Source organism: Capricornis sumatraensis, chromosome 9 (genome assembly GCF_032405125.1).
Source record: "Capricornis sumatraensis isolate serow.1 chromosome 9, serow.2, whole genome shotgun sequence".
NCBI lineage: Eukaryota > Metazoa > Chordata > Mammalia > Artiodactyla > Bovidae > Capricornis > Capricornis sumatraensis.
The window spans coordinates 39622655-39694743 of record NC_091077.1 but is presented as its reverse complement, the minus strand read 5'-3'; the positions used below and the strand labels follow the sequence as shown (position 1 = coordinate 39694743).

Genomic DNA, 72089 nt, shown 5'->3' with positions numbered 1-72089 from the left:
AGTCTGAAGAGGAATATTAAATACTTTTCCTTTGCAGGAATTTCATTACTAGCAAGCCTGCATTTTGGAGAAGGGGTTGTTACTACACATTTACATTCTCTATTGCAAATGGAATGTGAAAGTCATTTGCCCAGTTTATATATAAGAGTCTGAGTTTTTAAATTTGTTTTTTATTCTGCATCCAAAGGAAAAAAATATTTTCCACTAACTTTGCTGTTTGGCATAAATTCTTATACATACATACACACACACACACACACACACACACACACACACATATGCATTGGGGGTAATGTGTCAATATATATATATTTTGCTTAATCAGTTCTATTAGTCCATCATGTCATATTCTCCCATATTACGTTTCATACAGGGAAACTTTTTCTATATCCTCTGTTGTAATAACAACCTCTATACATGTTATATTCTTATTTCACATTGGTCTTTCCATATTAGTAGCTTTTTGACTTTTGCGATTAGATGTTTTCATGATAGCAATCATCTTCTCCCCTCTTATGGAAGACATTCTTTTGCATTCAGATAACTACTGCTTTTTTTTTTTCATAAGCATACTGGAATTGCTTATCTTTTTACTGATAGGAATTATGTTTACATACTGTTTCTTCTGCTTTGCAAAAATTGTAGCTTTATATATATATTTCTTATTTACAGGTCTTTGCCATTATAATCTTCAATTAGAGGCCCATGTGATGTGATTAAAATTTTTTATTTTATACATCTTATTCCATAAGTCAGTCTTAAGATTTTTATTAAATATCATTTAATACAATTGTGTGAAACCACTAGTCTTTTCCTGGTTGTATTTTCCTTGCAATTGTTTTTATTTTATGGATTTTTATTTCTTTAATATTTTTTCTGTATAAATGCACTCACTTTGAAAACACAAAATGGAGCAAAATATGAAGTCCCTGTTCCTTTGGATCTTAAATCATAATGGAAAAGGCCTATTACAAGAATCTAAATGAACGAATGTGATATACTTTCCTCAGAGATAAATCATGTTTAAAAAGATAAATTTTCATGGTCTGTGTAGGAGGTGCATGATGTAGAGAAGCCTCTGCGTGTTGGACAAGGAACAGAACCAGATCTAGAGTTTACCCATTAGAAATAACAAGAGGTCAAAGCCAAAGTTCAGTAATAACACAGAAAATAATGTCACAAGGGAAAATGAAAGGAGGGCCAGCACATCTGCTATTGCACAATACTTAAAAAAATGTGTGGTCAAATAAGCATGCACTGGAGAAGGAAATGGCAACCCACTCCAGTGTTCTTGCCTGGAGAATCCCAGGGACTGGGAGCCTGGTGGGCTGCTGTCTATGGGGTGGCACAGAGTCGGACACGACTGAAGTGACTTAGCAGCAGCAGCAGCAAGCATGGATATATATAGGAATCACAGTTAGATCCAGAGAATGAGGCAGATCCCATGGTGAGGCAACTGAAGCAATAAAAGCTCAGACTGTTGTTTCTTGAGAGTGAGGTGATTTCAGCACCCACACTGCTACCTGTTCTCTCTGCAACCAGGCTTTTCTGTCGGGCTTTTCATTCATGCTACTTCCTCCTCATTAGCGGGACTTCCCTTTTAAGCTATTCTTGCCTTTACTGCAGTGGGTTCTAGATGTTTTCAACTATGTATCAAATCCGTGCCTTTATTTTGTGATCCAGAATGCGTGTGTGCTAAGTCACTTCAGTCGTGTCTGACTCTTTGTGACCTATGGACCATAGCCACCAGGCTCCTCCATCTGTGGGATTCTCCAGGCAAGAATACTGGGGTGGGTTGCCATGCCCTTCTCCAGGGAATCTTCCCAACCCAGGGATCAAACCAGTGTCTCTTACATCTCCTGTATTGGAAGGCAGGCTCTTTACCACTGGGCTTCCCAAGTGAGCACTACCTGGAAAGCCCATGATCCAGGATGCACATTCACAAAAACACTGAAGAATAAAACACAAGCACATACACGTACACTCACACACAACTGAACAAAGTACCATGAAAGAATTTTGCATGGAGCTTTACTATGTCTTCCCTGATAGCTCAGTTGGTAAAGAGTCTGCCTGCAGTGTGGGAAACCAGGTTGAATCCCAGGGAAGGGAAGATCCCCTGGAGAAGGAAATGGCAACCCACTCCAGTATTCTTGCCTGGAGAATTCCACGGACAGAGGAGCCTAGTGGGCTGCAGTTCGTGGGGTCACAAAAAGTCGGACACAACTGACTAACACTTTCACTTACTGTGTATGATGTTCACTGAGTTTTTCACTCCATTCTAGTGAATTCTTAGAAACCAGAGTCTGAAACCCTAATGGGTCTCAGTGGTAGAATGTGGAAAACATTCCTCTGATGTATTCTGTACTCCTATGTTAGAACATTTGGCTCTCTGTATCTTTGGGTTCTACATCTGTGGATTCATCCAGCTACAGATTAGAAATAGCCCCAAAACATCCAGAGAGTTCCAAAAAGTAAATATGAATTTGAGATACACCACTATGATAAACTTTTCTGTTCACTACATCCCAATGAACTATTTTATATAGCTGGAAGTTTGCACCTTTTAACTCCCTTACCCACTTTGCTCCTCAATCTTCTCTGGAGACCATCAATATTTTTCTGTTTCTATCATAATGTTTTCTGTTTGTTTGTCTGGTCTGAGTTTTTTTGTTGTTGTTGTTATTTTAGATTCCACATGTAAGTGATACTATGCAGTGTCTGTCTTTCTCTGTCTGACCTTTTCACTTAACATAAAACAGTCAAGGTCCATCTGTGCTATCACAAAAAGCAATATTTCATTACTTTTTATGGCCAAATTAAAAAGGCATAGCTTCTTTATTCATTCATCCATTGAGAATTGTATTAAATAAGAAGGTGGTTTTGGGTAACAAACAGTTTAATAATATTCATTATTTCAGTTACAAGTGGGGTATGTCTTTCCATTTATTTGTGTCTTCTTACAGTTTTATCATCAGTCTCTTATACTTTTCAGAGTATAGGTCTTATGACTCCCCAGTTAAATTTGTTCTTAGGTGTTTTATTTTTTTTGATACAACTGTAAAGGGATTACTTCTTAATTTCTATTTTGATAGTTTGTGGTCAATGTATAGAAATGCAGCAGGTTTGCAACTGATTTTCTGTTCTGCATTTGGTTGAATTCATTTATGTTTCACAGTTTTTGGTGGCACCTAGAATTTTGTAAACATAAAGTTGTTTCTTCTATAAATGGTTACAATTTTATGTCTTCTTTCCAATTTAAAGGCATTTTATCTACCCCTTGCACTATTTCTTTAGTTGGAACTTCAAATACTATTTTGAATAAAAATGGCAAGAGAAAAGACAATATATAGAATTGAAAAATTGTAGAACTTAAATATAAGGGGTTAGTATAAAAATGTGTAAAGAACTCATATAATCCAATAGATAAAAAATAATAACTCAGGCTTCCAGTTCAAGATGGTGGAGTAGAAGGACATGTGCTCATCTCCTCCTTCAAGAGCACCAAAATCACACCTGGCTGTTGAACAACCATCAACAAGAGGAGCTGGGACCTACCAAAAAAGATACCCCACATCCAAAGACAAAGAAGAAACCACAGTAAGATGGTAGGAGGGGCACAATCATGATAAAATCAAATTCCATACACACCAGATATACTGGAGAACAATAGTACCAAAGAAGTTCTCCCACTGTTATGAAGGTTCTGAACCCCATATCAAGCTTCCAGCCTGGGGATCCAACAAAGGAACTGGGACTTCCCAAGGAATCTGACCTTGAAGGCCAGTGGGATTTGATTACATGACTTCCACAGGAGTGGGGGAAACAGAGACTCCAGTCTTGGAGGGCAGAAATAAAACCTTGCATGCAGCAAGACTCAGAGGAAAGGAGCAGCGACTCCACAGGAGACTGAACCAAAGCTATCTGCTGGGGTTGGAGGGTCTCCTGTGGAGGTGTGGTTCAGCAGGGGCTCACCACAGGGATGGGGGCAGCAGAAGTCTGGGAAGGTCCCCCTTGGTGTAAACCATAGAGCCCATAGACCTGAGGACTGGGTAACCTCAGGTCAAAAAAGTACCAGGGAAGGTGTACAACCCCACCCATCAGCAGATGATTGGATGAAAGTTTTACTGAACAAGCCCCTGCCCACCAGAGCAAGACCCAGTTTTTCCCATCACCAGTCCCTCCCATCAGGAAACTATACCCAAGCTTCTTAACCTCCTCCAGCAGAGGGCAGACAGAAGAAGCAAGAGAAGCACAGTCCCACAGAAACTAAAACAGAAACCACATTGTAGAAAGTTATGTCCCAGATGAAGGGAAAAGATAAAACCCCAGGAAAACAACTAAATGAAGTGGAGATAGGCAACCTTCCAGTAAAAGAATTCAGAATAATGATAGTGAAGATGATTCAAGATATCAGAAAAAGAACGGAGGCAAAGATTGAGAAGATGCAAGAAATGTTTACCAAAGACCTAGAAGAACTAAAGAGCAAACACACAGAGATGAATAGTACACTAGAAGGAATCCATGGCAGAATAACTGAGGCAGGAGAATGGATCAATGACATGGAGTACAGAATGGTGGAAATCACTGCCTCAGAACAAAATACAGAAAAAAGAATGAAAAGAAATAAAGACAGCCTAAGAGATCTCTGTGACAACATTAAATGCACCAGCATTCACATTATTGGTTTCCCGGAGGAGATGAGAGAAAGAAAGGACCTGAGAACATATTTGAAGATATGGTAGCTCAAAACTTCCTGAACATGGGAAATGAAAGAGTCAACCAACTCCAGGAAGCACAGAGAGTCCCAGGAAAGATAAATCCAAGGAGGAACACACTGAGACACATTGTAATCAAACTGAAAAAAAGTACAGACAGAGATAAAATATTAAAAGCACAAGGGAAAAACAACAAATAACATATGAGGGAACTCCCATCAGGCTGTCAGCTAATTTCTCAACAGAAACTCTATAAGCCAGAAGGGAATGGCATGATGTATTTAAAGTGATGAAAGGGAAGAACCTAGCACCAAGAATACTCTACTCAGCAAGACTCTCCTTCAGATTTCTTGGAGAAATCAAAAAGTTTGCAGAAGAGCAAAAGCTAAGCGAATTCCATACCAGCAAACCAACTTTACAACAAATACTAAAAGAACTTCTCTGGGCAGGAGGAAAAGACCTGCCTACAGAAAATAAACCCAAAACAATTAAGAAAATGGTAATAGGATCATACATATTGATAATTACCTTAAATGTAAATGAGTCAAATGCACCAACCAGCTGGCTGAGCAGATGAAAACATATGCATATACGCACTTCCACTTACCTCATCACTCTGCTTGACACCCCAAATTGTATGTAGTTATTTTATATTGTTTTGTATTGTTAGGTTAATCATGTTCCTATTATGGCTTGCAATTATAATTATCTTTTATTTTTTGTGAGGCTATTGATTGTGAAAACTGATGAACATCTTTCTTTATTATGATTATGTAACTATTATTCACGTCATATCATTGTATCATGATTGGTCAACAGAAAAATAACAGAATTCTTTATCACCAAAGCTATCATTTAACAGAAAAACCTGTAATCACTTTCTAAAATCCAGATGTATATCAGAATTACCTTGGAAGTTTTTGAAAAATACAAATTCCCAGATATTGTTTTTTTCCTCCATATTACCAGATATATTTCTAATGAGCAGTCATGTTTAAAAACAGCTGGACTATATGAGGATCTTTTACTTTTAGCTAGTTTGTTTCTCTTTTTCTATTTCATATTCAGTACTCCCTTTTAATTCATGTTTTCCAATTTCTCCATCTCTTCATTTTGTTTTTTAGGTTCTTTCTCAAGACTTTATCAAGCATAGTAGAAAAGTTTTTGTATAAATATATATAATACATATAATATACATTTTTTAGAAAACATGAAGTTTTGCCTAACTAAAATATTTATGACATTTTGATTCCGCTTGTTTGACTTAGTATGAATAGAATTCTAGATTTCTAATTTAAAAAAATATACAATAAGCAACAAAGGTTTACTGTATAGCACAGGGAACTATAGTCCATATCTTGTAATAAGCTATAGTGGAAAATAATTTCAATAATAATATATGTGTATATGTATAACCAAGTCACACACACACCAAAAAAACCCCTCTACTTTTTGAAATTAAGTAACATTTGCCTTTTTGCCAGTTTTTCTAAATGTCCTATGGACATCTAATAACAATGTATGAGACACAAAATTTTGAAAATATTTCTGTAGGATATAAGGTAAATAGAAATAGAAATCTATTATATTTAAATTATTAATGACATCATTCAAGATGCTCCTGTTCTTATTTTTCTGTACTTGATAAAACATTCTCAGAGAAATGTATGTCTCACTATGATGATATATTTTTTCTTTTCTCTTGCATTTCTTCTAATTTTTGCTTTATTTATCTGTTTCTTTGTTGTTAGGTGTCTAATGGTTTATGATGTCTATCTTCTTTGTGAATTGTACCTTTTATCATTAAAAATATTCCCCTTTGTTTCATTTTAAAATGAATAAATTAATTTTTTAAAGTTATGAGGAATGGAGATATATTTTTGATGGAAAAATAGGACAAAATTTTGGCATGAATTAAAATTGGTTATTTGAGAATGGGGAAAAGGAAGACCAGGATAAAATTGTAGAAGAATTTGGAAAGGAAATCTTGGGGGGAAATGTATGCTTTTTCAAGTTGGCTAAGATTAAAGTGCACTTAGTTTTATTTTTTTTATTTTATTTTTTTTAGAATGTACTGCCTACATTCTTTTTACTTATTTTTTAATATAAATTTATTTATTTTAATTGGAGGCTAATTGCTTTACAATATTGTATTGGTTTTGCTATACATTGACATGAATCTGGAATGTTGATAATCATAAATTTTAATGTAATCAAAAGTACAGTGATGCAATATTAGAATTTGGTTTTCTCTGCTGAAATAGCAAATTTTGTTGGATTTTTTAATCTGTTCTGAATAGGAAACTGTAAACAAAAGTACTCTCTCTTTGTTTTTTGCCTTTTAAATGATGTCAAAAAAACAAAAGATTCTGTTTTAACAAAACAAAAATGGGCAAAGCATTAGACATTTTTTCAAGGAAGATATATGAAACTCCAACAAGTACATGAAAAAATGTTCAGCATCACTAGTCATTAGGGAAATTAAAACTCAGAGATAGCACCTCACATCTTTTTGAATGGTCATCTTCAAGAAAGTATAGTTTAAAAATGTTAGCTTGTGCGTGGGTTAAAGGGAAAACTTGTGCACCTTTAGTGAGACTGTAAATTCTAACAAGCACAATACTATGGGAAACAGTATGGAGGACCCTCAAAATATTAAAAATAGAAATAATATATGATCCAGCAGCTCTAATTCTGAGAAAATATCTAAGGAAACAAAAATAATCTCTTAAAATATATCTGCACCCTTATGTTTATAGCAACATTATTCACAATAGCCAAGACATGGAAAACAACCTCAGTATCTATGGATGGATGAATGGATAAAGAGTTTGAGATGCATGTATACAATGGAATGCCACTTAGTCATAAAAAACTAAGAAATTTGATGATTTACGACAATATGAATGGACCATAAAGTTATTATGCTAAGTGAAAGAATTATGCTAAGTGAAAGAATTCAAAGAGAGAAGACAAATACTGTATGATGTCACTCATACATGGAAATGTAAAAAATTGAAAAAAAAAACATAGAAAAAGAAAATAGACTTTTTTTTTCAGAAGTAGCGAGTTTAGGCTGGGGAAAATGAAAGGTTATCAAAAGACACAAACTTCCAGATCTGAGAGGTTATTGGCAGGTGGATTTTTTTACCACTGAACCACAAGGGAAACCCCAGTTCACAATACATGTAAACTAAATCTTCATGTTGTGCACTTAAACTTATTCAGTGATATATGTCAATTATTTTCCAATGAAACTAGAAAAAATAAACAGATCTTACCATGAATTTTTTAAGTGGTGAGAGTAGACACCCTTGCTTTTCTTGTTCTTGATCATCATAAAAGAAAAGCTTTTTATGTTTCTTCATTGAATATGGAATTAGCTGTGGTATAATATATGGCCTGTATTATGTTGAGGTTTGTTATTTCTTTACCCAATTTGTTAAGAGTTTTTATAATAAAGGGATGCTGAATTTTGTCAAATGCTCTTTCTGCAACAATTGATATGGGCCTATGATTTTAATCTTCACTTTATTAATGTAGTTTATCACATTCATTGAGTCACAGATATTGAATGCTTGCATCCCTGAAATAAGTCTCATTTGATTATGAGACTTTTTAATGTGTTCTTAAATTAGGTTTGATAATATTTTATTGAGGATTTTTGCATCTATCTTGATCAGGGATATTAGTCTGTAATTTTCTTGTGGAGCTCTTGTCTGGTTTTGGTATTAGGAAAAGCTGGCCTCATAAAGTAAGTTTGGAAGAGTTTTTCCCTCACTTAATTTCAATACTTTGTGAAGATTCATATTAATTCTTCTTAATATGTGATAGAATTCACCAGTAAAGCCATTTTTTCCTGAAAAAATGTTTTGTTGGGAGATTATTTCTCATGGATTCAATATCCTTACTAGTAATTGATCTATTTCTCACTGATTCAATCTCCTTACTAGTAACTGATCTCTTCAGATTTTTCCTTTCATAATGATTTAGTTTCGGTAAATTACATTTTTCTAAAAATTTATCTGCTTTTTTCTAGATTGTCCAATTTGTTCACATATAACTCTTCATAAAGGTCCTTTATAATCCTTTGTATTTCTCTGGTATCAGTAATAACATCTCTTGTTTCTGATTTTATTTGAGTCCTAGGCATTCCTTTTGCCAAGCATGCGCGCACACACACACACACACACACACACACACAAATTTTCACCTCCCTCCCTCCCTTACTTGAAGTCACTTTTCATATATCATCTTGTTTTTAGGTCTTGCATGCTGCTGCTGCTAAGTTACTTCAGTCGTGTCTGACTCTGTGCGACCCCATAGACAGCAGCCCACCAGGCTCCCCGTCCCTGGGATTCTCCAGGCAAGAACACTGGAGTGGGTTGCCATTTCCTTCTCCAGTGCAAAAAAGTGAAAATGAAGTCGTTTAGTCGTGTCCAAACCTCAGCGACCCCATGGACTGCAGCCTTCCAGGCTCCTCCGTCCGTAGGATTTTCCAGGCAAGAGTACTGGAGTGGGGTGCCATTGCCTTCTCTTGCATAAATACCCATAAAAATTAACTGTACTATTCACTCACTCATGTTCACCTGCTTTACCTTTCTTCATAACACCTATTCTGTCTGAAAAGGTATATACTTTTCTTATTTGCTCTGTGTGGATCACAATAAGATGGAAAATTCTGAGAGAGGTGGGAATACCAGACCACCTGACCTGCCTCTTGAGAAATCTGTATGCAGGTCAGGAAGCAACAGTTAGAACTTGACATGGAACAACAGACTGGTTCCAAATAGGAAAAGGAGTACATCAAGGCTGTATATTGTCACCCTGCTTATTTAACTTATATGAGAGTACATCATGAGAAACACTGGACTGGAAGAAATGCAAGCTGGAATCAAGATTGCCGGGAGAAATATCCATAACCTCAGATATGCAGAGGACACCACCCTTATGGCAGAAAGTGAAGAGGAACTAAAAAGCCTCTTGATGAATGTGAAAGAGGAGAGTGAAAAAGTTAGCTTAAAGCTCAACATTCAGAAAACGAAAATCATGGCATCTGGTCCCATCACTTCATGGGAAATAGATGGGGAAACAGGGGAAACAGTGGAAACAGTGTTAGACTTTATTTTTGGGGGGCTCCAAAATCACTGCAGATGGTGATTGCAGCCATGAAATTAAAAGACACTTACTCCTTGGAAGAAAAGTTATGACCAACCTAGATAGCATATTCAAAAGCAGAAACCTTACTTTGCTGACTAAGGTCCATCTAGTCAAGGCTATGGTTTTTCCAGTAGTCACGTATGGATGTGAGAGTTGGACTGTGAAGCTGAGCACCAAAGAACTGATGCTTTTGAACTGTGGTGTTGGAGAAGACTCTTGAGAGTCCCTTGGACTGCAAGAGATCAAACCAGTCCATTCTAAAGGAGATCAGCCCTGGGATTTCTTTGGAAGGACTGATGCTAAAGCTGAAACTCCAGTACTTTGGCCACCTCATGCGAAGAGTTGACTCACTGGAAAATACTGTGATGCTGGGAGGGATTGGGGGCAGAAGGAGAAGGGGATGACAGAAGATGAGATGGCTGGATGGCATCACGGACTCGATGGATGTGAGTCTGAGTGAACTCTGGGAGTTGGTAGTGGACAGGGAGGCCTGGCGTGCTGCGGTTCATGGAGTCACAAAGAGTCGGACACGACTGAGCGACTGAAATGAACTGAACTGAACTGAACTGAACCAGGCTTAGGCTTCCCAGGTTGCTCAAGTGGTAAAGAATCTGCCTGCAATACAGGAGACCTGCATTCAATTCCTGAGTTGGGAAAATCCCTTGAAGAAGGGTATGGCAACCCACTCCAGTATTCTTGTCTAGAGAATTCCAAGGAAAGAGGAGCCTGGTGGGCTACAGTCAATGTGGTCTCAAAGAGTCAGACACAGCTGAGCACACATACAACTTTATCATTTGTTTAAACAGTTTTTGTCCATTTTCCTCTATCATTGAAATGTAGGGATTTTTGCCTTTCAGCACACTCAGCTATTGCCTAGACAATAAGTTAAACATTGTCAGACCTCAATTCACATCCCTGAAATGCATGAAGAATTTTTCATTAAAACTACAAAATACATGACCTTTTAGGGGTGAAACAGAGGAACAAAAAGTCAATGTCCAAGGTGGCAGAGAAAATGCAATAATAAAAAAGCAGATCCATATGCAAAATATTAAAACAATTTTCTTGACTACAAAACAAGTGTATGCAATACTGTCAGTCAGTCAGTTCAGTTGCTCAGTTGTGTCTGGCTCTTAATGACCCCATAGACTGCCATCATCAACTCCTGGAGCTTACTCAAACTCATGTCCATTGAGTTGGTGATGCCATCCAACCATCTCATCCTCTGTCAGCCCCTTCTCCTCTGGCCTTCAATCTTTCCCAGCATCAGGGTCTTTTCTAATGAGTCAGTTCTTCGCATCACATGGCCACAGTATCAGAGTTTCAGCTTCAGTATCAGTCTTGCCAATGAATATTCAGGACTGATTTCCTTTAGGATGGACTGGTTCTCCTTGCGGTCCAAGGGACTCTCAAGAGACTTCTCCAACACCACAGTTCAAAAGCATCAATTCTTTGGTGCTCAGCTTTCTTTATAGTCCAATTCTCAGATCCATACATGACTACTGGAAGAATCATAGTTTTGACTAGATGGACCTTTGTTGGCAAGGTAATGTCTCTGCTTTTTAATATGATGTCTAGGTTGGTCATAACTTTTCTTTCAAGGAGCAAGTGTCTTTTAATTTCATGGCTGCAGTCACCATCTGCAGTGATTTTGGAGCCCCCCAAAATAAAGTTTGTCACTGTTTCCATTGTTACCCCATCTATTTGCCATGAAGTGATGGGACTGGATGCTATGATCTTAGTTTTGAATATTGGATTTTAAGCCAACTTTTTCCACTCTCCTCTTTCACTTTTATCAAGAGGCCTTTAGTTCCTCTTTCTGCCATGAAGGTGGTGTCATCTGCATATCTGACATTATTGATATTTCTCCCAGCAATCTTGACTCCAGCTTGTGCTTCATCCAGCCTGGCATTTCACATGATGTACTCTGCATAGAATTTAAAGACGCAGAGTGACAATATACAGCCTTGACATACTCCTTTCCCAATACTCCTTTCCCAACAGAACCAGTCTGTTGTTCCATGTCCAGTTCTAACTGTTGCTTCCTGACCTGCATACAGATTTCTCAAGAGGCAGGTCAGGTGGTCTGGTATTCCCATCTCTTTCAGAATTTTCCACAGAATTTTCCACCAAGGCCTTTGCTGTGATCCATAGTCAAAGGCCTTGGTGTAGTCAATAAAGCAGAAATAGATGTTTTTCTGTAATTCTCTTGCTTTTTCTATGATCCAACGGGTGTTGACAACTTGATCTCTGGTTCCTCTTCCCTTTCTAAATCCAGCTTGAACATCTGGAATTTCATGGTTCACGTACTGTTGAAGCCTGGCTTGGAGAATTTTTAGCATTACTTTGCTAGTGTGTGAAATGAGTGTAATTGTATGGTAGTTTGAATATTCTTTGGCATTGCCTTTCTTTGGGATTGGAATGAAAACTGACCTTTTCCAGTCCTGTGGCCACTGCTGAGTTTTCCAAGTTTGCTGGCATATTAAGTGCAGCACTTTCACCCCATCATCTTTTAGAATTTGAAATAACTCAACTGGAATTCCATCACTTCCACTAGCTTTGTTCGTAGTGATGCTTCCTAAGGCCCCCTTGACTTTGCATTCCAGAATGTCTGACTCTAGGTGAGTGATCACACCATCGTGGTTATCTGGTTCATGAAGATCTTTTTTGTATAGATACAAGTAACTTATGTAATAAAAGTTTGTGTGAATATTAGTAATATTGTTTCCTTCTTTCCTGGAAGTCACTTCAACCACATGGAACCACGTAATGATACACAAATTTCAGAATTTCTCCTTCTGGGATTTTCAGAGGAACCAGAACTTCAGACCCTCATATTTGGGCTTTTCCTCTCCATGTACCTGATCACTGTGTTTGGAAACCTACTCATCATCCTGCTTGTCAGCTCAGACTCCCACCTCCACACCCCCATGTACTTCTTCCTCTCCAATCTGTCCTTTGTAGACATCTGCTTCACCTCCACCACCATCCCAAAGATGCTGTGGAACAACAAAACTCAGAGCAAAGTTATAACCTATGAAGGTTGCATCACACAAATTTATTTTTTCATACTCTCTGGAGTATTGGACATCTTTCTCTTGACTGTAATGGCCTATGACCGGTTTGTGGCCATCTGCCACCCCCTGTATTACACAGTCATTATGAACCCCCGGCTCTGTGTACTGCTAGTTCTGGTGTCCTGGATAGTGTGTATATTGAATTCATTGTTACAAAGTTTAATGTTGTTGCAGCTTTCCTTTTGCACAGATGTGAAAATCGTCCACTTTTTTTGTGACCTCAGTCAACTGATCCAACTTGCCTGTTCTGATACGTTTCTTAATAACATGGTGATGTATTTGGCAAGTGTTCTGTGGGGTGGTGGTCCCCTGGCTGGTATCCTTTACTCTTACTCTAAGATAGTTTCCTCTATACATGGAATGTCGTCGTCTCAAGGGAAGTATAAAGCATTTACTACATGTGCATCTCACCTCTTAATTGTCTCCTTATTTTTTTGTACAAGCCTAGGAGTGTACCTTAGCTCTGCTGCTACCCATGGCTCACAGTCAAGTGCAACAGCCTCAGTGATGTACACTGTGGTCACACCCATGCTGAACCCCTTCATCTATAGTCTGAGGAACAAAGACATAAAGGGGGCTATGAAGAGATTCTTTGTGATGGAAAGTCTTAAAAGGCCAATTGTTCTGGGTCTGGAGAGGTGCCCATGGCTTAAGGGATCAAAGCTTCAGTCAGTAGTTGTGATTCTTTAATCAGATTGTGAAAGTAGAATTTGCTTTTATTATTTTTCTAGAATTTTCATTTTTTCAGCTATTCCATGTAATTTAGTTACTCATTTTATTAAGCTATCTTCTGTCTCAGATATCCAACAGCTTTCCCCTCTTTGTTTCTAAAATATTCCCAAACTTTGATATCAAAAATTGGACATTCCCAAATACTCATGCAACTACTTGGATTTACTAAGAACAATTTCTTCTCAAATGACTAATATCACCCCATGTAATATGTCTTTCAGTTCAGTTCAGTTCAGCTCAGTCACTCAGTCATGTCCGACTCTTTGCGACCCCATAAATCGCAGCACGCCAGGCCTCCCTGTCCATCACCAACTCCCGGAGTTCACTCAAACTCACGTCCATTGAGTTGGTGATGCCATCCAGCCATCTCATCCTCTGTCGGCCCCTTCTACTCCTGCCCCCAATCCCTCCCAGCATCACAGACTTTTCCAATGAGCCAACTCTTTGCATGAGGTGGCCAAAGTACTGGAGTTTCAGCTTTAGCATCAGTCCTTCCAAAGAAATCCCAGGGTTGATCTCCTTCAGAATGGACTGGTTGGATCTCCTTGCAGTCCAAGGGACTCTCAAGAGTCTTCTCCAACACCACAGTTCAAATGCATCAATTCTTTGGCACTCAGTTTTCTTCACAGTCCAACTCTCACATCCATATATGACCACCGGAAAAACCATAGCCTTGACTAGACGGACCTTAGTCAGCAAAGTAATGTCTCTGCTTTTGAATATGCTATCTAGGTTGGTCATAATTTTTCTTCCAAGGAGTAAGCGTCTTTTAATTTCATGGCTGCAATCACCATCTGCAGTGATTTGGGAGCCCAAAAAAATAAAATCTGACACTGTTTCCACTGTTTCCCCATCTATTTCCCATGAAGTGATGGGACCAGATGCCATGATCTTCGTTTTCTGAATGTTGAGCTTGAAGCCAACTTTTTCACTCTCCTCTTTCACTTTCATCAAGAGGCTTTTTAGTTCCTCTTCACTTTCTGCCATAAGGGTGGTGTCATCTGCATATCTGAGGTGATTGATATTTCTCCCGACAATCTTGATTCCAGCTTGTGCTTCTTCCAGCCCAGCATTTCTCATGATGTGCTCTGCATAGAAGTTAAATAAGCAGGGTGACAGCATACAGCCTTGATGTACTCCTTTTCCTATTTGGAAAAGTCTGTTGTTCCATGTCCAGTTCTAACTGTTGCTTCCTGACCTACATATAGGTTTCTCAAGAGGCAGGTCAGGAGGTCTGGTATTCCCATCTTTTCAGAATTTTCCACACTTTTACTAAAAAAAGAATCATCAGATATCACTCCAAAGGAAAAACATGACAAACATGGAAGCTAAGCCATCTTTGTAAGATTATATGAGAGAAAAATCTGAGATCATAGCTTTTCACTTCTGTGTTCAACATTCCTTGTATATCAGATCTTTAACTGGTATTCCTGATATTGTAGACTTTTAAAATACAAGTGTGGTTCACAACAGCTCATTGGGTTTATTTTCCTAATTGATTTTGTTTTCTTATCAGCCTCTATGTCCACATTACCTACCATCGTCACCGGCAAAGCTCATTATTGCATACACATCTGCCAGTGCAGTCTACACAGAAACACAAACTGCAACACAAATCGACTTAAACACAAATTTACTTAATATCACCTTCAAGTCAGGAATGACCTTGAATATAATAAAGTAACTTTAAAAATATACTTTGTATTATTATTTATGACATTTGTTTTCAAGCTGTGCATCTACTCACTGCAGTCTGGAATACTAGCGTCAACGTATCAGGGGACCTACTCACTGAAATGAAGGATTGGTTAATCTGCTTTATGTTTTATTATTGAATTATCTTGCTCTTCCTACTTGAAAACTCAAGGTGAGCCTATAACTATGACTTTTTCCATTGGTCTTAATGAAACATCTCATCAGTTCTAAATGTTGTCATAAGCAAAAAGAGCAGTGAATGGACATCATCATCCACTATATATCTCCCATATACAAATGAACTTCTTCAATTTGCAAGATAAAAACTGATTCATAAGAACATGACTTCCTGCTTAGACCTAAGATTCAGGTTCAGCAATTTTTGTACACAAACACATATGTCCTTGCAAACTTTCCTGAATATTAGGAAAGGAACACCAATGAAGTCCCTTTTTAATATAGTTGTGTGGAAAAAAAACAACTTGGATAAGACAGTAATCAGAAATGCTTTCTTCAAATCTCAGAACATGTGTGGGAAAAAATCATGGTGAAAAATAAGAAGCAGTAGATTATTAGGTTTGCCCTCAGTATCATTCACTTTGATTATTACATTTGCTAGCAGGCTGCATACCCAGTTATCCTACAATAAAATGGTAAAATACAATGCATTTATTATCAAATGAGATGGTATGTTTTGGAGTTGTTTGAAGTTCTACTAGGTTTCTCATGAGTCTGTAATTAGCTGTCAGTCTCTCTATATGTTTCTAAGGCTCATCCATGATCCAGTAGCTGGCTGTAGTGCTTTTGTATTTTAAGTTAAACTGTAGACAGTTCATTCATTTCTCAGTTCAGTTCAGTCATTCAGTCATGTCTGACTCTTTTGACTCCATAGACTGCAGAACACTAGGCGTCTCTGTCATTACAAACTCCCCAAAGTAAAAGTGAAGTGAAAGTGAAAGTCGTGTCTGACTCTTTGCAACCCCATGGACTGTATAGTCCATGGAATTCTCCAGACCAGAATATTGGAGTGGGTAGCCTTTCCCTTCTCCGGGGAATCTTCCCAACCCAGGGATCAAACCCTGGTCTCCCTCATTGCAGGCAGATTCTTTACCAGCTGAGCCACTGGGGAAGCCCAAGAATACTCATGTGGGTAGCCTATCCCTTCTCCAGGGGATCTTCCCAACCCAAGAATCCACCCGGGGTCTCCTGCAGTGCAAGCAGATTCTTTACCAACTAAGCTATCAGGGAAGCCCACAAACTCCTGGAGCTTGCTCAAACTCATGTCCACTCAGTCAGTGATACCATCCAACCATCTTATCCTCTGTCATCCCTTTCTCCTGCCTTCAATCTTTCCCAGCATCAGGGTCTTTTCTATATCTAGGTTAACATAGTTTACAGGAGAAAATGAGTTTATCAAATGTAAATTGTCTTAATTTATTCCACTGCTCCTCTAGTCATTATAATGCTTTCCTTTCTTCCCAGTTAGAAGACATGTCACCCACATTTATTTAGGGTGACTCAGCTACCTGTACTCTAGGTCTGACCCTGAGTCATGCACCATTAGAGATTTTCTTTTTTTAGCTATTTTATTGGGACTGTAACAGGTAATAAATTGAATATATTAAAAATTCACAAGCAATAGAGGAAGTAGAGGGATTAATAAGATGGCAGTATAGAAATTTCCATGTCTGTCCCCTCTAAGAAATGTCAAATAAGAAGAACTATCCATCCACCAAAATATCTTCACAAGAGCAAGGGATTCCAAGTGAGACATTACAGCACTTTGATGAAGCAAAATAATTTTTTAAAGATGCATTGGTTAAGGTAGGAAGGACAATGTCACATTACTGCTGTCATACATGCCTCAAGTCTAGGCATCTCAGTATGGAGAGAGAAACCTCCAAGTGGGAAAAGAAGAGTGAAGTGAGCACTTGAGTTCACCTCAAACTCCAGTTCCAGGCACATACTAGTGCCAGGCTAACTCCCATAAGTCTAGATCTCAGACAAGTCACTGCACCCACAAGCTCCTGGCTCACCCCAACACCCAGCTGGAGCACTCAGTATCCACACAGGCTCCTGCAGACACAGCCCATGCAGGCTCCTGAAGAGACAGGCTTGTGGCCCAACCAAGTAGCCTTGCCCCTGAGATCTAACTTTCAGACTTGGCATGGCACCAACACAGCATATAGCTCCCTGCTGCTGCTGCTGCTTCTAAGTCGCTTCAGTCGTGTCCGACTCTGTGCGATCCCACAGATGGCAGCCCACCAGGCTCTACTGTCCCTGGGATTCTCCAGGCAAGAACACTGGAGCGGGTTGCCATTTCCTTCTCCAATGCAGGAAAGTGAAAAGTGAAAGTGAAGTCACTCAGCCGCGTCCAACTCTTAGCAACCCCATGGACTGCAGCCAACCAGGCTCCTCCGACCATGGGATTTTCCAGGCAAGAGTCCTGGAGTGGGGTGCCACTGCCTTCTCCGATGTAGCTCCCTAGCCTTAGGCAAACTCCCTTGAACTAAAGAGTTTGCCTTCACTAGGACAAGGCCAGCCTCTACCTACTGAGATGTCAAAACCTTCACATGAGTCCCTGGCACCTGGATGACACAACCTGTACCAAGAATCCATGCCCAGCCATACAGAACTACGTGGTACGTTCACCACCACAGATTCAGGTGCCAAGACTACCTCAGTGATTCCAAGATCCAGACCCTGCTCCTTGTGGTTCAGACACTGTACCAGACCCCAGGGAAACAAGAACCAGGCCAACCACTTATTCAAGCTCCAAGCCTGCCCTCTCAAGGACTCCAGAGGCACCTTCACCTTTGGACACCACCAGAGAGCCCACACGGTATCTTTGACAGGCTTGCTGTAGAAGTGCTTTGCATGCAGGCTAAATTTTGAAGAAATGAAATATCTGAACCAACAAATAAAGAGTAAGGAAAATGAATCAATGACCTAAACTTCTCAACAACAACAACAAAATTAAGGGCCCAATGACTTCACTGGTGAATTCTACCAAAAATTTAAAGAACAATTAACACCAATTCTCAAATTCTACTAAATGATTTAAGTGGAAGAAACACTCCAGAATTTATTTTACAAGGCCAGCATTACCCTTATACCAAAGCCAGATAAAGATACTACAGGGAAAAAAGGGATATTAGCTAATATCCCTAATTAATATAGATATATACATTATCAAAAAAAGATACACCACAATGAAACAACTAAGAGACAAAATAAAAGCTAAAAGATAAAACAAACATGATAAGCTTAATAGATGCAGAAGAAAAAAAAACTTCTGGCAAATTTAGCTTCCTGTCTTGATACAAAGTCTCAAAGAATTTGATATAGACGGATTATACTTCAAAATAACAAAGACCATATATGACAAGTCATAGTTAACATCATACTTAACAGCAAAAGTTTCAAATTTTTCTCTCTAAGATGAAGAATAAAACAAGGTTACTTCTCCCACCACTCCACTTTTAGCATAGCACTATAAGTCCTAGCTAGGTCAACCGGAGAAGAAAAAGAATTAAAAACTATCTGAAACCAAAAGGAAGGAATAAAATTGTCTCTGATTGAAGATGATATCATCTTATACATAAATACCTAAATATTCCACCAAAAAGAACTGTTAGAAATAGTAAACAAATTAAGTTTTGGACATAAAGTTAACCTACAAAATCAGCTGCATTATGCACAGCAAAAGAAACAATCAACTAAATGAGGAGTCAACTGACAATAGAAGAAAAGATTTTTAGTCCTTATATCTGATAATGAATTAATATTCAAAATATATCAGGAAATACTGCAACTAAATGAGGAGTCAACTGACAACAGAAGAAAAGAGCTTCGATCCTTATATCTGATAATGAATTAGTATTCAAAATATATCAGGAAACACTGCAACTCAATAGAAAAATGCAGTCCAGTCAGAAAAGAAGATTTAAATAGACATATTCCAAAAAATGACATACGTGTGACAATAAGAACATGGAAAGATCTCAACTTTGCTGTTAGATAAATACAAATCAAAATCACTATGAGATATCACTTTACATCTTTTAGAATGGCTCTTATAAAAAAGAGGAGATAAATATTGTTGGTGATGATGTGGAGAAAAGTGAAGCCTTGTGCACTACTGATGGAAAGCAAAACTGGTACAGTCACTATGAGAATGAGTATGATGTTCCACAAAACATTAAAAAATAGTACTGCTATATGATCCTGCATAACACTTTTGGGTATATATCCAAAGAAAATGGATGATGGAGATGTGATGAATACTGGGAATTAGACCTATAAACGAATGGAGAAGGAGTAACAAAAACTGAATTGACTTTACATCTGAACTAGTCTCTTGGGAACAGAATATCAATAAGGAAAATTTCCTTGCCATCCATACCACTGTCACTCAAGGAAAGCATGTACTTGTAAGTTGGAGTAAGAGGGAAATCGCCAAATAGACAGATATAAGGAGATAAATTCTCCTCTGCTGAGACTGGACTGGATGAGACACTATTGTTTCTTTTGGGGTTCTAAGCCTGACTCAAGGACCAGTTGAGTCAAAACTGCTTCCTTCTTTCTGGGGAAAGGTTTCAATCTCCACTATCAACTATTCAGGGAGGAATTTGTGTTTTCTCCTGGAGGCTGTATTCTTAGAGATCACAACCAGGTAGGTCTGAGAACCCATGGACACGGCAGGAGTAGGTCTGAATGAAATCCAAGAAGGTTTTCCTGAGGTCACTTGAGAGTCATTCCTGATTAAACTGAGAATTACTGAGAATTCTGTGGTTCTTTGCTTGTTTGCCTCACATATTAACTGATGTATTTATTTATGATGTCCAAAGAGAACTGAATATTTTACTCAGCACTGCAGAGTCAGTGTTGACAATTAAACGGAAGCTAGATTAGAAGAGATAGTGGGAGGAGTGAAGTGATTCCAGTAAAAGCAGAACATAAGTTCAAGGCCCTTTGCAATTAACTGGAATAAAGAAATATCCTTACTAGCTAAGGAGAGATACACAGTGAAGTGATAAGATTTTTCAGTTTTAAGGTGGTATATATATATGACTGGTGCATACTTACATATTAATAAGGAAAACCCAGACCAAGGAATGCTTGAAAATATACTCTTGCAACAGCATTTCTTGAGACACACCTCTCAAGACACACATCTCAGGGTGGGTGTTCACAGGAAAGGAAATTATGTAGTATGTGAAAAGATTCAAGGTAACAATGTCTACTTTCCAATTATTTTGTTATCTATGAAGCTGAATGTATTTATGGATTTGTTAGATACATACTTTCTCCATTGTAAATTGTATACAGGAGTACTATCCTTTTATATAGTGAGATCATCGTGGTTTTATTCCCAATTTTTCCATTTATTACAAAGACAAGAGTTTTTTGCTGTGTTGTTTAAACCAACTGGCTGTTTTGCATTTAGTTAATTTATGTATGCATGGGTTTCTTGTTGAGGAGAGGAATACTAATTTTCTAGAGATATTGGGAGATATTCCTGTCACAAGTCAGTATTTTGGAAGTCCATTGGACCTAGTAAGTACGGGTAATCAGTGTCAGGTTTGGAAGAAACATTAACTCAAGATTTGGATAAGATGTAAGGAGGTGAGACCTGTGGATGGCAAGATAAGGCATGGAGAAGGAAGAGTAAAGACTGGATTCACCTGACTTCTAATCTGCTCTCCTGGGACCAGAGACACAACAGGAATCATTTTCTTTGTTTAGACCAGTGTTCCCACAGGGAATTTGTGTGCTCAGAGGTGGGAATAACAATGGCAACAGTGCCTAAGGAGCAGCCTAGGGAGCTATAACTACTTCCGCTGCAGCCCCGCAGTGTGTGTGAATCCCTGCTCCCGGTACTGGAAAGGGGGTTGCTGCGTTTGGAGTCCTTATCGCGGCTCACAAACCAATATTTCACTCCTTCCTACCAGCCTGTCTGGGAACAGAGCTTCAGTCTCCATCATCAGACACCCAGAGAGAATTTCAGACGTCCACACAGAGATTCTCCTGTTAGAGACAGTATCCAGGTATATCTGAGAACTCAGTAGATATGGGAAGAAAGGTGCAGACAGAAACGAACCTGAAAACTTTAACCTAAGATCACCTGAGAGCCAAACAACCCTAGCCCTGAGATGAGAGACTGTTTTTGGCTAGGTAGGCTAATTAATCTACAATTAATGTATTTAATATGCAAAAAAGAGAAGAGTCTTTTGAACTCAGAAATAGAAGGATCACTAGTGAAAGTGAAGTCACTCAGTCATGTCTGACTCTTTGCAAGCCCTGCACCCTATGAAGTGCAGCCCACCAGGCTCCTCTGTCCAAGGGATTCTCCAGGCAAGAATACTGGAGTGGGTTGCCCTTTCTATGAATACAAGGATCACAGGGTTTCCCTGGTCGCTCAGATGGTAAAGAATCCCCTGCAATGCAGGAGACCTGGGTTTGATCCCTGGGTTAGGAAGATCCCCTGGAGGAGGGCATGGCAACCCACTCCAGTATTCTTGTCTGGGGAACCCCCTAGACAGAGGAGCCTGGTGGGCTGCATTCCACAGGGTCACAAAGAGTCAAACATGACTGAGCAACTAAGCACAGCACAGCACAGCACAAGGATCGCTATTATAACTAATTGGTGGGGGATGAAGTTTAGTTAATGAGAATGAAGAAGGAATGAAAGCATAAACTGGTTCCAGTAAAATTAAAACACATCTCAGGAAATTTACAGTTAAAAGGAGTGGTAAACTAGAGTATTAAGTTTGGAGACTTGTGCAGTGAACCGAAGGCATTCTTTAAATGTTTAAGATAGGATGAATTTCAGTCATACTTGTGTGTTTATTAGAAAGACTCAGACTAAGAGAGATGGATATTAGTTTGCAACATCAGTTCCCAAGACAAAGAATTCATGGTTGTCTCACATGTTTATTATTCTATTCATATGGGAAAAAATTGCGCTTAATATGAAAAAGTGTTATGCTAACAAGCTTTACAATTATTTCACTATTTAGAGGTGGGGAAGCAATGGTGACATTTGAAGAGTAGAGGAAAAAAATCAGGCACATCTCAGCAGCAGTGATAACCTTTCATTTAATACCAGAAAGGAACTTTTCTGAGATTCTTACATACATTGAATAAATCTGTCAAGCACCTCCAGACAACGGATACTACTCTGCTTACTATTCAAAGGAAATTAGTCTACAGCAATATCATCCAAAATGCACCTGATCTCTTCTGATCTCAGAAGCTAAGCGGGGTCAGGACTGGTTAGTACTTGGATGATGGAAGACCACTTGGGAATACTGATTTCTATAGGCTTAAAAATGAATAAATAAAAGAGAATATTAGCACTTACAATGGATCAGTTGGCTCCCTATGGACAAGCAACTAGTATGTGGTAGATTCAAAATTCAAAACTCAGTTTTCTGATGCCCAAAATTTTGCACATAATACCATTTTAACATCTTTTACGTTTTCATCTTTAAAAATGTTCACTGGTTGTTATATTTTATATATTTTCTGTTATGAATTGAGTTTATTTTCTATTAGTGTTTATCTAATGGAAACTTTAATTAGTAAAATGTCATACATTCTAAAATATTATTTGTTTCTCTAGATAATAAACTGTGAGGTTTTTTTCCCCCTTCTTTTATTAGGTATTTTGGGCACTAAGGGGATATGGTTTGGTAATGGTTCCAAACTGGGTTTGGAATGCTGCCAGAACCACAAAAGAGTCTATCTCATCATAATCTAGCAAAATTACCTTAGTATTCTAGATTATTTTATCCCTGATGTATAGATCTCTTTTCTTACTCTCCATTTAAAAATTTTTTTATGTTCCCTTAAATACTAGACATAGAATGGGCATATAAGTATGGATCTTCGTGTTTGTATGTCCTTGAGAGAATTATCATCTGGTCAATTCAGTTCAGTTCAGTCTCTCAGTCATACCTGACTCTTTGAGACTCCATGGACTGCAGCACGCCAGGCTTCCCTGTCCATCACCAACTCCCGAAGCTTGCTCAAACTCATGTCCATCGAGTCGATGATGCCATCCAACCATCTCATCCTCTGTTGTCCCCTTCTCCTCCTGCCTTCAATCTTCAATCAGTTGGTATTGCTTGCTATTTCTACATAATTTTTTAATTGAAATGATATTGGTTTATCACATTATGAAGTATTCATGTACAATATTTTATTTTGAGTTCTACAGCATATTTACCACCAAAATGTTAGTTTCCAGCCATAACCACATAGTTGTCCCTGTTTATCAAATTTGCATCCTCTCTCCTCTCTCCTCTTGTAACTATTCTATGCCTCTATATCTGTTTCTTTTTATGTGAATTTGGTTTGTTTATTTATTTAATGTTTTTTCTTTCTTGTATACCATACATGACTAAAATCATAGGGTCTTTGTCTTTTTGCATTTGACTTATTTCCTTCCATCATAACCTCGAGGTCCAGATGGACATTTGTCAAAAATGTTAAGATTTCTTCTTTTATTTTAGCCATGCAATATTCCATTGTAGATGCATGCCACATTCTTTTTTCCTGTCTTATTTATTTATTTTAAATTGAAGGACAATTGCTTTATAGCATTGTGTTGGTTTCTGCCAAGTGTCAACATGAACCAGCCATAGGTATATCTATGTCCCCTCCTTCTGAACCTCCCTCCTCCCTACCCATCCCACCCATCTAGGTTATTGCAGGGCCCCAGTTTGAGTTCCCTGTGTCATACAGCAAATTGTCATTGGTTATCTATTTTATGTATGGTAATGTATGTTTCCATGTTAATCTCCTCATATGTCCAACCCTATCTTTCCTTCCCCATCATGTCCAAAAATCTGTTCTTTATACCTGTGTCTCTATTGCCCCCCGCCACAAATAATTTCATCAGTACCATTACCGATTCCATATATATGCATTAGTATATACTTGTTTTTCCCTTTCTGACTTACTTCACTCTGTATAATAGGCTCTAGGTTCATTCACCTCATTGGAACTGACTCAAATACATTTCTTTTTATGGCTGAGTGATATTCCATCGTGTACATGTACCACAGCTTCTTTATCCATTCATCTGTCACTGGACATCTAGGTTGCTTCTGTGTCCTAGCTATTGTTAATAGTACTGCAATGAACATGGGGGTACAGGCTTTTTTTTTCAATTTTCATTTCCTCAGGGTATATGCCTCAGGGATTGCTGGGCCATAGGGTAGTTATATTCCAAGTTTTTAAAGGAATCTTCCATATTGGCTGCATCAATTTACATTCCCACCAACAGTACAAAAGGGTTCCCTTTTCTCCACATCCTCTCCAGCATTTATTGTTTGTAGATTTTTTTGAGGATGGACATTCTGAACAGGTGCGAGGTGATACTTATTTTGATTTTCATTTATCTAATAATAAGCCTGATATTGAGCATCTTTCCACATGTTTATTAACCATCTGTATGTCTTCTTTGGAGAAATGTCTGTTTAGGTCCTTTTCCCAATTTTAATTGGATTGTTTGTTTTTCTGGTATTGATTTGTATGAGCTGTTTGTATATTTTGGAAATTAATCCTTTGTCAATTCTTTCATTTGCTATTATATTCTCTAACTCTGGGGGTTGTCTTTTCACCTCATTTATAATTTTCTTTGCTGTGCAAAGCTTTTAAGTTTAATTAGGTCCCACTTGTTTATTTTTGTATTTATTTCCATTACTTTAGGAGGTGGGTCATAGAGGATCTTGCTTTGATTTATGTCACTGAGTGTTCTGCCTATGTTTTCCTCTAAGAATTTTATAGTTTCTGGTCACACATTTAGGTCTTTAATCCATTTTTAGTTTATGTTTGTGTGTGGTGTTAAGAAGTGTTCTAATTTCATTCTTTTACATGCAACTGTCCAGTTATCCCAGCAGCACTTATTGAAGAGATTATCTTTGTCCCATTGTATATTCCTTCCTTTGTCAAATATAAGGTACCAACAGGTGTGGGGGTTTATCTCTGGAATTTCTCTCTTGTTCCATTGGTCTATATCTTTGTTTTTATGCAGCACCATACAGTCTTGATGCCTGTAACTTTGTAGCATAGTCTGAAATCTGGATGGCTGATTCTTCAAGCTCCACTCTTCTTTCTCAAGATTGCTTTGGCTATTCTGGGTCTTTTGTGTTTTCATATGTATTGTGAGACTTTTTGCTCTAGTTCTGTGAAAAATGCCATTGCTAATTTGATAGGGACCACAATGAATCTATAGGTTGCATTTGGTAGTCATTTCACAATAGATTCTTCCAACCCTGGAATATGGCATATCTCTCCATTTGCTGATGTTTTCTTTGATTTCTTTCATCAGTGTGTTATAGTTTTCTGTACAAAGCTCTTTTGTCTCCTTAGGTTTATTCCTAGATATTTTATTCTTTTTATTGCAATGATGAATGAGATTGATTGATAATTTCTCTTTCTCATTTTTCATTGTTAGTGTACAGGAATGCAAGTAATTTCTGTGTGTTGATTTGTATTCTCCAAATTTGCTAAATTCACTGATTAGCTCTAGTAATTTTCTGATAGTATCTTTAAGGTTTTCTATGTATAGTATCATGTCATCTGCAAAGAGTGAGAGTTTTACTTCTTTTCCACATTCTGAATTCCTTTTATTCCTTTTTCTTCTGTGATTACATTGCTAAGATTTCCAAAGCTATGTTGAACAATAGTGGTGACACTGGGCACTCTTGTCTTGTTCCTGATCTTAGAGGAAATGCTTTCAGTTTTTCACCATTGAGAATAATGTTTGCTGTGGATTTATCCTATATGGCCTTTTTATTATGTTGAGGTAGGTTCCTTCTATGCCCATTTTTGAACACTTTTTTATCATAAACTACCACACAATTGCACTCATCTCACACACTAGTAAAGTAATGCTCAAAATTCTCCAAGCCAGGCTTCAGCAATACGTGAACCATGAACTTCCAGATGTTCAAGCTGGTTTTAGAAAAGGCAGAGATCAAATTGCCAACATCTGCTGGATCATCGAAAAAGCAAGAGAGTTCCAGAAAAACATCTATTTCTGCTTGATTGACTATGCCAAAGCGTTTGACTGTGTGGATCACAATAAACTGTGGAAAATTCTGAAAGAGATGGGAATACCAGACCACCTGACCTGCCTCTTGAGAAACCTGTATGTAGGTCAGGAAGCAACAGTTAGAACTGGACATGGAACAACAGACTGGTTCCAAATAGGAAAAGGAGTACGTCAAGGCTGTACATTGTCACCCTGCTTATTTAACTTCTATGCAGAGTACATCATGAGAAACGCTGGACTTGAGGAAGGACAAGCTGGAATCAAGATTACCAGGAGAAATATCAATAGCCTCAGATATGCAGATGACACCACCCTTATGGCAGAAAGTGAAGAAGAACTGAAGGACCTCTTGATGAAAGTGAAAGAAGAGAGTGAGAAAGTTGGCTTAAAGCTCAACATTCAGGCACTGAAGATCATGGCATCTGGTCCCATCACTTCCTGGGAAATAAATGGGGAGACAGTGGAAACAGGGTCAGACTTTATTTTTGGGGGGCTCCAAAATCACTGCAGATGGTGATTGCAGCCATGAAATTAAAAGACGCTTACTCCTTGGAAGAAAAATTATGACCAACCTAGATAGCATATTCAAAAGCAGAGACATTACTTTGTCAACAAAGGTCCGTCTAGTCAAGGCTATGGTTTTTCCAGTGGTCATGTATGGATGTGACAGTTCAACTGTGAAGAAAGCTGAGCGCCAAAGAATTGATGCTTTTGAACTGTGGTGTTGGAGAAGACTCTTGAGAGTCCCTTGGACTGCAAGGAGATCCAACCAGTCCATCCTAAAGGAAATCAGTCCTGAATATTCGTTGGAAGGACTGATGTTGAAGCTGAAACTCCAATATTTTGGCGTTTATGATGGTAAGAATGGACTCATTTGGAAAGACCCTGATGTTGGGAGGGATTGGTGGCAGGAAGAGAAGGGGACCACAGAGGATGAGATGGTTGAATGGCATCACCAACTCAGTGGACATGGTTTGGGTGGACTCCGGGAGTTGGTAATGGACAGGGAGGCCTGGCATGCAGCTTTTCATGGGGTCGCAAAGAATCAGTCACTACTGAGCGACTGAAGTGAACTGAAGTGAGTGCTGAATTTTACAGACAGCTTTTTCTACACCTATTGAGATTATCATATGGCTTTTTATCTTTCAATTTTTTCATATGGTGTATCACATTGATTTGCATATATTGAAAAATCATTGAATCCTTGGGATAAATCAGACTTGATCATGGTGTATGCTCTTAATGTCTTGTTGAATTCTATTTGCTAGAAATTTGTTGAGGATTTTTGCATCTATGTTCATCAGTGATATTGGCCTGTAATTTTCTTTTTCTGTGTTATCTTTGTCAGTTTTGGTATTACAGTGTGGTGGCCTCATATAATGAATTTGGAAGTGTTCCTCTGCAATTTCTTAAAAGAGTTTTACAAGGACAGGCATTAGCTCTTCTCTAAATGTTTGATAGAATTCATCTGTGAAGCCATATGGCCCCGTGCTTTTGTTTTCTTGGGAAATTTTTTTTTAATCACAGTTTTTATTTCACTGCTTGCAATTGGCTTGTTCATGATTTCTATTTCTTCCTGGTTCAGTCTTGGAAGATTAAACTTTTCTAAAAATCTGTCCATTTCTTCCAGGTTGTTCATTTTATCGGCATATAGTTGTTCATAATAGACTTTTATGATTCTTTGTATTTCTGTGTTGTCTGTTGTAGCCTCAACTTTTTTATTTCTAATTTTATTGATTTGATTCTTCTCTTTTTTTCTTGATGAGTCTGGCTAAATGTTTGTCAATATTATTTATCTTCTCAAAGAACCAGCTTTTAGTTTTATTAATCATTACTATTGTTCCTTCATTTCTTTTTCTTTTATTTCTCCTCTAATCTTTATGATTTCTTTGCATCTGTTAACTTTAGGGTTTTTTGTTCCTCTTTTTCTAGTTGGTTTAGATGTAAAGTTAGGTTATCCATTCAATGTTTTTCTTGTTTCTTGAGACAGGATTGTCTTGCTATAAACGTCCCTCTTAGAACTGACTTTGCTGCATCCCATAGGATTTGAGTTGTGTTTTCATTGTTATTTTGTTTCTAGGATTTTTTTATTTCCCTTTTGATTTTTTTAGTAACCTGTTCATTATTTAGAAACATATTGTTTATTCTCCATATGTCTGTGTTTTTTACACTTTTTTCCCCCTTTAATTGATACCTAGTCTCATAGTGTTGTGGTCAAAAATATTTGATACAATTTCAGTTTTCTTAAATTTACTGAGGTTTGATTTATGACCCAAGATGTGGTCTATCCTGGAGAATGTTCCATGTGCACTTGAAAAGACAGTGTATTCTTCTGCATTTGGGTGATATGTCCAGAAGATATCAATTAGATTCATCTGGTCTAATGTGTCATTTAAGGCTTGTGTTTCCTTATTTTCTGTTTTGATGATCTATTCATTGATGTAAGTGAGGCATTAAAGTCTGCTACTATTATTGTGTTACTTTCGATTTCTGCTTTTATATCTCTTAGTGTTGTCTTATGTATTGAGGTGCTCCTATGTTGGGTGCACAAATATTTATAATTGCTATGTCTTCCTCTTGGACTGATAGCTTGATCATTATGCAGTGTCCTTCCTTATCTCTTGTAATATTATTTACTTTAAGGTTTGTTTTGTCTGATATGAAGATTGCTATTCCAGCTTTCTTTTGATTTCCATTTGCATGGGATATCTTCTTTCATCCTCTCACATTCAGTCTGTATGTGTCTCTAGGTTTGAAGTGGGTCTCTTGTAGACAGCATATGTCATATGTTCTTGGGTTTGTATCCATTCAGCCAGTCTTTGTCTTTTGGTTGGGCCATTTAATTCATTCACATTTAAAGTAATGTTCTTATTGTCATTTTCTTAATTGTTTGGGGCTTATCTTTGTAGGTCTTTCCTTCTCTTGTGAATCCTGTCTATATAAGTCCCTTTAACATTTGTTGTAAAGCTGGTTTGGTGGTACTAAATTCTCTTAACTTTTTCTTGTCTGTAAAGTTTTTTATTTCTTCATCAATTATGAATGAGATCCTTGCCAGGTACAGTAATCTTGGTTCTAGATTTTTCCCTTTCAGTACTTTAAGTACATTTTTTCATTCTCTTTTGGCCAGCCAGCAGAATTTCTGCTGAAAGATAAGCCGTTAATCATATGGGGTTTCCCTTTTATGTTACTTGTTGCTTTTCCCTTGCTGCTTTTAATATTCTTTCTTTGTGTTTAGTCTTTGTTAGTTTGATTAGTATGTGTCTTGGCATGTTTCTCCTTGGGTTTATCTTGTATGGGACTCTCTATGCTTCTTGGACTTGATTGACTATTTCCTTTCCCATATTTGGGATGGTTTTCACTATAATCATTTCAAAAATTTTCTCAGACCCTTTCTTTTTCTCTTCTTCTTCTGAACTCCTATAATTCAAATGTTGGTGCATTAATATTGTCCCAGAGGTCCCTGAGACTATCCACAGTTCTCTTCATTCTTTTTCCTTTATTCTGCTCTTTAGCAGTTATTTCCACCATTCTATCTTCCAGCTCACTTAACAGTTCTTCTGCCTCAGATATTCTGCTATTGATCTTTTCCAGAGTATTTTCAACTTCACTAACTGTGTTTTCTGTCTGTTTGTTTATTTCTTCTAGGTCTTTGTTAAATGTGCTAATTGATCCTTGCATTTTGTCCATTCTATTTTTGAGGTTTTGGACCATCCTTACTATCATTACTCTGAATTATTTTTCAGGTAGCTTCCCTATTTCCTCTTTGTTTATTTTGTCTTGTGGGTTTCTAGCTTTTTCCTTCATCTGCACAATATTTCTCTGCCTTTTTTTTTTTCCAAAAAAGATTGTGTTTGAGGTCTCCTTATCCCAGGCTTTGAGGCTGAATTCCTTCTTCGTTTTGATTTCTGCCCTTGGTGGGTAGGGTTGGCCCCTTGGTTTGTGTAGGCTTTGTGTTGGGTGTGACTTGTGCTTGTGTTCTGGTGGGAGGAGGTGAGTTGTTGTTGTGTTGTGTTGTGTTTTCCCCATCTGAGGGGCAGGGCTGTGTGAGGTGGTCGTCCTGTCTGCTGATGATTGGGTTTGTGTTTTTATTTTGTTTGTTGTTTGGATGAGGCATCCTGCAGACAGTCCTGGTGGCATTTGGATAATGCTGGTTCTTGTATACGGTGGAGGCCTTTGTGGGAATTCTCACTAATTAATACTCCCTGGGATTAGGAGTTCTCTGGCAGCCTAGGGTCTTGGAGTCAGTCCTCTCACTCCAGAAACTCAGGGCCTGATTTCTGGCCATAGAATGGAGATTCAACAGGTGGTTTGTTATGGCATTAAAGGGGATTAAAACAAACACACCAAAACAAAAACAAGAAACAAAAGAACCCCAGACAAGTGGCAAATACTAACTCAGGCAAATAATAACAAAAATAATGGAATATACACACACATATACACACATAAACAAAACCAAACAGTTCAAAAAATAATAAGTACAACAGATTGACTTGGCAAGCAAAGGAAACCAAAATTGATATCAACCAGTTAAAAACAGAACTAACTAAAGGACAAACTGGAAAACAAAACCAAAGCAGGTGCCAACTGGGGAATAAAGCAATGAAAACAAAAACTAACCAACTTAGTGTGAAAAAGAAAGAAAAGGAAAAAAGAAAGACTAGAAAAGCAAAGTTAAATAGAGGTAGATAAAGAAAACGTATATATATTAAGGAATAACTACAATGGGAAAAGAACAATAATAAAAGCACACAAAAGAATAAATATAGAATAATAATCATAAATTTTAAATATTTAAAAATTTAAAAATAAAAACCCCATAGAACTGCAAAAGGCCAAGATAGAGACAGAAGTATACAAAAGAAATTAAAAGTGTGATTTAAAAAATTCTCAAAAGCTTAAATAGCTTTAATAGTACTAATAAAATAAACAACTACAGCAACAGTGAGAAAAAAAAATGAAAAAGAAAAGAAAACACCAGTAGCAACTACAGAACAAGTCAAAATATAATAATAGATGTTTTTCTTGAATCTCAGTGTTCTTGCCTGGAGAATCCCAGGGACAGGGGAGCCTGGTGGGCTGCCATCTATGGGGTCACAAGAGTCGGACATGACTGAAGTGACTTAGCAGCAGCTGTCAGCATCCTTTCCCTTGCTGAGAACCACAGTCCACCTCATCTCCCTCAGTTGCCCTCCAGTACTGGCCTGATCTCTGGACCAGTGTGGGGGCAGCTCAGACGCTAATCTGGATTTACTCCTGCATGTTCTTGCTTCCAATGTTCACAGCTGCCAGAGCTAGCGCATTTTCTTTTGTGGAAACTGTCATTGTCTTTTTATGTATTCCATAGACACAGAGTCTGCTCAGTTGATTGTGTGGGTTGAAACTGCAGCTTATACAGCTGGTGAGAAGATTTTGGGTCATCTTGCTCAGCCACACTCCCCCAGGGTTTCAATTGTCATTTTATCTTCACCTCTGCATGTGAGTTTTACACAGGGTTTGCTTCTGAGGCTGCCCTGCTGGACCTGGGTCTGCCCCTGTGAGGACCAGGTGTGGAGGTGGCACAGCTGTTTGGACTGCAGGAGCCCTGGCAGCACCGGGTACTCAGAGGAGCCAGCAGCTAGGGCAGCAGGAATTACAGTGCTCTTAGGGATTTTCTAGCCCCTGGAATTTCTGTCCCAGTAGAGATCAAGCATAGAGGTGGTACGGTTGTTTGGATCATGGAGACTCTATCAATGCCAGGTGAGCAAAGGCACAGGTGGCTTGTCAAGGCACACTGTCAAGGAGATATGGCACTTTTAGGATGTTTTGTTTTTTTACCCCCTAGCCTCTGGCAGCTCTGCCCCAAGAGTGGAGGTGTTGCAGCTGCTTGGATCACGGGGACCCTGGCAGCGCTAAGCATGCAGGGACACCAATTGCTTCAGCCACAGGAGCTATGGCTCTATCAGAGGATTTTCCTAGCCTCTGACAGCTGGAAATCAGAGGGTCTCTTTGACTGATCCTTCTCTGTTGCTCGGCCCATTAGGGGACTTAAAGCGTCCTTCTCTGGCTGGGGTCCTTCTCTGCTGTTTGGCGCATCAAGCACTTAAAATACCCTCCCCCTGGGGGGCTTGTCTTTTGCTCAGTGCGTCAGGCTCTTAACGGGCCAGCCTCTCTGGGGTCTTTATTGTTCAGCTGCTGGTCCTGTCCCTATGGGGAGAAAGAGGCTACAGTGATGGCTCCACCCCCTACACATGACTCAGCAGTATCGCTTTGCCTTCATGGCTGCTGGATTTTCTTCCACAGGCACTTCCCACTGTGATCTCCTTCCTCACACCCCACTGGGCCATCTAGGTGTTGCAAGAGGGCATCAGAGGGCAGACACACTGAAACCATACTCACAGAAAACTAGTCAATCTAATCACGCTAGGACCACAGCCTTGTCTAGCTCAATGAAACTAAGCCATGCCCGTGGGGTAACCCAAGACGGGCGGGTCATGGTGGAGAGGTCTGACAGAATGTGGTCCACTGGAGAAGGGAATGGAAAGCCACTTCAGTATTCTTGCCTTGAGAACCCCATGAACAGCATGAAAAGGCAAAATAATAGGATACCAAAAGAGGAACTCCCCAGGTCAGTAGGTGCCCAATATGCTACTGGAGATCAGTGGAGAAATAACTCCAGAAAGAATGAAGGGATGGAGCCAAAGCAAAAACAATACCCAGCTGTGGATGTGACTGGTGATAGAAGCAAGGTCCGATGCTATAAAGAGCAATATTGCATAGGAACCTGGAATGTCAGGTCCATGAATCAAGGCAAATTGGAAGTGATCAAACAAGAGATGGCAAGAGTGAACATCAACATTCTAGGAATCAGCGAACTAAAATGGACTGGAATGGGTGAATTTAACTCAGATGACCATTATATCTACTACTGCGGGCAGGAATCCCTCAGAAGAAATGGAGTAGCCATCACGGTCAACAAAAGAGTCCGAAATGCAGTACTTGGATGCAATCTCAAAAACGACAGAATGATCTCTGTTCATCTCCAAGGCAAACCATTCAATATCACGGTTATCCAAGTCTATGCTCCAACCAGTAAAGCTGAAGAAGCTGAAGTTGAACTGTTCTATGAAGACCTACAAGACCTTTTAGAACTAACACCCCAAAAAGATGTCCTTTTCATTATAGCGGACTGGAATGCAAAAGTAGGAAGTCAAGAAACACCTGGAGTAACAGGCAAATTTGGCCTTGGAATGTGGAATGAAGCAGGGCAAAGACTAATAGAGTTTTGCCAATAAAATGCACTGGTCATGCAAACACCCTCTCCAACAACACAAGAGAAGACTCTACACATGGACATCACCAGATGGTCAACACCGAAATCAGATTGATTATATTCTTTGCAGCCAAAGATGGAGAAGCTCTACAGAGTCAACAAAAACAAGACTAGGAGCTGACTGTGGGTCAGATCATGAACTCCTTATGGCCAAATTCAGACTTAAATTGAAGAAAGTAGGGGAAACCACTAGACCATTCAGGTATGACCTAAATCAAATCCATTATGATTATGCAGTGGAAGTGAGAAATAGATTTAAGGGCCTAGATCTGATAGATAGAGTGCCTGATGAACTATGGACTGAGGTTCGTGACATTGTACAGGAGACAGGGATCAAGATGACCCCCATGGAAAAGAAATGCAAAAAAGCAAAATGGCTGTCTGGGGACAGCTTACAAATAGCTGTGAAAAAAAGAGAAGTGAAAAGCAAAGGAGAAAAGGAAAGATATAAGCATCTGAATGCAGAGTTCCAAAGAATAGCAAGGAGAGATAAGAAAGCCTTCTTCAGCGATCAATGCAAAGAAATAGAGGAAAACAACAGAATGGGAAAGACTAGAGATCACTTCAAGAAAATTAGAGATACCAAGGGAACATTTCATGCAAAGATGGGCTCGATAAAGGACAGAAATGGTATGGACCTAACAGAAGCAGAAGATGTTAAGAAGAGGTGGCAAGAATACACAGAAGAACTGTACAAAAAAGGTCTTCAAGACCAAGATAATCACAATGGTGTGATCACTCGTCTAGAGCCAGATATTCTGGAATATGAAGTCAAGTGGGCCTTGGAAAGCATCCTTATGAACAAAGCTAGTGGAGGTGATGGAATTCCAGTTGAGCTATTTCAAATCCTGAAAGATGATGCTATGAAAGTGCTGCACTCAATATGCCAGCAAATTTGGAAAACTCAGCAGTGGCCACAGGACTGGAAAAGGTCAGTTTTCATTCCAATGCCAAAGAATGCTCAAACTACTGCACAATTGCACTCATCTCACATGCTAGTAAAGTAATGCTCAAAATTCTCCAAGCCAGACTTCAGCAATATGTGAACCGTGAACTTCCTGATGTTCAAGTTGGTTTTAGAAAAGGCAGAGGAACCAGAGATCAAACTGCCAACATCCGCTGGATCATGGAAAAAGCAAAAGAGTTCCAGAAAAACATCTACTTCTGCTTTATTGATTATGCCAAAGCCTTTGACTGTGTGGATCACAATAAATTGTGAAAAATTCTGAGAGAGATGGGAATACCAGACCACCTGACCTGCCTCTTGAGAAATCTGTATGCAGGTCAGGAAGCAACAATTAGAACTGGACATGGAACAACAGACTGGTTCCAAATAGGAAAAGGAGTACATCAAGGCTGTATATTATCACCCTGCTTATTTAACTTCTATGCAGAGTACATCATGAGAAACGCTGGACTGGAAGAAACACAAGCTGGAATCAAAATTGCCAGGAGAAATATCAATAACCTCAGATATACAGATGACACCACCCTTATGGCAGAAAGTGAAGAGGAACTAAAAAGCCTCTTGATGAAAGTGAAAGAGGAGAGTGAAATGTTGGCTTAAAGCTCAACATTCAGAAAACGAAGATCATGGCATCTGGTCCCATCACTTCATGGCAAATAGATGGGGGAACAGTGGAAACAGTGCCAGCGTTTATTTTTGGGGGCTCCAAAATCACTGCAGATGGTGACTGCAGCCATGAAATTAAAAGACGCTTACTCCTTGGAAGAAAAGTTATGACCAACCTAGATAGCATATTCAAAAGCAGAGGCATTACTTTGGCAACTAAGCTCCATCTAGTCAAGGCTATGGTTTTTCCTGTGGTCATGTATGGATGTGAGAGTTGGACTGTGAAGAAGGCTGAGCGCCAAAGAATTGATGCTTTTGAACTGTGGTGTTGGAGAAGACTCTTGAGAGTCCCTTGGACTGCAAGGAGATCCAACCAGTCCATTCTGAAGGAGATCTTTGGAAGGATTTCTTTGAAGGAATGATGCTAAAGCTGAAGCTCCAGTACTTTGGCCACCTCATGCGAAGAGTTGACTCATTGGAAAAGTTTTTATGCTGGGACGGATTGGGGGCAGAAGGAGAAGGGGACGACAGAGGATGAGATGGCTGGATGGCGTCACTGACTCGATGGACATGAGTCTGAGTGAACTCCGGAAGATGGTGATGGACAGGGAGGCCTGGCGTGCTGGGATTCATGGGGTCGCAAAGAGTAGGACACGACTGAGCGACTGAACTGAACTGAACTGAACTGAACCCTGCGGTCAATAGTAGACCTCGCCCTAGGGTTGCTCTCAGATCTCTACACTCCAGCTTCCAACCGCTGTTCTTTCTAAGGGACTTGTGTCCCTGTCTGAGGTAAATACAGCTGCAACAAGGATGGTCTTTGTGATTCTCATTCCATTCAGACTGTCACAGATCAGCTGTTTCACTCTCCAATGGCCTCAAATGCTTCTCCTCCTTCCCAAACAATTGCCTCAATGTGGGGATCTGACCCGCTGCTTCAGTTCCCCCAGCGCCCAGGTACAGATGCAGTTCCGCTCACTCTCCTCTTTTTCTCCCATTTACTTCATCCTACCAAAATTTGTGTGGCACTGTGTATTCTTTTCTGGCGGTCAGGTACTCGTGCCCATTCTCAGCTGGTCTTCTGCAAGATCTGTGTTTGCATTATAACATCCATATTGTTATACATGGTATTTATTTTTCATTAGTTTATCATGGATTTTCATGTTGACTACTTTCAGATGCTAGACCATCCTTGCATCCCAGAAACAAATCCCACTTAATAATGGTGTGTGGTCCTTTTAAGGTATTTTTTTATTCAGTTGCTAGTATTTTGTTGCAACTTTTTGCTCTACATTTATTAGAAATAGTGGACTATAATTTTCTTGTTTTCCTTGTTGTCGTGGTCTGGTTTTGGTATCAGGATAAGGCTTGCCTCACAAAATTTTTAAGGATGGTCTTCTCTCTTTTAATTTTTTGGAAGAATTTATTTCCGCTTTGATTTTTCTTATGCTCTTTCTTTTACTGACTTTTGGCTGTTTGCTCCTTTTCTATATTCTTTTAGATATAAAGTTAGATTGTTTGTTTAGATCTATCTTGTTTCTTGTGGTAGGTAAGGATTACTATACAATTCTCTCTTATTACTAAGTTTGTTTTATCACAATGGTGTAAGTATGTCATACATTCATTTTTATTTGTATACATAAATTTTATGACTCCTTTGATTTCTAATATTCCAATCATTAAGTAGCACATTGTTTAACATGCATATATTTATGATTTGTCCAACTTTTTCTTATAGTTGATTTATAGTTTCATACCATTGTGATCAGAAAATGCTTGATATAATGTCAATCTTCTAAATTTATTAAGACTTGTATTGTTCCCAGCACATGGTCTACTCTTGAGAAAGGTCCATTTGCACTTGAGAAGAATGTGTCCTTCCAACCCAACGTTTCATATAAGGCTACTATTTGCTGTTGACTTTATGTTCCAATGATCTATTCACTATGTAAGCAAGGAGTTAAAATCCACTACTCTTCTTCTGTTGCTGTCAGCTTTCTCCATTTAGATATCAAAAACTGCCTTATACATGTCAGTTCTTCTGTTTTAGATGCATATATGTTAATAACTATCATTAGTTTATAACTTTGTCTTCATCATTTTTAGGTCTTCCTGAATTCTCAGTAATAAATAACACCCTCATCCACTGTTTTTATACCGTCTTTTCTGTCTTCACATGTCACTATGTCACATGATACGCAATATTTATTTGCTTATATTTTTTCACTGTCATTATATCATTTGGCTTTTGTTTCTCACAATCTTATGCCTAGAAAATGTCCAGTACTCACCATATGTTCCTCAAATGCATTAAATATTTCTCATTACAACTGTTTAATTCCTTGGGAGAAAGTCTGAAAATTTTGTCCATATAGCCATCTATATAGGACCACCTGAGGACTTTAGGTATCCTTTCCTACTCAGTCTGTACAGACTTTCCTACAAGTCTGTATATTTCCTCTCTCTCTAACATCTAGTCAGAGATGTTGCAAAACATCTCTTAAATGTTTTATGTATGTTTACTTTGCATATATATGGTTTAAAATATACATTGTAGCATTTTAAATAATAATACTTATTTGTGCAAAATTATATATGTATTTTTTATTCCTAGTCATCAACACCAGCACATGGTGACAGGAAATGATACACAAAATTCAGGATTTCTTCTTCAGGGTTTATCAGTGGAACCAGAACTGCAACCATTCATATTTGGAATGTTCCTCTCCATGTATCTGATCACTTTGTTTGGAAATCTGCTCATCATCCTGGCTGTCATTTCAGACTCCCATCTTCACACTCCCATGTACTTCTTCATCTCCAACTTGTCCTTTGTTGACATCTGTTTCACTACCACAACCATCCTAAAGATGTTAATAAATATACAGATCCAGAGCAGAGTTATATCCTATGGAGGGTGCATCACCCAGATGTATTTTTACATGCTGTTTGCAGCACTGGATGATTTTCTTTTGACTGTGATGGCCTATGACCGCTTCTTGGCCATCTGCCGCCCCCTGCACTACACAGTCATCATGAACCCCTGGCTCTGTGGACTGCTGGTGCTGGTGTGCTGGATCATTAGTGCCCTGTTTTCCTTGTTAGAAAGCTTACTGGTCTTACAGCTGTCCTTCTGTACAGATTTGGAAATCCCCCACTTTTTCTGTGAAATCAAACAGGTTGTACTACTTGCCTGTTGTGACACTTTCCTTAATGATGTTTTTATGTATTTTACATCAGTGCTGTTGGGTGGTGGCCCCCTGGCTGGTATTCTTTACTCTTACTCTAAGATAGTGTTCTCCGTACGTGGAATCTCATCACCTCAGGGGAAATATAAAGCATTTTCCACCTGTGTATCACACCTCTCGGTTGTCTTCTTATATTATTGTTCAAGCCTAGGAGTGTACCTTAGCTCGGCTGCTACCCACAGCTCATACTCAAGTGCAACAGCCTCAGTGATGTACACTGTGGTCACACCCATGCTGAACCCCTTCATCTACAGTCTAAGAAATAAAGACATAAAGAGCGCTCTGAAAAAATTCTTTCAGATGGCAGTTATAAAAAGGAAAATTGTTCTGGATCTGAAGAATCATCCTTGAAGAATGACTCAAAACCTTAAAACAAGGAATCCCTATTGTTTGATCAGATTGTGGGTGTTGAACTTGCTGTTTGTATTAATTTCTTAAATTTTCCATTTCTTTGATTTGAACACTTTAGACAATTTGTATACTCACTATTTTAAGTTTCCCCCTCTATCTGCTGATTTTTTGCTCATTTTCTTTTGTCCATTTTCCTACTTTTCCATTTTTATTTGTGCATTTTCCTACTTTCACAAAGCTTTTCCCAGCCTTGGAGAAGTAAGACTTGGAAATTTTGATTAATTTTGTGGTACAACATGGGTTAACTAAAGATAATTTTTCTCAAATGACGTTTATTATTCTGAATGATTTTAGAAGAACTATAAAAACTGGAAAATGAGTAATAAAATTTCAGTAAGTACATACATATCAATAATTACTTTAAGTGCCAGTGGAATAAATGATTCAATAAAGAGACATAAGGTAGCAGAGTGGATAAAAAAGCAAAGCCCATCTATATGCTGGGCTTCCCAGGTGGTGGACTAGTAAAGAAACTGCCTGCCAATACAGGAAATGTGGAAGATGTGAGTTCAATCCCTGGGTTGGAAAGATCACCTAGAGGAGGAAGTGGCAACCCACTCCAGTATTCTTGCCTGAAAAATTCCATGGCCAGAGGAGCCTAGCAGGCTACAGTCCATGGGGTCACAAAGAGTCAGATATGACTGAGCAGCTTAGCACACATATCTATATATTGCATACAAGAGACTAACTTCAGACTAAATTTTCACAAAGAATGAATGTAAGGGAATGGAAAAGGTATTTTATGCATATGAACATTATAAGGAAGGGGGATTACAATATTCATACCAGAAAAAATAGACGTTAAGGAAAATCTGTCTTTATTGCATAAGACAAAGTGTATTACATAATGTGAAAGGAATCAAAACAAGAAGAGTACATACTAAAAATATTTGCTAACATATATATATCTAGGGCTTCCCTTGTGGCTCAGCTGGTAAAGAATCTGCCTGCAATTCAGGAGACCTGGGTTTGATCCTTGGGTTGGGAAGATCCCCTGGAGAAAGGAAAGGCTACCCATTCCAGTATTCTGGTTTGGAGAATTCCATGGACTGTAAAGTCCATGGGGTTGCAAAGAGTGAGTGACTTTTGCTTTGTATACCTAAGATAAGAGAAACTAAAGGATAAAGCAAATATTCACTTATATGAAGGGAAACATTAGCAATAATACAAGAACAACAGGAAATGTTAACAATTCATCTTCATCAATAGACTAATCATCTAGACAGCAAATCACTAAGGAAACAGTGGTCTTAAATGACATTAGAATGAAAGAAAGTGAAAGTGAAGTCACTCAGTCATGTCTGACTCTTTGCGACCCCATGGATTGTAGCCTACCAGGCTCCTCCCTCCATGGGATTCTCCAGGCAAGAGTACTGGAGTGGGTTGCCATTTCCTTCTCCAGGGAATCTTCCCCACCCAGGGATCAAACCTGGGTCTTCCACATTCCAGGGAGACGCTTTAACCTCTGAGCCACCATAGTTGTACTTAGTAAATATATAAAGAACATTAAATTTAAAAAAAAAAACAGTTTTTATAGTGCTTGTGGAGTATACACCAAGGTAGATCCATGATAGCCCAAGTAACAAGTCTTCTCAAACTTAAAAGTATAGAAACTGCATTATGCATTTATGGAGCACAGTGATATGAAAGCAGAAATCAACTAAAGGAAACAAAATGAGAAAAACACAAACCTATGGTGACTGAAAAGCATATAATAAAAAACCTAATGAGAAAATTAAGAAATCAAAGAGGAAATCAGGAAATATTTCTCAAAAAAAATGAAAATGAGAGCACAAATTTCCAAAATACAAGAGATACAGCAAAAATTTATAAGAGTGATTTTAATACCAACACAAGCGTACCTCAAGGAATAAGGATATTCTCATATAAATCACCTAAGTTACCATCCAAAGGAATTAGGAGAAGCAGAACAAAGAAAGCTCAGAGTCAGTAGAAGGAAATAGTGGTAGAAACTAAATGAAATAGACCAAAAATTGAAAAGATCAATAAAATCGGGAGCTTGATTTTTATAAAGGATAACCAACATTAACAAGCCTTCAACCAGTCTCAATAGGGAAAAAAAGAGCTAGGGAAAAGAAGTAAAACCATCACTATTTGGAGATGCCGTAGTACCAGAACATGACTAGAGTTTATCAATGTGGTGATGCAAAGTTAATACACAGAAATATCTTGCATTCCTATACACTCATTTTACTTCAGAAGAAAAGAGGAAGTAGCTGGAGGAATTGGGTTCTCTGATTTTAGAGTATACTACAAAGCTACTATAATCTAAAGAGTATGGTGGTATCACAAAACAGAAATATAGATCAATGAAATGGGATTTAAATCCTGAACCAGGCACTTCTGGTAAACTAAGAAAAAGGAAGCAAGAATATACAATGGAGGAGAGATGGGCCCTTCAAAAAGTGGTGCTGGCCAGTCAGAATGGCTGCAGTCCAAAAGTCTGCAAGCAATAAATGCTGGAGAGGGTGTGGGGAAAAGGGAACCCTCCTACACTGTTGGTGGGAATGCAAACTAGTACAACCACTATGGAGAACAGTGTGGAGATTCCTTAAAAATTTACAAATAGAACTGCCATAGGACCCAGCAATCCCACTGCTGGGCATACACACCAAGGAAACCAGAATTGAAAGAGACACATGTACCCCAATGTTCATTGCAGTACTGTTTATAATAGCCAGGACATGGAAACAACCTAGATGTCCATCAGCAGATGAATGGATAAGAAAGCTGTGGTACATATACACAATGGAGTATTACTCAGCCATTAAAAAGAATACATTTGAATCAGTTCTAATGAGATGGATGAAACTGGAGCCTATTATACAGAGTGAAGTAAGCCAGAAAGAGAAACACCAATACAGTATACTAACACATATATATGGAATTTAGAAAGATGGTAATGATAACCCTGTATGCGAGACAGCAAAAGAAACACAGATGTATAGAATGGACTTTTGGACTCTGAGGGAGAGGGAGAGGGTGGGATGATTTGGGAGAAGGCACTGAAACATGTATACTATCATGTAAGAAATGAATCACCAGTCTATGTTCGATACAGGATACAGGATGCTTGGGGCTGGTGCACGGGGATGATCCAGAGAGATGATATGGGGTGGGAGGTGGGAGGGGGGTTCAGGATTGGGAACTCATGTACACCCATGGCGGATTCATGTCAATGTATGGCAAAACCAATACAGTATTGTAAAGTAAAATAAAATAAAAATAAAAATTTAAAAAGTAAAGCAAAAAAACAAACAAACAAAAAAAACAGGATTAAGGCTCTACATTACATTACTAAGCAAATTCAGGTGAAAGGTACAGAGAAGGGCAGATAATACGTACAGTCGTCTCTCTTCAAAGCAGGTACAGAGAGTCCTAACTTTGCATGTTAGCTTAGAACTACAAAAATGAATGTAAGTGTTCAAACCATGCAAAGAAATCTTAATAATCAACAGGGAAAATGATTTTTTTTCTGTGATCCTTAAACATTTTTGCTATAAAATTAAAAACTTTCTTACAGCCTGTTGTAAATTTTTAGGGAATAAAAAATAGTGAGATATATTTATTGAGTCTGCTGTATTTTAAAAACACTAGAAACACTGACACAGTGTTTGTTAAAAATATATAAAGAGGAGTTTGGACAGTTCCTGCTTGTGTGTGCTAAGTCGCTTCAGTCGTATCTGATTTTTTGCAACCCAATAGACTGTAGCCCTCCAGGCTTCTCAGTCCATGGGAGTCTCCTGGCGAGAATACTGGAGTGGGTTGCCATGACCACTAGTGCCACCTGGGAAGCCCCGCAAAACTAGCGGAGACCTCACAGGAACCCGTCACCCAGCCAGTCACTCAGCTCACTCAGTTTGGTATGTTCATTGACACTCCCAGAAAGAGCTGGCTCTAAGTTTAAAGAGATGATAGATGAATTTTGTTTCTTGGGTCATTGTTCTAGAAGAGGTTATTTCTAGGGACGGAGTATATAAAATGAGATTCAACAAAAGAGAAAACTTAAGAATACTTTTAAAAATCTCGTCACTTTTTGAAAGCAATCTAATCAATGTTGATAAAGTGATTAATATCACTGTGTGGGAAGGTCTTCCCCAGAATATTCTTAGTTTTGTATTTATAGTGCTACATTAAACCATTTATCAACATGTACCTCCTGGTATTTGTCATCATGTTTAGTAGAATAAGGTAGTCATCTTATGCAAAGTTGATGTGTTCTTTGATAATATATTCAGTCATTTCAGAACTTCCATAGATATGTCCCTGCAATAAAGTTGATTTCTTTATTACAAAAAAAAAAAAGTGGTGCTGGGAAAACTGGACATCTACATGTATAATTAGAAACATTACCTTGGCACCCCAAGCATTCTTATTTTGAAGGTAGATACTGGAAATATGGCTTCCCAGATGGCTCAGTGGTGAAGAATCTGCCTACAATGCAGGAGACCTGTGTTCAATCCCTGGTCCTAGAAGATCCCCTGGAGAAGGAAATGGCAACCAGTTCCAATATTCTTGCCTGGAGAATCCCATAGATAGAGGAGCCTAGTAGGCTACAGTCCATGGGATCACAAGAGTCAGACATGACTTAGTGACTAAACCACCACCACCTAACACCATACACAAAAACAAACTACAAATAGATTAAATACTTAAATGTAAGGCCAGATAATATAAAAAATCTTAGAGGGAAGCATAGGCAGAACACTCTCTTAGAGGGAAGCACAGGCACTCTCTGACATAAATCACAAGAAGATCTTTTTAGATTCGTCTTGAGTAATGAAAATAAAAACAAAAATAAATAAGATCTAATTAAACTTTAAAACTTTTGCACATCAAAAGAGACCATAAATAAAACAAAACAGCAAGGCTCAGAATGGGAGAAAATATTTACACACAAAGCAGTTTATAAGGGATTAATCTCCAAAATATACAAAGAGCATATGCAGCTCAATTTAAAAAAAAACAATCAAAAATTTCTCAGAAGACATAAATAGACATTTCTGCAATGAAGACAAACAGATGGCCAAAAAGCACATGAAAAAATGCTCAACATCACTAATTATTAGAGAAATGTAAATCAAAGCTACAATGAGATATCACCTTGCACTGGTCAGAATGGCTATCATCAAAAAAAATCTACAAACAATAAATGATAGAGAAGGTGTGGAGAAAATGGAACTTTGCTATACCATTGGTGGGAATACAAATTGGTATAGCCACTATGAACTGTGTGAAGGTTTCCTGAAAAGCTAAAAATAGAGCTATTGTATAACCCAGAAATCCCATTCACAGGCATACATCTGAAGAAAACCATGTTTCAAAAAGATATTTACATCCCAATGTTCATTGCACCTCTGTTTGCAATAGTCAGGACTTATAAGTAACTTAAATGTCCATCAACATGCTTCCCAAGTGGCACAGTTGTAAAGAATCAACCTGCCAATACAGGAGACATGAGAGACGTGGGTTTAGTTCCCTGGTTGGGAAGATCCCCTGGAGTAGGAAATGGCAACACACTCTAGTATTCTTTCCTAGAAGGTTCCATGGTCAGAGGAGTCTGACGGCTACAGTCTTTGGGGTCACAAAGAATCAAGACATGACTAAGCAACTGAAAACATACACACTGGAATGTTCATCAACAGAGGAATCAGTTTAGTTCAGTTCAGTCACTCAGTCATGTCCGACTCTTTGCGACCCCATGAATCGCAGCACGCCAGGCCTCCCTGTCCATCACCAACTCCCGGAGTTCACTCAGACTCGCGTTCATCAAGTCAGTGATGCCATCCAGCCATCTCATCCTCGGTCATCCCCTTCTCCTCCTGCCACCAATCCCTCCCTGCCAAGGTCCAGCCCTGGTGGATCCAGGGTGATTCGAAGGTGGGGATGCAGTCGGCGTCCTTGGAAATAACTTATTTAATTACAGATAGAGAGGGATTAGAAAATTAGCAGAGAAAAAGAGGCTGAATAACTTGGTTTACATGGAATACCAATCACCACCTACGTAGGCTGCAGGCACCTTCCTGTTCTCCCGAAGGAGAGGAGGCACTGAGGCTCCCCCGGTCTGATCTTAGAAGCCCAGGCAAAATTAGCAGGCTTGGTGGGTACCCATGCACCAGATGGGAATTCGGCCAGAAAATAGTAGGAGAGAAAAAGAGGCTGAATAACTTGGTTTACGTGGGACACCAATAAAATTCCAAGACAAGGAATTTGCACCATCTACATTGGGCCACCAGCGCCTCTTGAATATCGGAAGGTGCCCTTCCTTGGGCTCCTTCTCGCGTGGGCTTGAAAGCCAGGACAAGTAAGTAGACATGGCGAGCACCCACGCTCCAGATGCGAATTCAGCCAGAAAAACTGGGAGCAAGAAAAAAAGACATGGGGGAATCAGTCTTTCTGGAAACTGATCCCGATTTCTTTATTTTGGGGTCTGCTTATATACCTTTTGTCACACATAGGGACGAATACAGAGAAACGCGGGGGTCAGCAGTCCTGACTTTTATCAAAATCAGGTGCTTTACATAAAAAAAAAGATCTTAGGGGTTTTACATCATCTTCTGGCCATGAGGCTGCTGACATTTTACAACCCTTTCTTTCTGATAACCAAAAAACTTATTTTTTCCAAGGGTGTTTTTTCTTAAACCAGGCACCATCCTCCAAATAAAGTTGCATTCCTATAGGGTGAGGGTGTAGTGAGTTACAACCAAGAAAGGAATTTATTTAACCCAATGTTAACATGATTAATCTTAAAGGTTAATACTTATTTCTCCTATATGCTTAAAGGTTAAAACTTATTTCTCCTATACATTAGTTATATTCATTATAAGGGCAGGGAATATGGAGATTTAGCAGCAAACATCAGCCCAACAAATGAAAATCCTTTCACCAATGTTCCCCTTAAGATCTATTTAGTCTTAAGATAGTGATAAAGTTACATTTTTACATAGCAAGGACACAGTGATTTATAACAAAGTACAGTGATCTATTACAAAAGAGAAAATTCATTAACTCAAAAAGTCTAGTATTGCTAACCTTAAAAACTGCTATATTTCCTTTTCTATATTCCAAATACATTGATTAATATATTCCCAGGTGCCTAAGGATATGGAGGCCTGGCAGCAATCATTGACTCAACAATGAGAAAAGCCCTATGCTAATTAAGACTCTCAAAATACTCCAAACTCTCTGTGCTGTTTATGGTTGAGAGGTAGTAAACAATCGTGTGTAGTGGCAGGAGTATGGATAATCCTGTCACACAAGCTAGTTTGCCAGCAGAGAGGTTTGACCTGAGAAACCTTTGTACCACCCAGGGCAGGGAATTAGCAGCAATTATTGGCACAACAAATGAAAAACCCTTCATCAATATAATTCCTAACCAACCCACTATACTAATAATTTCTAACTCCCCAAAAGAATTTGCCTTTAGTAAGTCTAAAACATCTCATGCCTCTCAGGTTGGGAGGCTGTGAACATTCACATGTGGCCGGACGAAACTATACACGCGGGCTAGATAACCTTCAGAGGAGTTCATGAGTTGAAACACTCTTGTCATGCCCAGGAATTTTTATTGACTTGGAGCTGCACGTTTACTCCTTCTCTGAGAAACCGGTGGGGAACAGCCCCGCATAAAGTCAGACGTGTAGGCGAGAGCGTGAAACAGTAAAGTAGATAGACTCTGGTTTTGGGGGTAGATGCTCAGGAACAGAGGGTTTCCTGAGGCTTGATCACACCTTTGCATATGCCAAGCCTCCTTCCTCATGACCTTTGCCATGGGCGGAGTTCCTCACGCTGGCTCCAGGCACCTCCCAGCATCAAAGTCTTTTCCAATGAGTCAACTCTTCGCATGAGGTGGCCAAAGTACTGGAGTTTCAGCATTAGCATCATTCCTTCCAAAGAAACCCCAGGGTTGATCTCCTTCAGAATGGACTGGTTGGATCTCCTTGCAGTCCAAGGGACTCTCAAGAGTCTTCTCCAACACCACAGTTCAAAAGCATCAGTTCTTCAGCGCTCAGCCTTCTTCACAGTCCAACTCTCACATCCATACATGACCACTGGAAAAACCATAGCCTTCACTAGACGGACCTTAGTCAGCAAAGTAATGTCTCTGCTTTTGAGCATGCTATCTAGGTTGGTCATAACTTTTCTTCCAAGGAGTAAGCATCTTTTAATTTCATGGCTGCAGTCACCATCTGCAGTGATTTTGGAGCCCCAAAAAGTAAAGTCTGACACTGTTTCCCCATCTATTTGCCCTGAAGTGATGGGACCGGATGCCATGATCTTTGGTTTCTGAATGTTGAGCTTTAAGCCAACTATTTCACTCTCCTCTTTCACTTTCATCAAGAGGCTTTTTAGTTCCTCTTCACTTTCTGCCGTAAGTGTCGGGTTATCTGCATATCTGAGGTTATGGATATTTCTCCCAGCAGTCTTGATTCCAGCTTGTGTTTCTTCCAGTCCAGCATTTCTCATGATGTAGTCTGCATAAAAGTTAAATAAGCAGGGTGACAATATACAGTCATGATGTACTCCTTTTCCTATTTGGAACCAGTCTGTTGTCCCATGTCCAGTTCTAACTGTTGCTTCCTGACCTGCATATAGATTTCTCAAGAGGCAGGTCAGGTGGTCTGGTATCCCCATCTCTGTCAGAATTTTCCACAGTTTATTGTGATCCACACAAAGGCTTTGGCATAGTCAATAAAGCAGAAATAGATGTTTTTCTGGAACTCTCTTGCTTTTTCCATGATCCAGCGGATGTTGGCAATTTGATCTCTGGTTCCTCTGCCTTTTCTAAAACGAGCTTGAACATCAGGAATTTCACAGTTCATGTATTGCTGAAGCCTGGCTTGGAGAATTTTGAGCATTACTTTACTAGCATGTGAGATGAGTGTAATTGTGCAGTAGTTTGAGCATTCTTTGGCATTGCCTTTCTTTGGGATTGGAATGAAAACTGACCTTTTCCAGTCCTGTGGCCACTGCTGAGTTTTCCAAATTTGTTGGCATATTGAGTGAAGAACTTTCACAGCATTATCTTTCAGAATTTGAAATAACTCAACTGGAATTCCATCACCTCCACTCGCTTTGTTTGTAGTGATACTTTCTAAGGCCCACTTGACTTCACATTCCAGGATGTCTGGCTCAAGATAAGAGGAATGGATAACAAAATTGGTACATGTATACAATGGAATACTACTCAGCCAAAAAAAGAACAAATTTGAGTCAATTGTAGTGAGGTGGATTAGCTTACATCTTGTTATATAAAATTAAGTAACTTGCAAAGACAAAAGCAAATATTGTATATTAACACATATACATGGATCTTAAGAAATGATATTGATGAACCTATCTGCAGGGAAGGAATGAAGATGCAGATATAGGGAATGGACTTGTGGACACAGTGGGGGTAGGAGACGGTGGGGCAAATTGTGAATGTAGCACTGACATGTATACACTACCATGTGTAAAATAGATAGATAGTGGGAAGATGCTACACATATTTTTTGAAAATTTCCTTCCAGACAGGAAATGACTCTTTTAGGCCTCTTGTTTCTTATCTATAAATAGGGAAATTCCACTGATGTAATAGAATTGTGTATTAATTAAGAGCAGCTGTGACTAAGTCCCAGGTATGCATTTACTTAGCTCAAAGTGACATCAGAGGACCATAGGGACAGAAAGTCCAGCATTGCCCTGCCACCAGAACATGGAGCTGTGATCTTTCAGGGACATCTCCTCCCAGGAATCACACATGGAACAGGATATTTGAGAATCCACTGATCTAGTCTGTGTTGTACTCAGGGGCATACATTTGACCCCTCACATTGCTGGATCATCAAAAAAGCAAGAGAGTTCCAGAAGAATATCTATTTCTGCTTTATGGACTATGCCAAAGCCTTTGACTGTGTGGATCACACTGAACTATGGAAAACTCTGAAAGAGATGGGAATACCAGACCACCTGACCTGCCTCTTGAGAAACCTCTGTGCAGGTCAGGAAGCAACAGTTAGAACTGGACATGGAACAACAGACTGGTTCCATATAGGAAAAGGAGTACAACAAGGCTGTATATTGTCACCCTGCTTATTTAACTTCTATGCAGAGTACATCATGAGAAACGCTGGGCTGGAGGAAGTACAAGCTGGAATCAAGATTGCCAGGAGAAATATCCATAACATCAGATATGCAGATGATACCACCCTTATGGCAGAAAGTGAAGAAGAACTGAAGGGCCTCTTGATGAAAGTGAAAGAAGAGAGTGAAAAAGTTGGCTTAAAGCTCAACATTCAGAAACCAAAGATCATGGCATCCAGTCCCATCACATCATGGCAAATATATGGGGAAACAGTGGCAACAGGGGCTGACTTTATTTTCCTGGGCTCCAAAATCACTGCAGATGGTGATTGCAGCCATGAAATTAAAAGACTCTTACTCCTTGGAAGGAAAGTTATGTCCAACCTAGACAGCATATTAAAAAGCAGAGACATTACTTTGTCAACAAATGTCCATCTAGTCAAGGCTATGGTTTTTCCAGTGGTCATGTATGGATGTGGGAGTTGGACCATAAGGAAAGCTGAGCGCTGAAGAATTGATGCTTTTGAACTGTGGTATTGGAGAAGACTCTTGAGACTCCCTTGGACTGCAAGGAGATACAACCATTCCATCCTAAAGGAGATCAGTCCTGGGTGTTCATTGGAAGGACTGATGTTGAAGCTGAAACTCCAATACTTTAGCCACCTGATGCAAAATGCTGATTCATTAGAAAAAACCCTGATGCTGGGAGGGATTGGGGGCAGGATGAGAACAGGACGACAGAGGCTGAAAGGGTTAGATGGCATCACCGACTCAATGGACATGGGTTTGGGTGGACTCCAGGAGTTGGTGATGGACAGGGAGGCCTGGTGTTCTGCAGTTCATGGGGTCACAAAGAGTTGGACATGACTGAGTGACTGAACTGAACTAAACTGAATGCTATTTAAAGATAAATTATTCTTTAAAATCTATTCTTATCTCCCTTATGTAATTAGCAATATACAGCTATTTTTCATCTGTGGATGTGAATTAATTTCTGAAAGTAGAAAATCTACACAGAGAAATCAATAAATGTTAATGAAACTAGATATCTTAATAAAGTTAAATATTTGATTTAAATAGATAATTTGAAATAAAGAATTCAAGACATAGATATTTCAACTTCCACAGTAGGACTGAAGAATTGCAAGTCTCACTGAGGATCTGATTTTTGCAAACATGTGTATTTATTCAGCTCTAGGAAATTTTCCATTTTATAGTACTCTTTGAAATAATCTTTATTTTTATTTTTTCAGAAATTTTGATTGACTTGCTATTGCTTTAATTTGCATTTCTCTAATAATTAGTGATGTTGTGCATTTCTTCATGTGCCTGACAGTCATCTGTATCTCTTCTCTGGGAAAATACTCAGGTGTTCTGCCCATTTTTCAATCAGGTTTTTTCTAATATTAAGATCTATGGGCTGTTTCTATATTTTGAATATTAACTCCTTATTGGTCACAGTACTTGCAAAGATTTTCACCCATTCACTTGATTATCTTTTCAGTTTGTCAATGGTTACTTTTTTATAAAAGTTCTTTTAAGTTTATTTAGGCCTAGTTGTTAATTTTTGTTTTTTCATTTTTTAAGCATTAGAAGGCAGATCCCCAAATGAAAATAGAGACATTACTTTGCCAACAAAGGTCCGTCTAGTCAAGGCTACAGTTTTTCCAATAATCATGTGTGGATATGAGAGTTGGACTATAAAGAAAGCTGAGCACCAAAGAACTTATGATTTTGAACTGTAGTGCTGGAGAAGACTCTTGAGAGTCCCTTGGACTGCAAGGAGATCCTACCAGTCCATCCTAAAGGAGATCAGTCCTGAGTGTTCACTGAGAGGACTGATGTTGAAGTTGAAGCTCCAATACTTTGGCCACCTGATGCAAAGAACTGACTCATTTGAAAAGACTCTGATGATGGGAAAGATTGAAGGCGGGAGGAGAAGGGAACAACCTAGGATGAGATGGTTGGATGGCATCACCGACTCAATGGACATAAGTCTGGGTAAACTCTTGGAGTTGGTGGTGGACAGGGAGGCCTGTGTGCTACAGTCCATGGGGTTGCAAAGAGTCAGATATGACTGAGCAACTGAACTGAGCTGAACTGATGTCAAAGAATATTATGCTTATGTTCTTTTCTAGGATTGTGTGTATGTGTGTGTGTGTGTGTGTGGTCTTACCTTTAGAATTTTAAGCTATTATGAGTTTGTTTTTGTGTATGGTTTGAGGGAATATTTTAATCTTATATTTTTACATGTCACTGTCCAATTTTCCCAGCACCGTTTGTTGAAAAAATTGTATTTTATTATCTCCTTTGTCTTTAACTGAGTATAGATGTGTTGGTTCATTTCTGGACTCTTTATTCTTTTCCACTGATATGTATCAGATTTCTATAGCTTCGTTGTAGTCTAGTCAGGAAGGGTGATAACCCCAGCTTTATTCTTTTTTCTCAGGATTGCTTCATCAATTCATTCTTTTGTGATTCCATATGAATTTTAAGATTATTTTCCCCAGTTCTGTGAAAAACATACTGGATACTTTGATAGGGATTGCATTATATCTGGATATTCTTTAGGTTTTTGACACTTTAATAATATAAATTCTTTCAATCCTTATCAAAATGCTCGTGACATTCACAGAACTAGAACAAATAATTCTAAAATTTATGTGGAAGTAAAAAGATAAAGAAGCTGAATATCATTCAGCCATGAGAAAGAATGAACATCTTACCACTTACAACAAAATGGGTGAATTTTAGGGCATTAAGCTAAGTAAAATATGTCAGAGAGAAAAAGATAAATACTATCTGTTTTCACTATTTGGTCAAATTAAAAAAAAAAAAAGCCCAAGCATATGGAGTTACAGAACAGATTGTTGCCTGAGCCGGGATGTAGAAATTGAGCAAACATCGATGAATATTGTCAAAAAAGTACAAATTTCAGTTATAAAATGAATAAGTCATGGGGATATAATGTACAACATGGGACTATAATTAATATAATTGTACCTTATACTTTAATGTAGCCAGGAGAGGGAATCTTGCAAATTCTCATCATGTGAAAAAAAATGTAACCATGTATGGTAATGACTGCTAACTTGATTTATTGTAGTGATTCAATTCAGTTCAGTTCAGTCGCTCAGTCGTGTCCAACTCTTTGCAACCCCATGAATCGCAGCACGCCAGGCCTCCCTGTCCATCACCAACTCCTGGAGTTTACACAACTTATGTCCATTGAGTCTGTATGCCATCCAGCCATCTCATTCTCTGTCATCCCCTTCTCCTCCTGCCCTCAATCCCTCCCAGCATCAGGGTCTTTTCCAGTGAGTCAACTCTTTGCATGAGGTGGCCAAAGTATCGGAGTTTCAGCTTTAGCATCATTCCTTCCAAAGAAATCCCAGGACTGATCTCCTTCAGATTGGACTGGTTGGATCTCCTTGCAGTCCAAGGGACTTCAAGAGTCTTCTCCAACACCACAGTTCAAAAGCATCAATTCTTCGGTGCTCAGCTTTCTTCACAGTCCAACTCTCATATCCATACATGACCACTGGAAAAACCATAGCCTTGACTAGGAGAGAAATAAAATAGAGGAGAGCAAAACAATATAAAAAATCAACAAATGGTTCTTTGCAAAGATCCACAAGAATGACAAAACTTTAAATACATTGCTAAAAAAAAAAGGCAGAAGATTCAACTACTCAAAATAAGAAATGAATGCTGTGAGCATTACTGCTAAAATAATAGAAACAAAGACTTCAAAGAGAACACTATATACAATTGCACATCAGCAGATTAGATAATCCAGACAAAGGGACAAATTCCTAAAGTGTTCCATCCAAGACTGAATCAAGAAGAAATAGAAAATCTGAATAGACCTATAATTAGTAAGATGATTGAATCAGTAATCCAAAAATTCCAATAAAGAACAGCCTTGTGCCACGTAGTTTCACTGTTGCATTCTACTAAATATAATTAGTTAATAATCATCATTCTCAAATGCTTCTCAAAAATTGAAGAGAAGAAACTCTCTCTAACTCATTCCATGAGGCCAGGATTAATCTTCTACCAAAGCCAAAAGAAAACAATACGAAAAAATGAAACAATAGATGGATATACTCGTGAATAATAATAGAAATATCTTCAGCACATACTAGCTAGCTGAATGCAGCAGCACATTAAATGGATTGTGAAAAATAACCAAATGAGATTTATTCTTGGAATCTAAAGATGGTCAGAAAGATTACATTCTCTACACATGGACATCACCAGATGGTCGACACTGAAATCAGATTGATTATATTCTTTGCAGCCAAAGGTGGAGAAGCTCTATGCAGTCAGCAAAAACAAGACCGGGAGCTGACTGTGGCTCAGATCATGAACTCCTTATTGCCAAATTCAGACTGAAATTGAAGAAAGTGGAGAAAACCACTAGACCATTCAGGTATGACCTAAATCAAATCCCTTATGATTATACAGTGGAAGTGAGAAATAGATTTAAGGGCCTAGATCTGATAGACAGAGTACCTGATGAACTCTGGATGTAGGTTCGTGACATTGTACAGGAGACAGGGATCAAGACCATCCCCAAGAATTAGAAATGCGACAAAGCAAAATGGCTGTCTGAGGAGGTCTTACAAATAGCTGTGAAAAGATGGGAACCAAAAAAGCAAAGGAGAAAAGGAAAGATATACCCATTTGAATGCAGAGTTCCAAAGAATACCAAGGAAAAATAAGAAAGCCTTCCACACAGATCAATGCAAAGAAATAGAGGAAAACAATAGAATGAGAAAGACTAGAGATCTCGTCAAGAAAATTAGAGATACCAAGGGAACATTTCATGCAAAGATGGGCTAAATAAAGGAGAGAAATGGTAGGGACCTAAGAGAAGCAGAAGATATTAAGAAGAGGTGGCAAGAATACACAGAAGAACTGTACAAAAACGATCTTCATGACCAAGATAATCGTGATGCTGTGATCACTCACCTAGAGCCAGACATCCTAGAATGTGAAGTCAAATGGGCATTAGGAAGCATCACTACGAACAAAGCCAGTGGAGGTGATGGAATTCCAGTTGAGATATTTCAAATCCTAAAAGATGACACTATGAAAGTGCTCCACTCAATATGCCAGCAAATATGGAAAACTCAGCAGTGGCCACAGGACTGGAAAAGGTCAGTTTTCATTCTGATTCCTAAGAAAGGTAATGCCAAAGAATGCTCAAGCTACTGCACAATTGCACTCATCTCACACGCTAGTAAAGTAATGCTCAAAATTCTCCAAGCCAGGCTTCAACAATATGTGAACCATGAACTTCCTGATGTTCAAGCTGGTTTTAGAAAAGGCAGAGGAACCAGATCAACTGCCAACATCCACTGGATCATCGAAAAAGCAAGAGAGCTCCAGGGGAAAAAAAACATCTATTTCTGCTTTATTGTTTATGCCAAAGCCTTTGACTGTGTGGATCACAGTAAACAGTGGAAAATTCTGAAAGAGATGGGAATACCAGACCACCTGACCTGCCTCTTGAGAAATCTAAATGCAAGTCAAGAAGCAACAGTTAGAACTGGACATGGGACAACAGACTGGTTCCAAATCAGAAAAGGATTACATCGTGACTGTATATTGTCACCGTGCTTATTTAACTTATACTCAGAGTACAATATGAGATACACTGGGCTAGAGGAAGCACAAGCTGGAATCAAGATTGCTGGGAGAAATATCAATAACCTCAGATATGCAGATGACACCACCCTTATGGCAGAAAGTGAAGAGGAACTCAAAAGCCTCTTGATGAAAGTAAAAGAGGAGAGTGAATAAGTTGGCTTAAAGCTCAACATTCAGAAAACAAAGATAATGGCATCCGGTACCATCACTTCATGACAAATAGATGGGAAACTGGAAACAATGTCAAACTTTATTTTGGGGGACTCCAAAATCACTTCAGATGGTGACTGCAGCCATGAAATAAAAAGACACTTACTCCTTGGAAGAAAAGTTATGACCAACCTAGACAGCATATTAAAAAGCAGAGACATCACTTTGTCAACAAAGGTCAATCTAGTCAAGGCTATGTTCTTTCCAGTAGTCATGTATGGAAGTGAGAGTTGGACTATAAAGAAAGCTGAGCATTGAAGAATCAATGCTTTTGAACTGTAGCATTAGAGAAGACTCTTGAGAGCCCCTTGGACTGCAAGGAGATCCAAACAGTCCATCCTAAAGGAGATCAGTCCTGACTATTCATTGGAAGGACTGATGTTGAAGCTGAAACTCCAATACTTTGGCCACCTGATACGAAGAGCTGACTCATTGGAAAAGATCCTAATGCTGGGATAGATTGAAGGCTGGAGGAGAGGAGACAACAGAGCGTGAGATGGTTGGATGGCATCACCGACTCAATGGACATGAGTTTGAGTAAACTCCGGGAGTTGGTGATGAACAGGGAAGCCTGGCATGCTGCAGTCCATGGGGTCACAAAGAGTCCGACACGACTGAGAGACTGAACTGAACTGAAAGATGGTCCAATGTAAGGAAAGAAATAAATGTAATAGCTAAGAGTAAAACACTGATGCTTTTTCAGAGAATGATGCCTGCTTTTGCCATTTCTACTCAACATAGTACAGGAGGACTCTGCTAGAGAAAATATGCAAGAAAAAAGATATGAAAAAAAATCTATATTAAAAAAGAAGTAAAAATCATCCTTCCTCACAAATGAAATGGTGTAATGTGTAGAAACCCTCAGATTACACACAGACACAGACACAGACACAGAACCAATGCACACATTTGGACTCACTAGGGAAATTCAGCAAAGCTGCACAATAAAAAATCAACACACCTAAGTTATTGTCCTTCTACATGCTCATGAAGAACAGTTCAAAAAAGAATAAATATTCTTAGCAATAAACTCAAGTAGTGAGGCAAAACTGTACTATCATTCAATGTGGAAGGGATAGATTTTTTTTTCAACAAATTACATTGAGTAAAGTGAAAAATGAAGGTAAGATAGGTATTTTTTAAATTCATAATGAGATCCAAAACAGAGTCCTTTCCTTGGGATGAGAACAATCCCTGGGATGATCAATCCTTTCAGTTTTTCCAATGAAAGGGCAGTGTTTTGTTTTCTCTGGGATAGACATTCATCCTGGATACAGATTTCCGTTTCCTGCATGCTATGCTTCTAGGTGTATTACCAATCGTCACGGTGTCCCACACACACTGCACCGGAAATGAAGTGTGACAATGAGCAACTGCTCATGAAATTCACTGGTCCTTCCCTTTTCCAACCATCCTGAAGCAGGTGGCCCAACACAACAGTGGAATGGGGTTTTGAGGACAGAGAATCTGTGTCCCCTACGTGGAGATTCCTTGTAGGAATGGTGCACTGTTCTTTGGGGAGGTGCAAAATTTCTAAATCATCATCCTTTATAAGGATTTCTCCCAAAACCAGGACTCAAGGGTCCAGGACACAAACAAGTTTGTCCCATTGCAGACTTGGTTACCTTCTTTGTGACCATATATTATTTGTCCCTGTTCTCTCCACATACTGACCTCCATAAAGTCAGGAAATCTAGTTCACTTTTGTCCTGTTGTACCCCAGCAGCTAGCATATTGCCTGCTCTGTGTAAAAATCAAAGTTCTAATGAATGCGTAAACCAAATGGGGTACATCCACACGGTGGAATGTTTCCAGGCTTTCAAAGAAGGAAATTCAGATACATGCCACAATAAAGATGAACCTTAAGGATATTACACTAAATGAAATAGGCTAGTCACAAAATAACAAATACAGATAACTTCATTTATATGGCCTACCCAGAACAGTCAAGTATTTAGAGACAGAAAGCAGAATGGAGGCTTCCAGCATTTGGGGAATTTTATGGAAATAGAGAGCTGCTGTTTAATGGACATAGAATTTCAGTTTTGCACATTCTCAAGATTTGTTACACAACAATGTAAATATATTTAACACTACTGAACTGTACACTTAAAAATAATTAGCCTCCAAAAAATAAATAAAAAAAAATATTTCCATTTATATATTACCAAAATATTTATGGTAATTATTTTACCATAATTAAAAACTCAGCTTCCCCCAAGACTCTCACTAATGTAGACCTGCTGATTGTCTGGAATCTCATCTCCTCTCTCTCTTGCCCTCTCTTGGCTCAGCCACACTAGCTTTTTCACTGCTAATTGAACATATCAAGCTCATTCCCATGAGCTTTGCCCATGCTGTTCACTCTGTCTAGAATAATTTTCATGCCCAAATCTGTCTTGCCAAACTGGAGCACAACGCAGATGTCACCTGCACAGAGGGGTACCCCAGACCTCTGGGTAAAGCTGCTTTTCCCATCTCTCTTTATTGACGTTCTTACTGCTTCTGAAATCACTTTATTTAAACATTTATTCTCCTGTAAGGTGTCTCTTGTCAATGCTAGATGAGGGTGGCGGCACTGCCTGTCTTGTCGCTGTGATTCCTGCTACCAGCCTCTGTGTCAACTGAATGAAAATGTAAATGGAAAAGTGCTTCACAAATAAAAACAGTTCACAAACTGACTGGGAGAAATGAACCTCAGTGGGTACAGACTTTCTGCTCAGGGTGATGAAAAGCTTTGGAACCGGTGATGAGGGGGCTTCCCAGGTGGCTATAGCGGTAAAGAACCCACCTGCCAGTGCAGGAGATATAAGAGACCAGGTTCAATCTCTGAGTCGGGAAGATCCCCTGGAGGAGAGCTTGACAATCCACTTCAGTACTCTTGCCTGGAGAATCCCATGGGCAGAGGAGCCAGATGCCATGATTTTAATTTTTTTAATATTGATCTTTAAGCTGACTTTTTCACTCTTTTTTTTTCTTTTTAATTTATTTTTTTATTGAAGGATAATTGCTTTACAGAATTTTTGTTTTCTGTCAAACCTCAACATGAATCAGCCACAGGTATATATATATCCCCTCCCTTTTGAACCTCCCTTCCATCTCCCTCCCCCTCCCACCCCTCTAGATTGATACAGAGCCCCTGTTGGAGTTTACTGAGCCATACAGCAAATTCCCATTGGCTATCTATTTTACATATTGTAATGTAAGTTTCCATGTTACTCTTTCCATACATCTCACCCTCTCCTCCCCTCTCCCCATGTCCATAAATCTATTCTCTATGCTTGTTTCTCTACTGCTGCTCTGTAAATTAGTTCTTCAATACCATTCTTCTAGATTCCATATATGTGTGTTAGAACACAATATTTATCCTTTTCTTTCTGACACATTTCACTCTGTATAATAGGTTTTAGGTTCATCCACCACATCAGAATTGATTCAAATGTGTTCCTTTGTATGGCTGAGTAATATTCCTTTGCATATATGTACCACAACTTATTTATCCATTCATCTGTCAATGGACATCTAGGTTGCTTCCATGTTCTAGCTATTGTAAATAGTGCTGCAATGAACATTAGGGTACATGTGTCTTTTTCAATTTTGGTTTCCTCAGGGTATATGCCTGAGGAGTGGGGTTGCTGGATCATATGGTGGTCTTATTTCTAGCTTTTTAAGGAATCTCTATACCATTTTCCACAGTGGCTGTATAAATTTACATTCCCACCAATAGTACAAGACTATTCCCTTTCCTCCACACCCTCTTCAGCATTTATTGTTTGTAGACTTTTTGATGATGGCCATTCTGACTTATTTAACTTATATGCAGAGTACATCATGAGAAACGCTGGACTGGATGAAGCACAAGCTGGAATCAAGATTGCCAGGAGGAATATCAATAACCTCAGATATGCAGATAACACCACCTTTATGGCAGAAAGCAAAGAAGAACTAAAGAGCCTCTTGATGAAAGTAAAAGAGGAGAGTGAAAAAGTTGGCTTAAAGCTCAACATTCAGAAAACTAAGATCAAGGCATCTGGTCCCATCACTTCATGCCAAATAACTGGGGAAACAGTGACAGACTTTATTTTTGGGGGCTCCAAAAATCACTGCAGATGGTGACTTCAGCCATGAAATTAAAAGACACTTGCTCCTTGGAAGTTATGACCAACCTAGACAGCATATTCAAAAGCAGAGACATTACTTTGCCAACACAGGTCTGTCTAGTAAAGGCTATGGTTTTTACAGTAGTCATGTATGGAAGTGGGAGTTGGACTATCAAGAAAGCTGAATGCTGAAGAATTGATGCTTTTGAAATGCAGTGCTGGAGAAGACTCTTGAGAGTCCCTTGGACTGCAAGGAGATCCAACCAGTCCATTCTAAAGGAAATCAGTCCTGAATATTTGTTGAAAGGACTGATGTTGAAGCTGAAACTCCAATACTTTGGCCAACTGATGCAAAAAAACGACTCATTTGAAAAGACCCTGATGCTGGGAAATACTGAAGGCGGGAGAAGAAGGGGATGACAGAAGATGAGATGGTTGGATGGCAACACTGATTCAATGGACATGAGTTTGAGTAAAGTCTGGGAATTGGTGATAGACAGGGAGGCCTGGCGTGCTGCAGTCCAAGGGGCGGCAGAGGCGGACACAGCTGAGCAACTGAACTGAACTGACTGAGACCTGTGTTGGTATTAAGATCACTCATGACAGTTTTGTTGCATCCTATGGATTTTGGAAAGTTGTGCTCTCATTTTTATTCTTTTAACTATTTCCTGATTTCCTCTTTGATTTCTTCATTTACCCATTAGTTTGGGTTTTTATGGTGTTACTTAGTAATATGTTTTTTTTTCGGTATATGTGTTTTTCTCATTTTATTTCCTATAATTGATTTCTGGCTTCATACCTTTGTGCTCCAAAAATGCAAAAGCAATTTTCATACTTTTACATTTAAGGCTTGTTTGTTGGGCTATCATGTGATCTACCCTGGAGTATATACTCCATGTGCACTATAAAAATGTGTGTCGTGTTGTTTTTCTGAATTGAATCTCCTGCATGTATTTATTAAGTGAAAGTGAAGTAGCTCAGTCATGTCTGACTCTTTGCGACCCCATGGACTGTATCCTACCAGGCTTCTCCGTCCTTGGGATTCTCCAGGGAAGAATGCTGGAGTGGGTTGTCATTTCCTTCTCCAAAAGATCTTCCCAACCCAGGGACTGAACCTGGGTCTCCCGCATTGTAGGCAGATGCTTTACCATCTGAGCCACCCAGGGAAGTCCTGTATTTATTAAGTACAACTATTCTAACATGTTATTCAAGACCACTGTTGATTTTCTGTCTAGATAATCAGTCCATTGATACAAATGGGATGTTAACATTTCCTGTTGTTCTTATATTATTGTCAATATCTCCCTTTATATGTCAATATTTACTTTATCCTTTAGTTTCTTTTATCTTAGGCACATATATACTAGCAAATATATATATATATATATTAGTATATACTCTTCTTGTGATGATTCCTTTCACATTATATAATACCCTTCTTTGTCTCATGTAATAAAGATAAATTTGTTTTAAAGTCTATTTTGTCTGATATGGATACTGCAACCCCTCTTTCTTATAATGTTCATATGCATAAAATATCTTCATGCAGTCCCTTACATTTATCCTTTGTGAAAAATTTAGCTCTGAAGTTAGTCTCTTACATGAAGCATATATGTGTGTGCTCAGTCACTCACTCACGTCTAACTCTTTGCAACCCTATGGACCTTTTAGCCCTCCAGGCTTTTTTGTCCATGGAATTTTTCTGACAAGAATACTGGAGTGGGTTGCCATTTCCTTTTCCAGTTGATTTTCCCAACCCAGGGATTTAAGCCACATCTCTTACATTTCCTGCATTGGCAGGTGGATTCTTTACCACTGCACCACTTGAGAAGCCCCAGCATTTATATGGGTTTTGTTGTCTTATCCTGTCAGCCACCCTATGTCTCTTTACTGAATCATTTACTCCATTGGCACGTAGAGAAAGTATTGATATATATATATATATATATATGTAATTTAAAAAATTTTTATTACTCATTTTCCAGTTTTTTGGATAATATATGTCATTTGAGAAAAATTATTTTTAAGTAATCCATGTTGCACCAATTGATCAAAATTTCCAAGTCTTTCTTCTCTAAGGCTGGGAACAACTTTGTGAAAGCAGGAAAATACACAAATGAAAATGGAAAAGTAGGGAAATGGACAAAAGAAAATGAACCAGAAAAAAATTCATTAGAGAGGAAAACTTCAACAGGTGAATATACAAATCATGTAAAGTGTTGAAGTCAAAGAAATGGAAATTTTAAGAAATTAACAGAAGGAGCAAATTCAACATTCAGAATCTGATCAAAGAATAGGAATTTCTTATTTTAAGGTTTTGAGTCCTTCTTCAAGGACATGTCTTCAGACTCAGAACGATTTTCCTTTTCTCAACTACCATCTGAATGAATCGTTTCAGAGCCCTCTTTATGTCCTTATTTCTCAGACTGTAGATGAAGGGGTTCAGCATGGGTGTGACCACAGTGTACATCACCGAGGCTGTTGCACTTGAGTGTGAGCTGTGGGTAGCAGCAGAGCTAAGGTACACTCCTAGGCTTGAACAATAATATAGGAAGACAACTAACAGGTGAGACACACAGGTGGAGAATGCTTTATATTTCCCCTGAGGTGATGAGATTCCACGTACGGAGAACACTATCTTAGAGTAAGAGTAAAGAATACCAGCCAGGGGGCCACCACCCAACAGCACTGCTGTAAAATACATAATCATGTCATTAAGGAGAGTGTCACAACAGGCAAGTAGTACAACCTGTTTGATTTCACAGAAAAAGTGGGGGATTTCCAAATCTGTACAGAAGGACAGCTGTAAGACCAGTAAGCTTTCTAACAAGGAGAGCAGGGCACTAGTGATCCAGCACACCAGCACCAGCAGTCCACAGAGCCAGGGGTTCATGATGACGGTGTAGTGCAGGGGGCGGCAGATGGCCAAGAAGCGGTCATAGGCCATCACAGTCAAAAGAAAATCATCCAGTGCTGCAAACAGTATGTAAAAATACATCTGGGTGATGCACCCTCCATAGGATATAACTCTGCTCTGGATCTGTATATTTATTAACATCTTTAGGATGGTTGTGGTAGTGAAACAGATGTCAACAAAGGACAAGTTGGAGATGAAGAAGTACATGGGAGTGTGAAGATCGGAGTCTAAACTGACAGCCAGGATGATGAGCAGATTTCCAAACAAAGTGATTAGATACATGGAGAGGAACATTCCAAATATGAATGGTTGCAGTTCTGGTTCCACTGATAAACCCTGAAGAAGAAATCCTGAATTTTGTGTATCATTTCCTGGCACCATGTGCTGGTGTTGATGACTAGAAAAAAAAAACAAACACATATATGAATTTGCACAGATGGGTATTATTCATTTGAAATGCTACAATGTATAAAGTAAGTACATGTATTGAATATAATATATATACATACATACATGTATTGTCTGAATCCTCACATTTAAGGGATGTTCTGTGACATCTCTGACTAGGAATTCTGTTAAAAAGAGAGGAAATATATGGTCTTGAGTGGGAAAAAATATCTGAAGTTCTCAGGTGATCCTAGATTACAATGTGGAGAAATTTTTCAGACTTTCTCCCAAGGAATCATGCATTAAACGATTTTAATGAGAAATATTTTCATGCATTTGAGGAACATATGGTGAGTACTGGCCATTTTCTAGGTTTTAGATGCTGAGAAGCAAAAGCCAAAAATATAAGGACAGTGAAAATGTATAAGAAAATAAGTATCATATATCATGTGATGTAGTGACATGTGAAGAAAGAAAAACAAGTATACAAACAATGGATGAGGGCTTATTTATTACTGAGAGTTCAGTAAGATCTAAATATGATGAAGACAAAATTACAAAGTTGATAATAGTTATTAATATATATGCATCTAAAATAGAGGAACTGACATGTCTAGTGCAGTTATTGAGACCTAAATGGAGAAAAGTGACAGCCACACAGAGTAGAGGATTTTATCACCCTGACCACAATGAATAGATCACTGAAACCTAAAGTCAACAGGAAACAATAGCCTTATATGAAACATTGGATCTGATGGACATGATAGACTTTATACAGAGCGTTCCATCCAAATACACATTCTTCTCAGGTGCAAATTGAAGCTTCTCACGAATAGACCATATGTTGGAAAACAGTACAAGCCTTAACAAATTTAGACAACTGAAATTATATCAAGCATTTCCTGATCATGATGGTATGAAACTACAAATCAACTATAAGGAAAAGCTGGAAAAATATATGCACATGAAACAACATGCTACTTAACAGCAATTAGAATATTACAAATCAAAAAGTAATAACATTTATGCATGCAAATGAAAATATGACATACTTAAATCTTTTTGATAAAAGAGAAGTAGTAATAAGAGGGAATGTGACAGTAATTCCTACCTACCTCCAGAAACAAGGAAGATCTAAACAATCTAACTTTACATCTAAAGGAAATAGAAAAAGAAGAACAAAGAGCCAGAAGTCAGTAAAAGAAAGAACATAATAAAAGTCAGAACAGCAATACATGAAATGAAAACGATTAAGATGTTGGGGAAAAATCAATGATTTGGTTCGATCAAGCTGGTTCTTTGAAAAGAGAGACAAAGATAGACAAAACTTTACTAGATTCATCAAGAGAAAAGGAAAAAAAAAAAAGAGTCTCTGATCAGTAAAATCAGAAATAGGGACTTCCCTAGTGGTCCAGTGGTAGAGACTTTCCTTTCTGTGCAGAGGGTATGGGTTCAATGTTTTGTCATGGAACTAAGATCCCATATGCCTTGTGGCCAAAAAAAACAAAACATAAAAACAAAAGCAATATTGTAACAAATTCAATAAAGACTTTAAAAACAGTCCACATCAAAAAAAATCAGAAACAAAAGAACAGAAATAGCAATAAATACAATAGAAGTACAAAGAATTATGAGACTATTGTGAACAACTGTAAGCCAATGAATTGGGCAAACTAGAAAAAATAAAATCTTAGACTCACACAACTATAGACTGAAGGTATACAAAATTTGAATAGACCAATTATTAGTACAGGTATTAAAGCAGTAATCAAAAAGCTCCTTAAAATGAAAGGTTTAGGAATACAATTTCAAGGGTGAATTCTACAAAACATTCAAAGATTTAATATTTATCCTCCCCAAATTCTTCCCAAAAAATTAAAGGAGAGAAGACCATCCTTACTAATTTTATGAGGCCAAATTTACCGTTATGCAAAACCAGACCATGACAACAAGGAAAATAAGAAAATTATAGTCCACTATATCTGATAAATGTAGAGCCAAAAGTCTCAACAAAATATTAGTAACCGAATACAACAATACCTTAAAAGGACCACACACCATATCAAGTGAGGCTTGTTCCTGGGATGCAAGTATAATATAACATCTGAAAGGTAATCAACATGGGAAACCAGGAGAAACTAGTGAAGAACAAATATTATATCATCAACTCACAGATGCAGAAAAGATGATGATGTTGAAAGGGTGTTCAAAAATTCAATACCCTTTTATGATAAAAACTCTCAATAAAGTGAATATAGAAGGAATGTACCTCAGCATAATAAAAGTCATCTATGACAAACCCCCTGATAACATCAGAATCAATGCTAAAATACTAAGTGCTAGTTCCCTAAGGTCAGGGATGTGACAAAAATGCCCACTTTCCCCATCTTTATTTAGGATAGTCTTGGAGTCCTAATCAGAGCACTCAATCAATAAAATAAATAAAAGACAGTTGAATTAGGAAGGAAAAAGTAAAACTATCACTATTTGCAGATAACATGATTTTATATGTATAGAAAACCCTGAAACCATTAGAAATAATAAATATGGTGAAGTTAGAGGGTATAAAATCAACATATAAAATTTTGTTTCTATACACTAACTATGACCTAAAAGAAAAATAAAGAATACCATCCTATTTAAAATTGCAAAAAAAAATTATAAAAAATCAACTCAGAATAGATTAAATTCTTGAATATTAGACATGAGAAACCATAAAACTTCCAGAAGAAAACACAGACTATCACTTCAGGTCCATTAGAATGGGTGTTACCAAAAACAAAAACAAGAAATAACAAGTGTTGAAGAGGATAGGGAGAAAAGGGAAACCTTGTACACTATTGGTGGGAATGTAAATTGGTGGTGCCATTATAAAAAATAGTATGGAGGTTTCTCAAATTTTAAAAATAAAACTACCACATCATTTAGTAATTCTACTTCTGGATATTTATGCCCCTCCCTCCAAAAAAAACCCTCAAACGCTAATTTGAAAAGATACATGCACGCCAATATTAACTACAGCATTATTTACAATAGCCAAGATATGGAAGCAACCTGAGTGTGTATTGACAGATGAATAGATAAAGAAGTTGTGGTATGTATCTACAATGGAATATTGCTTGGCTAAAATAAAAGAACTATTGACATTTTTTGACAAAGGTCCATCTAGACCTCGAGGGTATGATGGAAGGAAATAAGTCAGAGGCAAAAAGACAGACACTATATGATTTCAGTCATGTGTGGTATATGAGAAAGGAAAAAAAAAAACATTAAATAAATGAACAAACCAATTCACATAAAAAGAAACACTTAGATATAGAGAACAGAATAGTTCCCAGAGGAGAGAAGAGGGGGAGGTAAAATGGATAAAGAAGGACAACTATGTGGTGATAGTTGGAAACTAATATTTTGGTAGTGAATACAGTGTAGTAGAACTCAAAATATAATGTTGCATATGTGAAAACTACATAATGTTATAAACCAAGGTCACTTCAATTAAAAAAGAATGTAGAAATAGCACACAGTTCCAACTGATAATTCTCTTAAGGACATGTCAACATGGAGATCTATATTTGTATGCCCATTTGATGTCTAGTATTTAAGGAAACATAAAAAAGATTCAAAAATGGAAAATGAGAGAAGAGATCTACACATCAGAGATAAAATGATCTAGAATGCTCAGGTAGTTTCTGAGAGATTATGATGAGAGGGACTTTTTTCTGGTTCTGGCAGCATTCCAAACCATATCCCCTAAAGGCATAGAATACCCAATAAAAGGATGGGGGAAATTCACAATTTATTCTCCAGAGAAACAAGGAATATTTTATAATGTTACAACCTTTTACTGATTAAATATTCTGTTAGATAAATTCACTTAGGAAATAAATTATCAATTTACAACAGAAAATATACAAGGTAAAATAACCATTGAACATTTTTAAAGATGAAAGAAGAAAATATGAGAGTTTTTTTAAATGGTATTATATGCAAATTTGGGGTGTCAGAAAACCGAGCTTTTGAATCCTGGATCTATCACATGCTAATTGCTTTTCCATGAGAAGCCAACTGAACCACTGTAAGTGTTAATATTTTCTTTTCTTTCTTTATTTTTAAGCCTACAGCACCCAGTATTCCCAGGTGGTTTTCCATCATCCAAGTACTAACCAGTCCTAACCCTGCTTAGCTTCTGAGATCATAAGAGATCAGGTGCATTTTGTATGGTATTACCATTGGCTAATAATTCTCTTTCAAATAGTAAGCAGAACAATATTTGACTTTCTGTTAAACTTTTTACACTCTCTCAGGAAGCTTAACCATAATAATGCTCCTGTGTATAACCCGACCCTGAACACTGCTATTTTGATTATGACTATTAAATCTTTGACCAAAGGGTTTGGTGGTTTTGAGCTCACATATTTACCTAAATGATATATTAATGATCACTTATGTAAAACACATTCGGTATGCTAACATTATAAAATACAGTTCCATTAAAAATATATATTGGGGGCTTCCCTCACGGCTCAGTGGTAAAGAATCTGCTTGCCAATGCAGGAGACGGTTTCAATCCCTGGTCTGGGAAGATAGTCCACATGCCGTGGAGCAACTAAACCGATGCATCACAACTACTGAGCCTGCGCTCTAGAGCTCAGAAACCACAACCCCTGAGTCCATGCACCGCAACTGCTGAAGCCTGCGGGCCCTGGAGCCAGTGCGCTCCAACAAGAGAACTCACTGCCGTGAGAAGCCCTGTCACGCACAACTAGACAGCAGCTCTGCTCACCACAGCTAGAGAAGAGCCCTCACAGCGACGAGGAGCCAGCGCGGCCAAAAATAAACAAACAAACGTTTAAATTACTAAAATTTTTTAAGAAACAAATAGTGAGCAGAGTAGTATCCATTGTCTGGAGGCGCTTGACATATTTATTCAATGTACGTAAAAATCTCAGAATAGCTCCTTTCTGGCAATAAATGAAAGGTATTTAACTGCTGATGAGATGTGCCTGATTTTTTTCTTCTACCTTTCGAATGTCACCATTGCTTCCCCACCTCTAGATAGTGCAATAATTGTAAAGCTTGTTAGCAAAATCTTTTCTGATATTAAGTACAATTTGTTTCCCATATGAATAACCAGTTTTGGGGTGCTCCAAAATCACTGCAGATGGTGATTGAAGTCATAAAATTAAAAGACACTCGCTTCTTGGAAGAAAAGCTATGACCAACCTAGACAGCATATTAAAAAGCAGAGACGTTATTTTGCCAACAAAGGTCCGTCTAGTTAAGGCTATGGTTTTCCAGTAGTCATGTATGGATGTGAGAGTTGCACTATAAAGAAAGCTGAATGCTGAAGAATTGATGCTTTTGAAATGCAGTGTTGGAGAAGACTCTTGAGAGTCCCTTGGACTGCAAAGAGATCCAACCAGTCCATCCTAAAGTAATTCAGTCCTGCGTATTCATTGGAAGGACTGATGCTGGAGCTAAAGCTCCAATACTTTGGCCACCTGATGCGAAGAACTGACTCATTGGAAAAGACCGTGATGCTGGGAAAGATTGAAGACAAGAGGAGAAGGGGACGACAGAGGATGAGATGGCTAGATGCCATTACTGACTCAATGGACATGAGTTTGAGCAAGCTCTGGGAGTTGGCGATGGACAGGGAAGCCTGGAGTGTGCAGTCCATGGGATAGCAAAGAGTCAGACACACCTGAGCAACTAAACTGAACTGAACTGAACTGAGACAACTGTGAATTCTTTGCCTTGGGAGATGATGTTGTGAACTAATTCATCTCCCTTAGTCTGAGTCTTTCTAATAAACATACAAATATGTTCAATTTCATCCCATCAAATATTTAAAGAGTAACTTCAATTCAGTGCACAAGTCTTCAAACTTAATACTCTAGTTTACAACTCCCCTTAACTGTAAACCTCCTCAACTGTGTTCTAATTTTACTGGAACCATTTTATGCTTCTTTTCCTTCTTTGTCCTCATTAAACTGAACTTCCTTCCCCGCTATTAGTTATAACAGTGACCCTCATATTTCTGAGTTGAAAAGACATTTCTTTTTTAGATAGATAGATAGATTAATCAATTATAGATGAATTAGTCTACCTAACAAAGAAACATGACAATCTCTTATCTCAGGGCTAGGGTTGTTTGGATCTCAGGTGAACTTAGGTAAACATTTTCAGGTTCATTTCTCTCTGAACCTTTCTTCACATACCTACTGAGTTCTCAGATATACCTGGGTAATGTCTCTAACAGGAGAATCTCTGTGCCAATGTCTGAATTACTCTGGGTGTTTGATGATGGAAGTTGAAGCTCTGTTCCCAAACAGGCCAGTAGGAAGGACTAAAACATTGGTTTCTGAGCCACAATAGGGACTCCAAACGCAACAACCGAGTCCTTCAGTACCAGGGATTCACACACTGTGGGGCTGTCATAGAAATAGTTATACCTCCCTAGACTGCTCATTAGGCACTGTTTCCATTGTTACTCCCACCTCTGAGCACATGAATTCCCTGCGGGAACACTGGTCTGAACACAAAATGATTCCTGTTCATTCTCTGTTCCCAGGAGATCAGATTAGAAGTCAGATGAATCTAGTCTTTATTCTTCCTTCTCCATGAACTCTCCTGCATTCCACAAGTTTCACCTCTTTACAGCTTATTGAGAGAATTAATTCTTATGTAGATTGATAAGGAGTCTGGTACCCTCGAGGAGGAGAAAGGGGACCAGAGGAGAAAAGGACAAACTTTTTTTCTACGTTTCTGCCTCTTAGTCACACAAGACATTTTTTTCTTAAACTCTAAGTTGCTATGGCAACAAACTACTTCTTCTAAGACTAACTTTCTTTAAGCCCAGAGCTATTGATTACACAACAAAATAACTCTTCTTGCTCAAGGGTATGTTTTTTCTTAAGCTTCATACTAATGATTATATAACAACAATGTATCTTGCTTGAGAACATGTTTCTCCTTCTTAAGAACCTTCTGACTAATTCTGTTATCTTAAGATGTATGTTGTGGTAGTGGATCTGGTAAGACCTTTCCAACTTTGAAACATTCTTTTGATCTATTGTTAGTAACCAGTTGAAAAAACTATATAGCTCCCTTGCTAAAGGCCAGTGATGGGGCACTCTCTGCCCTCTTCTGAGGTCTGTGTTAGAAGCTTTCTCTATCCCTTTTTCCCTGTAATAAAACTTTTACCATATGAAACTCTGAAGCCACGTCTCTGGTTCCTTAGTGAAATTCTCTCCTTTGCAGATCACAAGTCTGACACAGTTCACCATTAAGTTATCATTATCCCAACCTTGAGTTACTGTTTCTCCCAAATCTGAGACTGATTACCTGTATTTACTAGGTCCCATGAACTTCCAAAATATTGACTTGTGACAGGGATATCTCCCAATATCTCTAGAAAATCAGTATTCCTCTCCTCAACAAGAAACCTATGTGTACATAAATTAACCAAATATAAAAGACCCAGTTGGTTAAAACAATAACAACAAAAAACTCTTTATCTTTTTCACAAATGGGGAAATGGGTATAAAAATACTATGACCTCACTATAGAAAAGGAAAGGACTCCTAGAGACAATTTACAGTGGAGAAAATATGTATCCAACAAACCCATAAATATATTCAGCTTCACAGATAACAAAATAAATGGAAAGTAAACATATTATAAAATTTCCTTTCATGTGAACACCCACAATGAGATGTGTGTCTCAAGAACTGTTGTTGCAAGAATACATTTTCCAGCATTCCTTGGACTCGGTTTTCCTCATTAATATGCAAACAGTCAAATATGCTCTGTCTAAAAAACCAAGAGAGTTCCAGAAAAACATCTACTTCTGCTTTATTGATTATGCCAAAGCCTTTGACTGTGTGGATCACAATAAACTGTGGAAAATTCTGAAAGAGATGGGAATACCAAACCACCTGACCTGCCTCTTGAGAAATCTGTATGCAGGTCAGGAAGCAACAGTTAGAACTCAACATGGAACAACAGACTGGTTTCAAATAGGAAAAGGAGTACGTCAAGGCTGTATATTGTCACCCTGCTTACTTAACTTCTATGCAAAGTACATCATGAGAAACACTGGACTGGAAGAAACACAAGCTGGAATCAAGATTGCCGGGAGAAATATCAATAACCTCAGATATGCAGATGACACCACCCTTATGGCAGAAAGTGAAGAGGAACCAAAAAGCCTCCTGATGAAAGTGAAAGTGGAGAGCGAAAAAGTTGGCTTAAAGCTCAGCATTCAGAAAACGAAGATCATGGCATCTGGTCCCATCACTTCATGGGAAATAGATGGGGAAACAGTGGAAACAGTGTCAGACTTTATTTTGGGGGGCTCCAAAATCACCGCAGATGGTGACTGCAGCCATGAAATTAAAAGACGCTTACTCCTTGGAAGGAAAGTTATGACCAACCTAGATAGCATATTCAAAAGCAGAGACATTACTTTGCTGACTAAGGTCCGTCTAGTCAAGGCTATGGTTTTTCCAGTGGTCATGTATGGATGTGAGAGTTGGACTGTGAAGAAGGCTGAGCGCCAAAGAATTGATGCTTTTGAACTGTGGTGTTGGAGAAGACTCTTGAGAGTCCCTTGGACTGCAAGGAGATCCAACCAGTCCATTCTGAAGGAGATCAGCCCTGGGATTTCTTTGGAAGGAATGATGCTAAAGCTGAAACTCCAGTACTTTGGCCACTTCATGGGAAGAGTTGACTCATTGGATAATACTGTGATGCTGGGAGGGATTGGGGGCAGGAGACCTGGGAATGACCATTCCTAGCACCATGGGACAAAATGGTCATGTAATGTCCCCAAACCAAGGTCGGATTCATGACCTTGAAGGGGCTCTGCCAATTTGAAATTGGTACTTGCCAATATCTTTACAAAGTTTCAATCATGGCCACTGAAGCTGCTCACCTTCAACACTCCCTGAAAGGAATTCAGGGTGGAAATTAGGAATGAGGCACTCTGTGCTCTGGAAAAACTGCCTGAAGAGGTCTTCAGATAGTTAGACACTTTCAGGAGATTTTTATGAGCCTTGATTCTTGCATCTTCTCATACCCAGAGAAACACTAACATTATTGACAGGGACAGTTGCTTTGGCTATTAAGGAAAAATTAGAGTTAAAGTCAAAATAGAGTAGCTATGAAAATAAGTAGGTGACACTATGGTGTGATTTCAGACAAGTCCTTGTATTGTTAAGAACTTGAGTTTTCTGAGCTGTGTCAGACTTAAGATGCCATCAGACATTCTAAAAACAAAAGCTGCCATCAGCAGGTGACTACAGCCTAATTTTTTAAAGGTCTTTTCTTGTAACTCTTATATATTGTGACAGTGAAATTGCTCTGGATCATATGATGGGGGCGGGGGGGGGGGGAATGCATAATGACCAATAGCCACATTAAGGGTTAAGACCTATTTAGACAAACCTAGATAACTGGCTACCCGGCTACAAGTCTCCTCCTAAATTAAGATTCAGGCTTAAATCTTAGGCTTAACTTTTTCTGTTTTGTCTATTAATGTTCAGGTTGCCATTCCTTCAATTACTTCTGAGTCCATTCTTTTGGAGAGGATGACCCAAGCACTGACCCTGCCTGGACCACAATCAAAACTGTAACCAAACATAACTTGGATCTTATTCTCTCTTTGACCCCTAGTTACAACAACTCTTTTACTGATTTATAACCTCTGTTTTTTTTTTTTTAAAAATATCTGT

The 72089-nt window shown here is 38.5% G+C and overlaps 3 protein-coding genes across 3 annotated transcripts; 2 read left to right on the top strand and 1 right to left on the bottom strand.

Annotated features, from left to right (window-relative positions):
• The first annotated feature begins 12634 nt into the window (after window positions 1-12634).
• LOC138086238 (olfactory receptor 7A17-like) lies at window positions 12635-13645 on the top strand. Its single transcript, XM_068981035.1, has one exon. It carries the CDS (start codon window positions 12635-12637, stop codon window positions 13643-13645), a length of 1011 nt encoding a protein of 336 aa, XP_068837136.1.
• A 24296-nt stretch (window positions 13646-37941) lies between these two features.
• Window positions 37942-38934, top strand: LOC138086626 (olfactory receptor 7A17-like). The gene has a single exon (XM_068981466.1). The coding sequence runs from the start codon at window positions 37966-37968 to the stop codon at window positions 38932-38934; it is 969 nt and encodes a 322-aa protein (XP_068837567.1). The 5' UTR covers window positions 37942-37965.
• Window positions 38935-61377: 22443 nt separating this feature from the next.
• On the bottom strand, window positions 61378-62358 carry LOC138085128 (olfactory receptor 7A17-like). The gene has a single exon (XM_068979271.1). It carries the CDS (start codon window positions 62344-62346, stop codon window positions 61378-61380), a length of 969 nt encoding a protein of 322 aa, XP_068835372.1. The 5' UTR covers window positions 62347-62358.
• Window positions 62359-72089: the final 9731 nt, after the last annotated feature.

Coding starts and splice junctions, on each gene's coding strand:
- LOC138085128 (XM_068979271.1), bottom strand. CDS start 62,346: ATGGTGCCAGGAAATGATACACAAAATTCAGGATTTCTTCTTCAGGGT.
- LOC138086238 (XM_068981035.1), top strand. CDS start 12,635: ATGGAACCACGTAATGATACACAAATTTCAGAATTTCTCCTTCTGGGA.
- LOC138086626 (XM_068981466.1), top strand. CDS start 37,966: ATGGTGACAGGAAATGATACACAAAATTCAGGATTTCTTCTTCAGGGT.